Source organism: Callospermophilus lateralis, unplaced genomic scaffold (assembly GCF_048772815.1).
Source record: "Callospermophilus lateralis isolate mCalLat2 unplaced genomic scaffold, mCalLat2.hap1 Scaffold_63, whole genome shotgun sequence".
Lineage (NCBI taxonomy): Eukaryota > Metazoa > Chordata > Mammalia > Rodentia > Sciuridae > Callospermophilus > Callospermophilus lateralis.
In genome coordinates, this window is record NW_027514713.1 from 2536303 (window position 1) to 2608391 (window position 72089).

The following is a 72089-nucleotide window of genomic DNA, read 5'->3' on the forward strand; positions in this document are numbered from 1 at the left end:
TAAATTCTGTTCATTTCACATATGATCCGTTCTGTGAAATATTCCCTGAATCCTCAAGCAGAAGAGAATGTCTGTTTTACCTTGAACTACAATGGACTTCATCTGGTTTCTTATAGCACATATTCCCTTTTATTATGTCATTTAGATTCAGAGTTTGCTTCCTCTATTAATCTGAAAATCAGGGAAAGGCAGGGCCAAATTATCTCAAGCTTGATATCTTCCACAGGATCTGGCAGATGGTCAGAGTTATTAATTGCATGTATGGTGTGCTACGCCCTTCTTAGGATTTCAGAATACAAAGGTCAATAAATGACCGAGTCTCTGTTCTCAGGAAGCTGAATCTACTGAACAGGACAGACCAGTAAAGGAACTCTCCTAGAACAGTATGTAAAGGTTACCAGAGAGAGCCACCAGTATTGCTATAGAAGTTCAGAGCCATGGTCAGGCTTGTTGAGTCTTACGGAACGAAGGAGTCTTCTCAGATGACAGGAAAGAAAATTCTAGGAACATACATTGAAAAACTAGGAGGTATGAAGATGGCCCTGAAGGAAACAGTTGTGGGGCTGGAGAGGTAGTGTGTAGGGCAGGGGAGAAGTCCTGAGGGGGTGCTGAGAAGAGGTTGGGCCATGCTATGCAAGCCAGGCTCAGAACTGAGGAGAAGGAGCGATGATCAACTGTGAAAAAGGAAGGAGGAGGTAGTAAGGTCTACTCTGATGTGCGGTCACAGCAGGAGCATTCAGAGTGACTTTGTAATGGCCAGCAGGGCTGCAGGGATGGTGTGTGGCAGGGAGTCACAAGTTGGAGTCCTGGGCCTGGGAGGGTGTGGTTGCACTGGAAAGGACAGCTGAGGTTGCGAGGTTGTGTGGAGGTGCACTCCTGGCTGCGAGAGTCACCGACAGCTGGAGCTGGGGATTGTGGCCACTTGGGATGTCTGGGAGCCATTGCAGGACAGCGGGAGCAAGTGCCAGACTGCAGGGAATAAAGGGAGGTGGGGAGCAGCCAAGGCTTCCTGGTGGCAGCTGTTTATTTCAGAAATTGGATAGCAGGAACTGATAACAAGGGACACAGCATGTGTGGTGTGCTACGTGGGGGTCCAGGTTCCCTGGAGATTTCCCAGGCATGGTCACTAAGGCCATGCTCATGCATGCCAAGCACCTGCCGCCAGCACTGGCCATCTCTCCCCTTCAGCCTGGGCTCAGGGCCAGAGTAGCTCCTGACAGTATTAGTGCAGCACTCATAGGACCTGGGCCAAGAACACCTGGAATCCTAAATCGGTCGTTTCTCTCTTTTCCTCCCACGGGAAGATCTTTAGCCTAATGTCTGAGTGATTCTGCCTAATGTTCCATGCGACCACCAGATGTTAATGCTGTGAGTTTCAAGAAACTTTTAAAAAAATATCTTGTTTTTTATGATCACAACAGGTAGAGTGGAATCCCCAGCTATTAGAAGTCCCACCCCAAACTCAGTTTGATCACACAGTCACCGAGCTGGTGGCCCGAAACCACATTCTCCTTATGACTCTCAGTACAGCAGGACTACCTTGAAGGTGAGCATGCGTCCTGCTCTGGGCCACTGCGAGTTTCAGTGGGTCTCTGGGTGAGATCAGCTGGCAGGTGTCTGATTCTCTTTCTTCCCCACCTCAGGGGGGCATGCTGGCTGGGCAGCTGACCACGGTGGGCATGCAGCAGATGTTTGCCCTGGGGGAGAGGCTGAGGAAGAACTATGTCAAAGACGTCCCCTTCCTTTCGCCGACTTTCCACCCACAGGAGGTCTTGTGAGTCATTAGAAGAGGAGATGTGGCACTGAGTGAGGTCTTGAGTGTGAGGGGTCAGACACCCCAGGGGCTCCTGTCTTCTCCCAGAGAGGTTTGGGGGAGAGTTGTCTGATGCAGTGGTCCTGAGAGCAGTAGTGACTGGAGGTCGCGTTCATTGGCCTGTGCGTCCTCTGGGGGCAGCCATCCCACCGAGCAGCAGCGAAGCGTCTTCCTGAGCTCAGGGCCCTGGGTGTCCGGAGACTGCAGCTGCTCGTGGTGCAGTGTATGACTCAGCCTTCCTTCCCGCGCGTCTCTGCCTTTCTGTTTTTTCCAGTGTTCGCTCCACCAAAATGCATTGGAATCTGGAGTCCACTCGATGTTTGCTGGCTGGGCTTTTCCAACGTCAGAAAGAAGGTCTGTCTGTGGGATCTACAAGCCAGCCCCTGGCCCTTGAGGAGCGGCCTCCCAGAGTCCCTCTCTGTGTCCGTTTCCCCATCTCTCTTCTGCACATGTGGCCTTGGGTGTGCCTGTCCTCAGGGTCCTTGCTGCCTGCCGTGTGCTGCAGCTTCAGCCTGACCTGTCAGGAGTGGCTCCAGTGTGCCTCCTGCTCTGGCCTCTCCTCCCAGGCATCTGCACAGGCTGCCCAGGGCCGTGCTGGCTGCATCCCGGGGACAGTAGTGACCTGCTAAAGGAGAGGAGGGCAGAAGAGTGCTGATTCACAGTAGGACCCAAGCATTAGCTGCGTTTCCTAGTTGAGTTTTGACGATAAACCTGTGTATGGCTGCGGTCAGAAATTCCCCAACTTTTTACTCCCAAGGACTGCATTTTTTCCCCTCATGGATCCCATATATCTAGGGTCCTTGGCCATCAAAGGAGGCTGCATTTTTGGCTGGGCACGGTGGCACGGTCCTGTAATCCCAGTATCTGGGGGAGGGGGTTGAAGCAGGAGGATCACAAGTTCAAAGCCAGCCTTAGCAATTTAGCAAAGCCCTAAGCAACCCAGTGAGACCTGTCTCTAAACGAAATACAGAGTAGGGCTGGGTGGTGGCTCAGTAGTCGAGTACCCCTGACCCCCCACCCCCCCAGAAAAGGTGGCTGCATTTTATCATTTGTTATTGATTCAGACTTACTTGAATCCCTGGTCTGCAGAGCGTCTGCAGAGCATCATTACCTCATCAGAATTAAAATAGTAAAGGGTGCCATAAGGCAAAGGTTATTGTTCTTTTCTTTAGCTTCTTTAGCAGTATCTCAAATAGAAACAAAACATTCATTGAACTTTTAAAAATGTGTAACAGAATAGGAACTTCAGGCCAGAGGAGCCTGCCTTATCCCTAGCTGGGTTGGGTGCTGCGGCTGGTTTCTTGCTGCAGTTGGCTGCTAAGCACAGACGTGTATCGCCAACAGAAAGCAAACAGAGCAGCTCTTCCTCCCTCCTGGAGAGCCCAGAGCTTAAGAATCACCCACAGGGCCTGATCTGAAGTCCTCACTTGCTCAGCTTCAGAAGGGCAAATTCCCTCTTCCTGGAAACACCAGAGGCGTGACAAAGGAGGAAAAATGTCTTTAGATGACCCCTTCTCTTCAGGCAGGTCACAAATTGGGGATGCCCCAGGGTTCCAGCAGGGAATTCTGTGGGTCCTTACATGTCTCTTGTGTGGCTTCCTGGGTAGAGGTTGTATGCATGGGACTCAGAGAGATGGGGACTTCAGTTTGACTCCTGTTAGAGCTACTTCTGTGCTCTCCCCAGCATCAAGGGAGTTGAATGAGCCAAAGAACCTCAGAAGGTGCCACCATGAATGGAAGTGGTGCGACACTGGGTTTTGCTTTAGGAAGGAAATCTTTGAGAAGCCCCAGGGAGCTCCGTGAGAACTGTGGAGACGCAGGCTGGGAGGAAGCTAGAGACTGCTGGATGGCCCCATTTGGCCAGTCCTTGGCTCAGTTCATATTTGAGTAGCTATTTAGAGTGTCTTTTTACTGTAAACTGTAGTTCTAAGGTGCCAATACAGCAGCAGACTCCAGATGGTATAATACTCTGTAGTGCCATCCGTGTTATACTAGATTATTATCAGTTTTTAAAATCCCAGCACTAAAGACTTGGTATATACCAAACGGTATTCTAAGGACTTCACATATATTGTTTAAGTCTTTTTATAACCCTATGAGGAAGGTACCATTTTCCATTTTACAAATAAGAGAACTAAGAGGGGCTAAATGACCTGCCCAGGCACACTAAACGGTAAATGGTGGAATTCAAACAGTCTGGTATCGAAAACCATGCTGTCACCTATAGGTTCAACTACTTATCCAGGGATATGTGCATGTAGATCATTTTTTGAGTTTTTGTACATGCAGAAGCCCAGGATTCTTCAGAGGTCAAGGGACTATAGGAAAGGAGGGGGCATGGGACATGCAGATAGACTCTGGCTTTGAACCACCACCTTGCAGGTATCAGCACTGTTACTGTTGGACATAGTGGTGGGCGAGGTTCACGAGATCACTGATAGGGTTCCACCCCTGGGATTGCACATGAGCCCTAGAGAAAGAAAGTGGCTTCCCAAGGCAGCCCTGTGGGTTAGTTACGGACTCAGGACCTAACTGACAGGCCTTCAGTGGGGTTTCCTTCTGTGGAGACCAACGAAGTGTGTTTGGATTCTCATGTTCTAGTAAAGCTACCATGGCTGCTTTTAAAAACCTGGGGTTCCGGTCATCGGTAATCGGAGAATAAAGAGCTCCTTGGGACTCGGGCTCACCTACTTGCCGTGTGGACTGACCGCAGTGAATTCCAGATTGCTGCTGATGGGAGATGTTCCTTTTGCCCTTGGGCCTGGGCTGTGGGAAAAAAAGAGCCGCCACAGGACTCTGCTGCTTCTGGCAGGGTGTTAGGATACCTCCAGGCATTGCCAGAGGGAAAAAGAGCTAGTGATCTCTGAGCAGCAGCTAGGTATAGGAACACTGTGGTCTGATCTTTGGTTCCTAGCAATTCTTCTAGAAGGCTGACTTTTATTTTGTGCAGGACTCCAGCCTGAGGAGATTTATGGCTTTGTGGCCACCTTTCTCAGATTGTTATGTGATAAGTTGCCATATTGGCCTATGAGATTGAACTTTGGGAAGAAAATAACCTAGTTCTGATCAAATTAGGGATAGCCCATTCTTCATTAGGATGCTTAGTTGCTGGCAGGGCTTGAAGGCAAGGAGTGTTGGGGATGAGACAGGGGAGTGTGGGATAAGAAAATCAAGGAGAATGCTTCACTCAGACCTTCACTCAACTCTAGACCTTGAAGGGTGTTCCTCAGAATGCCTGAGGTGGGACAGGGTGGGGGCAGTCCATTCCCCTCTGGTCTGTTCATGGCCCCGTAGGAGGGCATGTGCTGGGCAGAACAAGGCTGCTGCCTGCTTTGTGCGATGCTCGGGCCGTGGGAACACTCAGCAGGGCCGGTGTGTGCTGGGGCCTTTGCTCTCCTTAAGGAGACCTTGTGCTCCATCTCTGTGGTGGACAAAGAGGAGGAGGAGGAAGTGGGGCTTGGGGAAGAACCCAGTGAAGCCTCTTCCTGCCTGTGCACCCCATTCCTCCCAGGACCTGTCGTCATCCACACTGTTGAGGCAGACTCGGAAGTGTTGTACCCCAACTACCAAAGCTGCCAGAACCTGAGGCAGAGGATCAGGTAACTGCCTAGTGGAGGGTGCCCCTCCCCGCCTTGGCTGGCAGACCTGCCTGCCCTGAGGCTTTGCCCAGACCCACCCTTGTGGCTGCCTCCTGCTGCCACTGCCGAGGGAGTGCAGGAGCTCTTACTCGTGGCCGCAGGCTCACAGCGGAGGTGCAGGGAGTCTGGAGGTGGTGTACAGTCGTGAACAGGCCTTTTCCCATTCGGACTTTACACTCGGTCTCTGGAGTGGGTGGATAAGGTAGTGAGTGAGCCGGTCATCAGCCTGCGAATCCAGGTGTACTGGCCCAAGAAGACAGACTGCCCTCCTTGTCCCTGCTGGTGTGCTGCCACGCAGGTCCGTTGGTTTGGGCGGATGACCCTTTTAGTCCTCAGCCATTCTGAGCTGCACCAAAGTGATATGAGATGTGTTCATAGAAGAGAGAGAGAGTGCTGTCTCCAGACAGACCTGGGCTGTGCATGGTGGTGGGCACGATAGGAATCTAGAGTAGGACTTGGAAAGTTTGACCTTAATTTTACTCCTGATCCTTGCTAACTTTTATAAATCACTTGACCTCGTGGAATCTTAATTTCCTCATCTATAAAATGGGAATAATGCAGCTAGCTCCACTGGCTATTTGTGAGGATTGAAGGAGATCTCAAAAGGTTGAGCAACACACATTTAGTAAACTCTTGATTGCTATACAACATAAAGATGATGTAAAAAATATTTTTAAAATTGCTTTGGCAGAGGCCGGAAGGAGGCTGCTACTTTGCAGCCACAGATCTCAGAGGATTTGAAAGAGGTGAAGGAAGGGATGGGCCTCAACAGTAGCATCGAAGTGGACTTCTTCATTCTCTTAGACAATATGGCTGCTAACAGGTGGGATGACAGTTTTCCCTGAACCTTGGGGTTTGGTGACCATGGGGCAGGCACTTGGATGAACAGGCTCCTGACTTGGAACTAGGTGGGGAGAAGTGGGTGGAGGCCCTCTGGTGTGTAGGCCACTGTGGTGAGGCTTACGGGTGGAGTGGATGTGGGGGCTGAGGGAGAGGGAGCAATGAGGAGGGGACGGGAATAGTCATGGACTCCTCACCCAGGTAGGAGTGCAGACATCCAGCTCTAGATCAGTCTGGAATATAGACATCCAGCTCTAGATCAGCCAGGAGTGCAGACATCCTGCTCTAGATCAGCCAGGAGTGCAGACATCCTGCTCTGGATCAGCCAGGAGTGCAGACATCCAGCTCTAGGTCAGCCAGGAGTGCAGACATCCAGCTCTAGATCCGTCAGGAATATAGACATCAAGCTCTAGATCAGCCAGGAGTGCAGACATCCTGCTCTAGATCAGTCAGGAATATAGACATCCAACCCTAGATCAGTCAGGAGTATGGACATCCAGCTCTAGATCAGTCAGGAATATAGACATCAAGCTCTAGATCAGCCAGGGATATAGACATCCAACCCTGGATCAGTAAGGAGTATGGACATCCAGCTCTTGATCAGTCAGGAGTACAGACGGGACGTCCAGCCCTAGATCAGTCAGGAGTACGGGCATCCAACCCTAGATCAGTTAGGAGTATAGACATCCAGCTCTAGATAAGTCAGGAATATAGACATCCAGCTCTTGATTATTCAGGGGTACAGATATCCAACTCTAGATCAGTTAAGAGTACAGACATCCAGCACTAGATCAGTTAGGAGTTTGGACTTCCAGCCCTAGATCAGTCAGGAGTATGGACATCCAGCTATAGATCAGTCAGAAGTACAGATATCCAGCTTTAGATCAGTTTCTTGAAATTTGTTTAGAATACCTGGGGTGTGTGTGTGTGTGTGTTTGATAGAGTAGGGGTCGAGTGGGTGATGACTAGGGAGGATTGTGGGTAGGGAGGGGTGCTCAATTTTTTTTTAATAACACATTTATTTTATTTAATTATTTTTATGTGGGGCTGAAGATTGAACCCACATCCCTGCGCATGCTAGACGCGCTGAGCCACAACCCCAGCCCAGGGTGCTCAATTTTTACATGTGAATTTTACATTCAGTCAGTATCTGCTAGGATCTAAAACTTTTGGGTCCTTATTTATTCTACATTTTTTGAAGAGTATATGCATATCATCATATTAAAAATCTGAGAAGCCCATAGTAAAGAACTCTGGGGCTGGACGTAGAGCTCCTTTGGTAGAGTGCTTGCCGCTCATGCACAAGGCCCTGCTGTCCTGGGTTCAGTCCCTAGCAACACACACACACACACAAGAACTCTGGTTCATCTTTTGTTTTTTCAGGGTGGGGGGATTACCGGGGATTGAACTAAGCCACATCCCCAGCCCTATTTTCTATATTTTATTTAGAAACACAGTTTCACTGAGTTGCTTAGTGCCTCCCATTGCTGAGGCTGGCTTTGAACTCACGATCCTCCTGTCTCAGCCTCCTGAGCCGCTGGGATTATAGGAGTGCACCACCGCGGTCCGGCCTCCAGCTAATCTTTTTTTCCAGTTAATCTTTAAGTCTGTTTTCCTCAAAGTAATCTAGCCATAGGACCTCTTTTGTGTAATGAATACATAAAGAAGATCACACATGGGAAATATCTCTCTAGATTCAGAAGTTGGACACTGTGGCAGCGTAGGAGCCTCCTTCCTTCTCTTGTGAAAATGACCTCATGCCGCAGAGGCACAAACGCACCTGTGCTTAGGTGCAGTGGTCTGAGGTCATGGGCGAGAGATCGCGTAGAGCATTTGTATGGCAGATCTTCAGAAAGCATTTTAGGGAAAATGAAAGTCAAGTGGAAATTTGTGAATCCCTTGCCTTGGTGTTTTATTCTTTTTTTAACTTAAATAAAATTTTTAAAAAATGTGGAGTGGTTGGGAGCCATCAGAAATGGAGGAAATCTTTTCGATTCTGGCTCTTCAACCCACCAGGAGCGCATGGCTTTGGAAGGACCTGGGGTCATGGCGTTTTGAGCTATTTAGCCCCTTCCCAGAAGACAGGTCCTTGCAGCCTGGGTGGGAGCCGAACAGCTGCCAGGTTGGGGGCAGAAGCTGTGATCTGAAGTCCTGCCTGTGGTCTTTCAGGTACACAGCCTCTCGAGCTGCCCCACCCTGCAGAGATTCACCCAGGTGGTTGAGCAGAGGGCCATGGACACGGCCTTGTACGTCCTACAGCGGGAAGACAGGTGAGTGGCCTGTGCAGCTGCTGGCCCAGAGTCATGCTTGGTCAGACCTCCGAGTGTGTGGGAAGGAGGCCCTTCAGGCCTGCTCACACCATCTGCTGGCACCACCGTGGCCTGGGAGACAGAGCCCCTGCTCTACGGCCTTCCCAGGTCCTTATGCTTCTGATCCGGGCTGGTGACCCGGTGCCTCCACCCTGTGTTGCAAAGAATATAGAGCACCACATGCTGAGTGTCTCAGCATTCCCTTTTTCCTTGTGTTCCAAGGTTCAAAAGATTTAGTGGGAGGTGTGGAAGCTGATGGAAGAATGTATTTCTCACTTTCTTCATCATGTTACACTTTACACGTGAGTGTCATCTTCTCACCGTCAGGTGGGTGAGAAGCTGGGGCTGAGAGTCGGCAGCCCTGCCTGAGCTGAGCTAGTGCGTGCCAGAGCCAGGACTCGGACCAGCCCTCTGACGGACAGGCCTGTGTTTGCTCTTTCTCTTCCTGCTAGTGGGGATGCTGTTGGTAGAAGGCCTGCTTCTTGGCCACCAAAAGGAAAGGCTTCCCTCTTACAAATGTCAGAAGCCTCTTTTTTCTGTTAGAATAAGAGCATTCGGCTTATCCTCAGAATTAGTGGCTTAATGTGGGAGTGGGCAGTAGAGTAGGGTCCTGAGGAAGACGGGGCGGCTGACATTCCAAGGGTTTGCCCAGCGTGCGGCCTCAGAGGCCCTGACTGCACTGACTTTCTAAAAAACAAAAATCTTATTTGCTATTTCTTGTTTTACATGACAGTAGAGTATATTTTGATATGTTTATACAAACATGGAGTGTAACTCCATGCAGTGGGTTGACATTTCAAAACTGTCATTTAATTATTTTCACATTTTACTCAATTAAATGTTCATATATACTTGTATAAATAAATCTGTGTGTGTATGAAACTTTTTAATAGCTCAAAGACTAGGAGACTTTGTAATTTGGAGAACAAAATAAATCACAGCAGTCCTCCATCCCCTGTAACTAATACATTTTGACTGAATGTAATGGTGATGACCCCGTCCTAGAAGGTGCCGGGCCCAGCCCCCGATCACACTTGACACTGAGAACTGAGCAGCCAAACCAGAGCAGGTGAAGCACATTCTCAGGTCACAGACGGACTCCTGGGGACAGGCAGAGTCTTCAGGAGAGGTCCTCACAGGGTGGCTGCGGAGTCCCTAAATGGGAAGTGAGGAAATGAAAGCCCTGGAAGCTTGGTGAAGATCAGAAGTAGACACATGGTCCCAGAAGATTTTACAGAAAGACCTTTTCTATAGTAAACAAATACATAAAATCTTGAAACTGAAACTCACCTTTAACATGAATTAATTGGAGCCAGACACCACTGGGACTTGTGAGCCATTCTGCCTTCTACCCTGCTCTGGCCACTGGAGAAAGGAAGATGGCAGCCTGCACACAGCTGTGCGCTGGGGGCTGCTTCCCATGTTAAAAAAAAATTAAATTCTTGGACTTCACCTCTTGCAAGGTATGAGGAGTCCAACCCCCCAGGACCACACTGAATACACAGGTAAGCCAGGCCAGCTGCCTCTCACCTGTGGCTGCAAGCAAAGACTGACTTTCCTATGACTGGTTTCTTGAACCAGTTCTTTGGAATCCTAGGGCCCTCAAAATTGGTTGGACTCTGAGTGGGGTATTTTGCAAGGGAAGCCCGAGTTCTTTTGAATTTGGTGAAATAAATGAATTCATCATTTAACTTTGTGTGAGGAAGCATGTGTGAGACAACCCCCGTGAAGGTTCTCTTTGCCGTCTTTGTGTGATCGCACGCCCACTCCCCTTCCTCCTCTAGCAGGGTTGGTTGCCAAGTGCAATTAAGCACTGAGCCAGGAGCTGACATTGGAGTGTGGTCACCTACAGGCAGAAAACAGATTCATACCCAGATAAGAAGCCAGGTTAAACAAGAGAGGGAGGGAGAGAGGGAGGGGGAGACAAAGTTTATTACAATCCTCATAATATACTTTCCTTTAAACATTATTATTTAACTCCCTCCATGAAATGTTTGGCCATAAAATGGTTTTTGTGCTTTTTAGACTATTTGCTTTACATGTGTTATTAAAAATTTAACCGCCAAATTAAGATTATATGATTTTTCTTAATTGTAAGAGTTTGTGACTTCCAAAAAATTTACAGATCTGAGCTAGAGAACAGAAAGTGGCATTAAGATTCAAATTGTCTAAACAGTATGGGAAATGTGATGCAATTTGATGTTTTTTCTTTTTTCTTTTTTTAAAGCAAAAGGGATGAGTCTTGAGTTTAAGGATTTTGTAAAATAAGCAAGTTTTACTAGTGATCTTCCTGTGGTTCCCTCCCCCAGCCCCCAGCTGTCTTCCACACATTCCAGTTTGTAAATTTTATGAAAAATAATCTGATTGAGCTGGGGCTTCAGCTCTATGGTAGAGCGCTTGCCTAGCATGTGCAAGGCCCTGGGTTTGATCCTCAGCACCTCATAAAAATAAATAAAATAAAGGTGCTGTGTCCAACTACAACTAAAAAAAAAAAAATCGGATCACTTCATTCCGTTGCTTAAAACTGATTTACAAATTTTGTGGTTCAGAGATCAAATTCAGGGCCTCACACATGCTAAGCCCGACCGCTACCACTAAGTGACACCCTAAGCCTTCTTGCTCAGAACCTTGAAGTGGGCCGCTCCAGGGTTTCAGGACCGCCCCTTCCTCTGGGCTCATGGTGTACTCTGCCCCCTTAAAGAGACCACCCTGCTGTTTCCCTTTCCTTCACCAACAGGAAACTCCCTCCTTCAAGAGTCACACAACATCCCCTTGGCTTGAGGCTCTATGGAGACGGCCTGTTGGCCTGCTGGACCAGGGTCAGCACTTTCACACCAGTGGGGACCTGTCTGTTAGTGGTTGATCAAACATCGACTGTTTCATCCCAGCCTTAGCCCAGTTCTTACATACAGTGGCTCCTCTACCAGTTTTGTTGAATACATGTGTCCTTAGATTAAAGACGATTTCCTTCTCCTTTCACGACTTTGAAAGTGCTCAGAGAAAGAAAAGGAAACGACAAAGGGGTACACAGTTTAATTGGAACACGACTGTCTAGCTGGGGTGCTCCCAGCTGCTGGTTAAGCAGAAAGTAAGAATAAATGCAGTGCCAGGCACGTGGTGCCCACCTGTGACCCCAGCTACCTAGGAGACTGAGGCAGGAGAAGCACAAGTTTGAGGCTAGCTTTAGCAACTTAGCAAGACCCCATCTCAAAATAAAAGGGCTGGAGCCGTTGGTCAGTAGTAGAGTGCTCTTCCAATCCCAGTACCAAAAAATGGAAATGTACGGCACAATATCAAGAAGTTAAGAATTCCAAACAGTGACAGCAGGTCAATAAACCAGTTGGGGTCTAACAGCCCCAGTGATGCAGCTGAACAGCAATCACAATACTGAGAAGTTGTGAGAGAGTAGGAAAACTGGGAAAGAGGTTGGATCAATTTTTTGAAGAGTGACTTAAATTTTATTGGGGGGTCGAGAATGTAGCAGAGAGCTTGCCTAGCAAGTGTGGGGCCTTGGATTTGATCCCCAGCACCACAAAATGAATGAATTTTATTTTCTCATGCCACATCCTTCATAAGATCACTACAGTATGTGTTCATTTACAACTGCAGAATTACTTTATTTCAGATTGTGTTAGTAAAAATGCTCTTAAGAAATAATGTCATGACCCATGCCCCACCACTTACCCGTGAGTTGAAGCAGCAGGCCATGACTGACTGCATTTCCTCCATCCAATCCCAAACTCAGGGAGAACGGGTAAGAGAAGACTGGCCGAGCCTTCACAGGATTGTATATGGATGAGAAATTTTTATCACTTATTGATTTTTTGTAAAAAAAAAATCTTGCATCATTAGTTCCCTATGCAATCACATGAAGTCTCTCAAAATTTGATTTTATTTCATAATAAGTACAAAAAGTTGTAATAGCTCCAAATAAACTTGGCTTATCAGACACATCATGATGAAATGTTGGCATATGTTGATAGAGTAAATAAATGAAAGATTTGACGTGTTTAAAAGTCTTAACTAGTTGGAAATGGGAAACTTGATTTGTACTGCAGCAATTCTCCAGAAGGGGGCAGCACTCCCTGAGCCAACTGTAACTGCCTCCTCAGAGGCTGCCCACCTCTTGCCTGCCCTCCAAGGTGGTACCTGCTCTGCAACCCTTTCCTGACTTGGCTCCCCACTGCCTGGCAGGAGCAAGGGGACAACACACCACCAGTGACTGTGACACTATTCCATGGTTATGTGCAAGGAGCGCAGCTAAGAAACGAGCCCATGGACAAATGCCAGTCCCCAGCCTTCCTCAAGGCTCTCATCTCATGCTCCACATGCTTGGCTGTTACCCTGTCCTCTAAGAAAGAAACCTAGCAAGAAACCTAGCGAGATAGCTGAATTTGCAAAATGAAAACCTCTTACTATCCTAATTTCTCTAGAACATAAAAAGTCACACCACCCAATACAAACAGAATAGATCTGATTGAGTTGGGTTTCTTAAACTCCTAAGCTCAATTTTCTCAAGTGCAGAAGAAATCATAACCACCTCCTTCATAGGGCCCCTCAAAAATCAGCAGGACAACACATGGAGGTGACTGGGAGAGTAGGCGCTCTGACACTTACCTCCACATGTTTGCTGTCTGGGGCTCTTGTGTTGCTCAGGCTGGAAAACTGCTGAAGGTGAGAGAAAATGGCTCTTAAACGCACTTGTCGGAAAGAGCAACATTCACAGACCAAACTCAGACCGTGAAACGCCAGCAGAGCCCAATTGTATGAGTTTGTCAGCAAATGATGCTGCACCTGCTGCTCCTTGCTTAGATTCTCTCACCTAGAAACAAACATGCACACAGACGCCCACTCATCGGGATAAAAATCCTATGACCAAAGAAATGCGCAGGCCAGAATAAAGTCAACTGTCCAGAAACACGACACAGAGACCCTGAGATGCTGCAGGCACGTCCAGTGTGCAGACTGCAGGGCCAGCAGGGGTGACAGGAAGCCGACGGTGGGGACGGGGGTCAGGAGGATGGACACAGAAATCCACGGGCTGAGAACCCAGGATCTGCAGGTGTAGTACAGTTTTATCTTGGCAGGAGGCAGGGACACCTCTCAGCTTGTTCAAATGGCTGAACATATCTTTGCCTTCTTAATTATTTTATACCATTAAACTGTCACCAAAAACTCCTAATAAATAGGATGGTCAACCGCCCGAGAGGTCAAGGTCAGCAAGGGGACTAGGATTGCTCTTCTGCTCATAACCAGGACTTTGGGGCTGAGACAGTACAGGATGAACTTCCTGAGTAACGACTCCTCCGTAGCAAGGAACAGGCTTCATCCGAGAAGGCACTCTTGAGACTTTCCCAAGTCGCCCCAGTGACCAACTCTAACACATGGATTCTCCGCTGCTGGGCACGTGGCAACCAGTACACCAACACAAAACACACAGGACCCAAGTGAGCAGAAAGGCAGTTCCGTTTTGTAAGAAACAATATAGTTTATTTTTCTGACACCACAGCTCTGGCGAGTGGTTTTGTATCAAATTTAATGGAGGTCACACAGAACGTTTTACGCATGGGAGGGGAGGAAGGGGAAGGAACCACAAAATCTAAAACAAAAACAAAATCCTTGATAGCTTTTAGCATCTGTTCCACTCCCACATTAATAAAATTCACTTGGGAATTCCTAATAAAAAGAGAACAGAAAATGAGGTGGGCAGGGGGAGTGGGCTGGGGGTGGAAAGGCCCAGGGAGAAGGCCAAGGGCCCTCCCAAGACAGAGCTCCCCTGCAGGGCCAGGAGGACACTCGGCAGGAACAGGGCTTCTCTGGAGCAGTCCCCAGCAGAACTATTGCAGCTGCCACAGGGGAGGGGAGAGGAGGGGGCCAAGGGTCACCAGGGGGGCCCGAGGGAGGAGAACACACTTAGCTAAGACGGGAAGCGTGGGGGAAACAGAGAAGACCTGATGGTGGGTTTGTGTACTGAGAGAGACAGACAGTGCTGACGAGCACTCAACTGAAACAAATGTCCTAAGCTTCATTATTTTTAAAAAGAAAAATTTCCCCCCTCCCCCCACCCCTCGCTGAACTTAGTTCCTTTTTTGTGCTTTTCATTAATACTCTGCTCTGAGGTCATAGTTTGGTTTTTCTATACACTGGAGTTGAGAGAAAATAGTCCAAAGTCTGAAGATGGATTCTCCACCTAAAATAAACAGCCCAGCATTCCTGTTCTCCTCTTGCCCCAAAGACTAACGTCTCTGCTAAAATCCCTTTTACAATATAGTACAGTACACACAAAAAAATAAAGCCCAAATTTAAAAAACAAAAACAAAAACAAAAAAAAACATAGAAGAATCCTGGGAGAAGCCAGTCCAAAGGACGTAAACATACAGAGAACGGTGCAACATGTGACCGATGGCGATTCCCAAAGCACAGCTACAGATTCCCAAAAGTAGGTGCCACCATGGGATACCCAAGTCCACAAAAATAATTTTTAAAAAATAAATCTTAAAAAAAACACACCTGTTGATTAAATGAAGAATTTGTTTTCAGACAGATCCATACATTCTCGAGTTCCCCTCCCCCAAAGCAGCCCTCAGGTCTCTGTCCCCCTATTGCATGACCAACAGTAAGCACTCCTGGCGCTCCCTCCAAGCAGTGCTCAGGACCTGGAATCCCATCTTGACAAGCATCGGCACATCCAATCTTAGCAGCTTAAAACATCATGTTTCCTGGGTTGCCAGGTCCTTGGCTGAATCCACCCATGCCCACGTCAGCAGCCATGCCCCAGGGCCTCATCTGGGGGGGGATCATGATGTTCTGTTGGGGTCCCATCATGCCCTGCATGGACATCATCATTCCTGGGGAGCCCACAGGCCTGGGGTGTGTGTACAGCCCAGCAGGCCCCCGATCCTTGCCAGGAATCATGCCCACGGCAGCAGCTGGATTGCTCATCAGGGTGGGCTGGCCGGGAAATGTAGATTGTGCTGGTGACATCATCTGATGGTGAGGTCCCATCATGCCTTGCTGGAGAAAGGCTGGTGGTCTCACTGGGTTGTGGCCTGGCAAGGATGGAGCCGTACCAAGAGGGATGTCCGGAGTTCCTACTGGCCCTGGACCTCCCATGCCAGGTAATGCTAGTCCCATTCTGGGGGCTTGGTCACCCATCATCCCCTGCATGTGTGAAAAACCAGGTCCAGGACCCTGGGGCTGTTTACGGCCTGGGACTTCCCCTTGAGGGAAATATTTCAGAGTCTGGCTAGGTTTCTCAGATGGAATAATGTGGGACAGATCAAACTCGGGAATCCCGGTGGCTCCAGGACGGATGACCTCCTGCAGATCTGGGTCTGTAAACACTGAAGGCATGCTGTTCCCCAGGACAGTGAAGGAGTCGGGACCCCCTGGGCCTCCAGGTTTGCAGAGTGCTGCATCTGCTGAACTTGGCGGCAGGTTGCTGGGGCGGCCGAGGGGGCCATCTCCTGGGAAACCCATCCCTCCTGGAAAACTGCCTTATCCTCCACTGGGGCCATTGTGAGGGAATGGGACTTGCTGCAGAGGAGACTGCACTGGAGGGAAGCCCTGGGGGAAACCCATCCGTCCTTGAGGTACCATAGGAGGCTCCTGGGACCCATGCCCCATGACAGGGTTGTGTGACATCAAGCCAGGCCCCATTGGGACCCCATGAGGAGGTATGTTGGGTCCCATAGCATTTGGTGAGGGCATCTGACTGGAGAGAGAAAGTGGCTGGGTCATTCCCATTGGGCTGAGGGTTGGCATCGGAACCACGGGGTTTGGACCTGAAATTCGAGGATTCTGTGTATTAATGCCCATTCCTAGAAAAATAAAGATATCAAAGGAATCAACTCAATTAAAAGCAACTCAGAAAAACTAATAAATCAAATTAACAAAAAAAGTTATCTGGTGGGAAAACAAAATCTCTGCCATCAAAGACTGAAACATACTTGGGGGGCGTCTGACCCACGCATATGACATGACTGTGCAGAAGACAGCAAGGGAAAAATTCTATGTTAATAAGCAAACAGTGTTGTCGCCTTCACTGGAAACAATTTAACACAGGAAGAAAATAATCTGCCTGAACGACTGAAGTACGGCCCTTTGTGGAGATGGAGGATTATTGATTCCACAAGTCCAATGGTCAGGAATTATAACAAAGAACCCAAACGAGTCTTTTTTTCCAACTGACACCTGGCATTATTTTATGTTGCCTTCCCAAGAGACCATTTAACTCCAGGTTAAAAGACACGTCAAGGCAATGACAGTGATGACGTTTAATGGAAAAGGGGAAGTGTCCTGTCTGCCAGTGTCTGGGATGTCTAAACTTCTGGCCTCCCTCTGGACCGTCACTGAGGGCGGCAGGGATGGCGTCTGTCCCTCTCACACAGCGCAGCCTAACCTGGTTAACTGGGATTGCCATCACCTTCACCACTGAAGATCACACCTTTTTTCTGAGATTAGTGGGGGCAGAGGTGGGAGTGGGTGAAGGAATGAAGGCAGTCAGAGCAAACAGTGAAAGGAAGACTTTTATTATGGCCCTAGTTCTAAGAAAGGACTCATCTAGGAAACAGGGGCTTCCCACTCTCTGGAACCCTGTGGTGGCTGGTGGCTCGAGGGTGCGTTTCCAGGAAACCACGTGAGAGCTAACAACATTCCCATCAGCATGTGAGAAAGAAATGACCTCAGCATGACTGCAGGATGACCCCAAAGGAAAAAGTCCAGAACCCGCCAGGTACACAGAGCAGGGAAGCCCTCTCACAGCCTCAGAGGAGCTGATGAAGAAGGCCATCCTCCTCTAGTCAGGCACCTCCACTCCACTGAGACTGACTCTGATGGCACATGGCTAACTGTTCAATGTCCACCTGTCTCTAAGAAAACAATTCAGGAAGTCTCTCCCTGGTCAGCACCAGCTCCACACCCGTCTTTTTGGCTTCTTACCTGGCATGTTATTCATTGACGGCAGGTTGGGAGAACGGGCTGGAGGGGAGTCGTCATCAGAGCTGGCCACAGTCTTGATGGCATCATGGTACAATGGGGTCGAACTGGGCATTGCGAACTTGGACATTCAAGACATCATAATCCAGAGAGGGTTCTGGGAGAGGGTTGGCTCTGGAGGCATAGTGTAAGGTGTGCTCGAGGGAAGACTTCCAGGGATATTCACAGAGGCAGGCTGGCTGGCTGGCTGTAGGCGGTGGAGGGCCACCTAGGAGAACAAAGCAAAACAAAACAAAGATGGGCAGGGAGTCCACTGGTTCTGAGAGCTACTGGGCCCTATGATAATGAACTGGCAAGGCCAGGAAGGAGACAGATGAGCAGGACAGTGTTATTAGACCAAGGACACGAGTCATCAATCTTCTGGTCAAGCTCTCTGTGTGTGCAGAAGGAAACTGTGGCGTGATATGGAGATGACAGATCAGCAGATGTGAAGACAAAACACAGCAGGAATACATTAGAAAAATGAGATTACAAACAACCATTTCATTGAAAAGAATGTGAAATATAAATAGAACTCTTTCCCTTCCAGTCACAATTTAGAACTTGATCCAGGTATTAGAACCCCATGAAGCCAGACTAGTGCCCAACCCCAGGACCAGCCATATCACCCTACACAAACTCTTCATTTCCATGACTGCTACGGGTTAGAAGCTCACATGTAAGACAATGCAAGGAGGTTTGGAGAAACAGTTGGGTCACAGCCTTAACCTAATCAATGAATTAATCCCTGCTGGGACCAACTGAGTAGTAGCTGGAGGCCGGTGGGCTGTGGCTGGAGGAAGTGGTTTGTGAGGAAGTGGCTATGGGGTATGTATTTTTTATCTGGAGTGGGCAGTCTCTCTCTCTCTCTCTCTCTCTCTCTCTCTCTCTCTGCTACTGTCTGCCACACTCTTCTGCCATGATGTTCTGCCTCACCTTGAGTCCCTAGGAATGGAGCCAGCCTTCTATGGACAGAGACCTCTGAAACCATGAGCCCTCAAATAAACTTTCCCTCCTAAAGTTGTTGTGGTCAGATCTTTTAGTCACAGCAGCAAAAAAGCTAACTAAAACAATGGCCATGATGCTTGACCTAAGAAGGTCCGAAGCAGCTAGCTATTCCACTGTTTTAATGACCCGCTTACCCCAGAGGAAGACCCTTGGCTTGGCAGGACAGGCCTCCCATCTTGTTCTGGTTCTAGTTTTCTCAGGTGGAGACTGTACCAAAACTAGTACACACCTCAGAGCTCTGGTTCCACCCACAAAGCTACTATCATCAGTGAGGGTCTCTCCCAAGAAGAAAATATGAACAAACTGCAGCTGATCTTAGAAAATGGAGTTTTCTGTGGGCAACTAGTTACAAGAACCAAACAAGTCTTAGAATAGCTTCCCTCTATGTGTGGGACAAGACTCAGTCATAGCCCCTTGAAGTGGGTGGGCCCAGGATTTGAGGAAGTCACATTTCCCCACAGTTAGGATGTTCTATCTCACCAGCCTTGTTCACTGTGCTAAGGTAAGTCACTGTGACAACTGACACACAGCGTCCCACTCCCTTCCTCCTTCCACAGTACCCACCACACACAGACACTTTGTAGGGCTGGGTACTTGTGAAAACGCCTAACGCAGTACTCAGAATGATGCACCTTGCCACGAGTTTTGGCAAAGGCCACTTCCTCTGGTTACACTCAAAGACACCAATTTTCTTAAGCAAAATCAGGGTCTGGCAATCTCCAGGTATGAGTGCGACTGTGAGGATGCTGACATACTGACCTGACTCTACACTTCCCAGCATGGCTGGGGAGGCCATGGTGAAGGGAGCTTTATGGTTTGGAGGAATCCCAGGACTCTGAAGGGGAGGTTTGGGAGAGGAGGTCCTTCCAGGTGATGGGGCAGGAAGTGATGGAGACTTGAGGTGAACAGGCGAAGCAGCAGCAGACCCAAAAACAGGGGGGCACTTAATGGAAGCAGCAGCAGCTGGGCCTGCCAGCATGCCTGCCAGCTGTGACGGAGTCTGGGGGAACTTGAGGTTCCCCGAGGGTGAGCCCAGCATTGGGGACTGGACTAGGTGCATCGTGGGAGACTTCAGAGGGTTGATGCCTGGGGAATGCACCTGGCTGGCTGCCACAGATATATCCAGGGGCTTGCGTCCCAGGCCACGCTGGACGGGGGGAGCTGGGTTGAGGCTGGTGGGGTTACTCGAGGGGTTGAGAGGTAGTGGTGGCATATGACTGAGCCGGCTGTGAGTCCTTTGGTTGGGCCCAATTGATTCTCTGAGATTCTGCAAGCCACTGCCGCTGCCTGGACCCTGAGACATGGGAAGGAATGGCCTGGGGCTCATGCCATACTCCTGCTGAGGGTGCTCACCAAATGGCAGGGGAACCATCTTCTGCTGGGCAGGCAGCATGTCTGAGCCGCCTGGGCGGGACTTCATCCACTCCTCAGGGCCTGCGCCAGCCTCTCTCATCTTCTGAGGTATCATCTGAGTGCTGGGCCCCGTGCTGACATTCAGATGCACATCTCCCTTCATCCCACCAGGAACCATCCCAAACTCAAGTTCCCGACCAGGGCCTATCTGTGGAGGCATTCCTTTTGGAAAGTCACCCCTGGAAGGACTCAGCGGGCCCTCGACTGGTATCCGTGGGAAGATGGGATTGTTCCCGGGCTCCATGTGGCGCTGGGAGCTTGGGATCACCCTGTTCACTTCCATGCTGGGCCTGATGCCTTCCATGCCCATCCCTGGGGGGAGACCCAGCTGCTTCTCTGCCAGCTGCTGCTGAAACATCTCTTCAGACAATCCTTGGGGGTTTGGGAAGTGCTCCCCTTGGCCAGGACCACTGAAGACACCTTGGCCGGGAGGGAAGTTTCGACCATCTGGGATTTTTGGCACATCGTCTGGCCAACTGACTCCAGAGAGGCCTGGTTTAGACGCAGGGTTGGGCACATTTGGCCCTTCCATTTCAGAGTTTATCATTCCTGCAAATCCCAGGAGGCGCATCTGGCTCCCTGGCATGTTGGAATGGGGAGCCATGCCCTGGGGGGCAGAGAATGTGAAATGCTGATTCCATCAGAGAACGTCTCTGCAGCCCCGGGTGCCCAGCCTTCACCAGGAGTCACCTGGTAGGGAGGGGGCGGCCCTTGGCCCACAGCCCTCAGCCCGTGTGGGTGGACCAGCATGTCCTGCAGGGAGCACTGCTGCACCACCACTTGCTCCTGCTTCCTCCTCTTCTCCTCGTAGAACTCCTGCTGCAGCTTCAGCCACGCCATCTGCTCAGGGGTCATGTGCTCCAGGTGGTCAGGTCCGATAGGCCCAGACTGGGAGTTCATAGAAGGTGGAACCATTTCATCTGGAGAAAAGGGCACATCTCTATGTCCTTGAGGGCCAAAGGGAGCTCCCACATCTGTCCAGGGCCCAGGACACTTACCCAGGCTTTGGGACTGAGCTATCATGGCCTGGATTGGCCCTTCTGTTTTTTTCTGAGGTCCATCTAATACCCCAGGATTCTGCTGGGGCCCCCCACTCTGTCCTGAGAATTCTTTCTCATCAGGGAAGAGCATATGCTGGATGTCTCTGAGGGTCTGCAAGGAGCGCTCACGGTGCTCCAGCTGCTCCTGAGACAGGCCGTCAGGGTTTTCTCCCAGTGTGGGGGGCTCGCCACTGGACACTGATGGGGGTGGAGGGGCTTTGGGATCTGCCGAAGAGCTACTGCTCCCCTGGGAGACAGGGGTCACTGCTCGATTGTTGGGCGTTGAGTTTGGCCCAGTGCCGTCCGGAGGCAACGGAGTGGAGCTGGCAGGACTGCCTACAGGAGCAATCCGTTTATTCTCCACCCCAGGACTGTCGTGGTCCAGGGGACGTGGGGGTGCCACAGGCTTGGGTGCTGGTGCCGGAATGGGTGGAGTTGGCTGCAGTCTGGTGTTCTGGGAAGAATTCTGGTCCTGGTTGGCTGGATCTGGGGGTTGTTGTGGGAGAGATTTCGGATCATTGCGAAGGGCAGATATCTGTGTATTCTGAAGATAAATGAGATTGTTTAGATCATTGGTAAACTGAACGGAGGGGCAATTAAAAGAGCAAGATATGTTATAAAGGATTTGTCCCAGTGACATAACTCTATACTGACACTTGATTCTGAAATTATTTACGTACAACCCTTCTTTGGACATAGAGATGTTTCGATTTTTTTTTAAACCTTACTGTTCAATGTCATCCTCTTTCCCTTCTTGAAGATCGGGTTCCAATAACTGTATAAGCATGCCAGGGGAGAGCCACTCTGCCAAAGAGAATACATCTGAGTGTCTATTTCGAGGAACAGGTTTGATATCACATGTCTACTATGTGTTTTTGATTCAGGGAAAAGATTAGTTCCTTGGTATGTGGGAGGCTACACCTAACACCTTTTTCTTTTTCCTGGAAGTACAATAGGGTATGCAGACTTATCGTCATCAATCAAAAGGTCTGATGCTTCACTTGTAGCTCTGTGCTCTGCCAGCTGGATACAGCGGGAGGCCACTCCATGTCACATCCCCTCCGGTAGGGTGATGACTGAAGTGTTCCCCTCCTTGAGTTTCCAGGGGCCTCACATCTATGGTTTCTGTTTTTAGTTTGTGATCACTGATTCCATATCTGATAAGAATTTGTACATTAACTGTAGTAGGATAATCTGCAGGAAGGAAGCGTTTGCACACAAGTCTGAGGTGATCTAGCTCGCGGTGTCCCTTGATCTGTTCCTTCCAATGGACAGCAGGCTGCCCTTTTTAACTTATTAAGTACTACTGCTAAACTGAGTCCTGGATAAAAGCTCCCTTACCTACAATTGGTGACACAGACACTACGACTGTCTGGAAGAAGGATGTACATGTTCTAGGTCTCAACTTTAGCACAGCTGAGACTTCAGAGGGTTAAGAAGGGCCTAGTCTACAAACTTTCTCAGTTATTTTTCACCAGCCGTCAGTGACCCTCCTAATCCCTTTCTGGTGTTCATTTGTTCCTACTTGTTCATTTAATCCATTCTGTATTCCTAAACCCACAAGGCTCTTAACTTACCTCCCCACTTACTCTCTGGAATGTTTACCTTTGGGTAAATCTGCACATGAATTATTACGTGTATCTACGTATATGAAGAATTTATATTTCATATAAGCAAAAACATCTTTGAGTATTTATACTCTGTAAAAAAATATATACACAAATGTTTCATTTGGAAGTACTGATGCACATTTTTCTGTAGATAGATTTGTATGGGTAAAATCAGCTCAATCTGTTTGACTCTGCACAATTCCACTTTTGCAACTCCTCAACCGAAGCATGGAGGTCACCCGAATTTTCCTTGTCATGCCGTTTCAGGTTTGGTTTGGTTGGCCAGGTTAGAGGTGGGGTCAGTTTTAATAAAGCAATTACAGTCAAGGAAACTGTTTCTCACTACCCCTTTCGTTTCAGATTTGGAGCAATGGATCATTACTAATTCCCTCCTTAACTCCAATTCTGATTACATTTTAGCACCAGAGAAGGTGGAGGTGACAACTGTATTAAGAACTACCATTAAGTCAATAAAGCTCGACTGGGTTGCAAGGTACCCAGTGGTCCCCCAGACAACAAGCATTTTAAATATAACGATATTCACTCTCCATCTGAGTAGTGCAGATAACCTGGGAAATATAAAATCCCTCAGTTGAGGAAAGCTCAAGCTCTGCTATGTCCACAGAGATGGAGATTTCTTTGATACACAAAGTAGACAAGATGGCACCGATTTTATCTGGAATTATAACTTTGCTTACTGTCATTTAACTTTCCCATGATTAAGACTCATACCAGTATTAGAGTTCATGCTCTCTGAACACAGGGACTGTATCTTGAGCTTCTTAGCACTCCCCACAGCATCTGGTGCAATGCCTGGACAGTGCCAGACACCAGAAATGTCGTTTGGTTCAATTTAATCAACCATATGCATTAAAATAAACACTGCATATTTTTTCTTCAACTAATTCAAGAATGTTATTTTTTAAAAAATCTGCTCTACATATAGGTTGAATTTAGGTTTTCCTAGAGATGGTGACCCTGAGATATCTGTGTAACTCCTCTTTTGTTTAGCACCTTCTTCCCCTCACTCGTCATCAGTTTACCAGCATCTGATAGAAAGGCACAGTGTGACATGCCTAAGGTCCCACAATACCAGGGTCACACTAGATATCCAGAATACAGCTCCTTGTCAATCACCACCCGATCCTGGGCAGTCACTGTGGACCCACTTCTCAACCACATACCAGAGGGGCTGTGCTTCTGTCCGCCTTGCTGCTGGAGATGTTCTGGATGTGGAAAGAGACGATGGTCTCAACCTGGCCCTTCAACACGGCTTCGGCAGCTCTGCAGAGACAAAATGGAAAACATGCTAGGCCATGACTCTGTCTCTCTCACTGTGACCCCAACTGGACCCCACGCTGGACCTCTAAGGGAGTGGAAGGAGAAGCACCAAGAACCACCAGAGATATTGGATAAGAAGAAACCAAGGGGCCGGGGGTGGCTCAGTGGTGGAGCGCAGCCTGCCATGTGTGAGGCTCTGGGCTCAAGTCTCAGCACCATATGTAAGTAAGTAAATCAACGACTAAAAAATAAATTTAAGAACAGAAGAAGAAACTAAGGGAAACATTTTATTATCATCAAACACCTGAAACTAAAAGACAGCCATGAATGTACCCCAAAAGAGGCACCAAAAAAAAACAAAAAACAAAACCCCAAACTTTCTTCTTCTTAATGAACCTACTATTAAGGTATTTTATAGAAGATCCTAGTTCAAAATCCCAAACTGAGAAGTGTGAACACTAAAATCTCAAAAACACCCAGGGATAGGGAAAGTTTAAGTTTGTTAAGATTCACTTTTTATCTTAAGTGAAAAAGAAAAGAAAAAAAAGTGCACACAGGGTATTTTTGACGAATAAATGAATAAAAATCGATTCAGCCATTCACTCAGAACATATATAGCAAGACGTTCATGGTAGTTATGTTTAAATTCCAGAGGTTTTTCTTTTTAGTGTTTTTTTTTTAATTTTAATTATTCGACTATAGATATTTACTACTTGGGGCATTTAAAAATAATAATAAGCAAATTGTAGAAAAAGTGTTTATTATACAATCACTCTTCTATGTTTAAAAAAGGTAGATGTGTATATTTGTATTAGCACAAAAAAATTCTGAAAGAAAAGTCAAGGAAGTATTATCAGTGGTTGCCTCTGGGGAGTAAGATGGGGAAGGATTTACATTTTATTTTATCTCTTTTTGTACTGTCAACTTTACATGATACAAGAGGGAAAAAATCAATCTGCAAGGGGAAGGGGAATAAGAATTAAGGTCCCCTCTCCCCACACACATAAGTGACGTTTAACAGCAAGACAGTGCCATCTACTTACTTATTGGCCATCTCAGTAGAAAACACATACACCACTTTGGCTGGAGTCTTCTGAGCAGGTGTGGGCTCTGGGGCAGTAGCTTGGCCATGGGAAGGGGTGGAACACCTGGGGACTGTGGCAGTTGATGGGGTCATGGAGTGTGGTGTGTGCTGGGAATCCTGGGACTTTATATGGTCAGCAGAATTACATTCTAAAAGAATAAAAGACTCATTATCATGGAAAGACTGAGACTCTTTTTTTTTCTGCCAGCATTTACAGCATCACAACACAAACCTACCTTGAGAATTTCAAGAAGAAATTATCTTGTTAAGAGGAAACCTTCTTTCTGCTTATAAAATTTCAAACACTCTTCTCCCTACATGACTCATTACAAAGCACCCTCCCTCCTCATTTCTGTAAATAGAATACATCCTTCAGATATCAGTATAACTGTCCCTCCCTCCTGGTAACAGTTTTCAAACTTCTTGGACTTGCCTAGATGCCCCAGCTAATGGAACTCATAGTCCCCTAACTTCTTTTACTTCAGCATTCATGAAATTTCATTGTTTATTTAACGATCAGCTTCTAGATACACTCAAATCCTTAAGGATGGCTACTGCGTCTATCTTATTGACCATGGTACCCCTAGCATCTGCATAGTGCTGGCCCTCATAGTAGGCCTCCAAAACTTAAGGAGGCCTTCCAACACCTGAGGAAGGAAGGAAAGGAAAGAAAAGAAAAGAAAGGAATAGAGGTAGGGAGGAAAGAAAGGGGGAACAATCACCCACGTTTTCTTTTTTTTTCTCACAATATTGGGACTTGAACCTAGGGCCTCTGAATGCTAGGCAAACGCTCTACCCTGAACTAAAACCCCAGGCCTTTTATTTTTCATTTTGAGTCTCCAGGCCAAAGACATGCATAAAAATGTGGGCAGCCCTGTGAGGTATCCTGTCAAACTATGTGCATCCCCCCGGGCAGCACTCAACAAGGTGGTTCCAGACTAGGCTCCAGTGAGTAGAAAAGTGAGAAGGAACAGTTCCATTACACATCACTAAATGGCCCAGGCTGGCCTTGAACTGATGATCCTCCTGCCTCAGGCTCCAGGATAGCTGGGATAACCATGAGGCCAGCTTTTGCTGCACCTGGCAAGGTTTTCCATTTTTCTTATGGGTTCCAGTTCTTGAAAACTAACTTCACATTCTGGCCTACAGTTAGATTTTTGTTCTTACACTAGGAGGAAAAAAACCTAAAATCACATATCATACCCCTTTCTGGCTGACTCCACTTTGGTACCTGCCAAATCTCTACCACATCTGGTAGTCCCTCATTCCTGCCACAGTGAAATCAGCTGTGACAAGTCTAGAGTACTGTCAGGGCCACCAAGGCTTCCCCTTGTGTCTGCAAGCCTAGCAAAGTGGCAACCAGAGAGCACAAACCCAAGCCCAGGGGGACTACTCGGATGGAGAACAGGAGGGGATGCCACTTGCAGAGAGGCTGGAGCTACTGACTGGAAACTGAAGGAGAATCAGCACAGAGGCCAAAGACATGCATAAAAATGTGGCCAGCCCTGTGAGGTACCCTGTCAAACTATGTGCATCCCCCCGGGCAGCACTCAACAAGGTGGTTCCAGACTAGGCTCCAGTGAGTAGAAAAGTGAGAAGGAACAGTTCCATTACACCCTGGGAGAACTCCTGAATCTGACTCCTGTTCTCCCCACTTGACCGAGCTGGCCTTTCTGGCCTCCAGCCCATGTCAGAGGCTTTCCCTCAGGACACCGACTTCCCTCTGAGTCTCAGGGATCTTACAGACATACCTTTCATGTCAGAGTCATCGTTTGGAGTCCCAGGATCTCTCTGATCAAAGGAGTCGGGGGAAACACTTCGCTCCCTTTTCCCCTTGCCCTTGGCACCATTTCCAGCCCCATTCTTCAGCCCCATGCTCCCACCTGGGCCAGGGAGTGCTTTAGGGGTATGGCCCCCACTCTTGGAGTCACAGGGGGATGGCTGGGATTGGCTGGCTGAGCCCCCCTGTTTACCCTGATTGGAGAATTTGGAATCCAGCTGGGGGTTTCCAGATGGGGACATCACTGTAGGGGGATGGACCATCACCTCCTGCTTTGACTTAGGGCTACTAGAAGAAACAAATAACAAAAGGAAATAAGACACCAGGCACAGGAGCAGCAATTTCTTCAGTGGGTCCAGGAAACCCTAAGGACTAAATAACCACCCCATGTTGCACCTCAGCCACTTGCTCGTTCCCATTTCAGAGCCATCCACAGAGGCGGACTGAACACAGTGGACTGCCAGGTCTCAGGAACCCTGGTCACATGGGGACCCATCTCTAGGCCTTCTGTCAATAAAGGACAAAGGTTTCTATGTACATAGGGAAGTGACTCTCACACGGAGACTAGTTTAGAGTCAACAAACATGCACCCCCAGCCTGGTGACAGACAGCTGTGAGGACAGGCCAGCTTCCCTGCTGGGAAATGTGGACAGTCCCAGAGAGCAAGAGGGAAACCCACTGGTGCCTGGAAGCTTAGGGATATCCTCCAGGACGCGAATCCCTCCCAACAGTGCATTTTACCAAAACAGGGTAGACCAACCACTGCCCCAGTGTGGGAAGGAAAGGCTCCTTTCAAAATGAAACTCAAGAACTGGGTAGCAGAGGGAAAGCTGGCATGGGACTGGGGCAACCTCAGGCCCTCACCTTGCCAAGTTTAGCAACTGTCCTGTTGATCTTTGTATGCGAGTTTTGGCAAGGTGTGCAGTGGTAAAGAGGAGAGGTCTGAGAACGATGAGTAAAGAATACTACAGGGAAACTACATAAGCTTTGTCATTAGCCCGGTGACTCTTCTGTTCCTATTTACTATTCCATTTCCCTTTCTTTCCCATTTGGGTGTCATCTGTTTCTAACCCAACACACCGTATCATCAGTAAGTGTCTGTGGTGCACCAGGAATCCCCAAGGGGCCGTGGGGAGTGGCCCTTGTCCTCACCTCTGTGTGTTTCCTGATGGAGAGTTCCTCACTTTAGGGTTACTGGAATGCATTGATTGAAATCCTGAGCTTGCAGTCACAAACAGGGACGGGCTCACCGAGTTCCTCTCAGGCTATCGCAGAAGCAGCTGCTGGGAGCAGCAGCAGTGGCCCACTGCTTGCTTGGTGTGTCCCTTAGCACTGACCACTTGTACACCTTTTTCCTCTTTGTTTTTCTCTGCTGGGGAAGTGGGTCCTTTCTCCTTGCAGCTCCCGCATTCTCTGGGTGTGTGCCTCCTGCTGCCAAAGGAAAATCTCGCATCTCCAGGGCACTCTACAAGAAAAGAACACCCCAAAATGGTGAGACATAACATAACACTGAAACATAAAACCACATCACAACAGGATCAAGAGGAAAGCACCAGCCAACAAAGAGCCAGCAAGATCATCCCTCAGCTTCCAGCAGAGTTAAAAGAAAGGGCAACACTCCTATCCTGGCCACAGGCTCTGGAGCTGAAGTAGCTGAAGAGTGACTAAGACCTTATCCCAGCACACAACCTCCCACCCAAGCAGCAAGAACTAGGCATCTGTAAGCAGAGGAGAAATGAAGTTTAATCTTTAGCCATTTAGTTTCCTTCACATTTCTCTACTTCTGAATACAAAATCCTCAAAAACATTTTATTCTTTTATTTCTTCTAAAACAATGCTTTGAAACCACTGGGAAGTGCAGATCCAGTGACTCTCTGCTATTTTAGCTCTGGTGGCGAAACAATGGCACCAAAATGTAACAAACCCACCCCAATTTCAAACCACAAATCCAATGAATCTATGCTTATTTTCTTAGGGCCTCAAGGGCGAGGAGACATGAAAGGAGGTACTTCTGAAAACAAATATTGAGCCAATACTAAATACAATCAGTTCTGTTCCTGATTTCCATGATCTTTCTATTAAATTATGCCAAATATGTGTCTTGTGTTCTCACTGCTTAATGACAGGGACTTTAGGCATGGGTAAGCAAGGGAATGATCCATAATTCTGAAGGTAAAAGAACATCTTTGAAGTCTAATATATTTTTTGAGCCAATTTGCAAGGCTAATGTGCAGCATAAAGGTCAAGTAAATATTCCCAAACCTAGCTAGAGAATAAATGAGAAAGCCCTTTATTTAGGGAAGCCCAGACTGGCTAAGGGAAAATCCAGGTATACCCTGAGTCAGTCCCTCCCCTCCCTCCCCTTCTGCTGCTGGTGTCTTACTTCAGAACACAAGACTGAAGGGGGAGGTTATTAAGTGCAGGATTAGTAGCTGAAGAATCAAAACGTGTCACAAACAGCTCAGGTGTTGCAGCTTACATGTGTTTCCAGAGTTGAAAACTGGACTAATACTGGGAGGGTCAGTTATTTTCTAGGTTTTGGCAGTATGATCAATGCCAAGTGTCTATTTTGTCATTTAGAAATTTTTACAGTTCCAACCACTTTACCTGGGACACAGAAGGAATTCATGGAAGTTCTGAATATACACACTTTTTAAATAGAGAAGACAGGAAAAAGAACTATAACAAAACATAGGGAATGTTGCTAGGCTAAACATTTTGTTTTTAATTTAAGGTTATATTTCATCCCTATCACATTTCAGCCTTTTTGCTTTTCCAGTTTAAACTATAAAATGGATTTTGTTTGTCCAATCTGACAGAGAATCATAAAGCATTCTGTAACTCCCCAACAAACATCAGCAACCTCTGGTAGGGAGGAAGCAGCAAATGCATCCGCACAGACAAGGCTATTCCAAACCCTTTACCTCAGGAAAGAAAAGCATTACCCCTGTACAGGGCCCGTAGCTCCTGTTCCCTCCCATCTGTGCCACACACTGACCACTCTGTGTGCGTATTTTACCCCTGTGTGAACGCTGTGTCTCTGAAGACAACCCCCTGTTTCAAGGTCTTTGGTTTTTCTATAACACTCAGCACAACACACTAAGAGGGTTGGGTCTTCTGTGACTTACTTGGCTTCTCACTGATTGGAAACACCCAGCATTTGTGTTGCAATCTCTTTCCAAAGCAATGCAAAACATATTACAAATATCAAATCTCTATTAATCTGCCACGAATTTATGAGCTGGTAGCACAGACTCTTTCTAGTAATAATGCTGTGACCATAAAACACTTTTATTTTCAAAGTACTTCTACATATAGTTCCTTATTCTCTTATCACCCCAAGCTCTAGGCCTTCTGACAGTAAGAACAAATGAGCAAAATTCTCATCTTTTTGTGTGGGATGGCAGGGGGTGCCAGGAATTGAACCTAGGGACACTAAACCACTGAGCCACATCTCCAACCCTTTTTATATTTATTTTGAGTTGCTTAGGGGGCCTCACTAAATTGCTGAGGCTGACTTTGAACTTGTGATCCTCCTGCCTCAGCCTCCCGAGTGATGGGACTACAGGCGTGCACCATGACGCCCAGCTCATCTAGATTCTGCCAGGGATCCCTTCCTTCTTGAAAATGACCTCATTTGGTTTCCCTCGTTTTCTCCTAGTGCTCCAGTCATTCTATGCCTGCTTCCCTGAGGCCTCTTCTCCACTCAGGCTCTAAAGCCCCAAGCTCCTCAGGAGTCTCTGTGGGCCCTGGCTGTGCTCATTCTGGAGTCCTCTCCATGCCGACAGCTCCCAGATCCCCACGGCTCAGCCTCCAGCTGCGACTGCACCCACCCATACACTTCACACTTCCCCCAGACAGTTCCAACCTGACAGGATCAAACATGAGTTCTTGTCTCTGTGTAGTCTTCCTCCCAAACGACTTTCCTTCAGTTTCCCACACTTTAGTAAATGTCTCCTTTATCCACTCAGTTGCTCATGTCAGAAATCTGGGAGTCACTCTTGACACTTGACACTCTGCTAACCCCCACGTCAAGTTTGCACATTTTTGTTTAAAGAATGAAGTCCCAGCTTGTTTCTTCTTCAGAGAAGGAAGGTTCCTTAAAACCAGGAATCTACACGGGAGTCTGCATCACATTCTTCTCACAGCACCCTGCGTTTTTCCGTGTTTATGATCACATGTTTGATCATGTGATCATCTGTGTGACATTCATCTCTAACAGCACCAGAAGCTCCCTGAAGTTGGGGATGGAGACCGACCTGTTCATCCCTCTACTTCCAGAACTTACTACAATGGCATGAAAATACTGGTTTCATCCACCCAGAAAATGATACCAACATGGAGAAGAAATATCTGCATTCTCACACTCACTATAGCATTTACAATAGCCACGATGTGGAATCAACTCAAGTATCTGTCAGCGGATGAACAGTTAAAGAAAGTGCGTTACATTCATGCACACCCTCTGGAATACTATTTGACCTTAAAAAAAGATTGAAATCCTGTCATCTACAACATAGATGAAACCAGAGAACATTACTTTAAGTGAAATAAGCCAAGCACAGAAAGACAAATACTGCATGACCTCACACACAGAACTGGAAAAAGTTGAACTCAAAGAAGTAAATAGTAGGATGGTGCTTACTGAGGGACAGGAGGTGAAGAGGAGAGTTGGGTGATACAGAGGGGAAAAGGTCCGTGAAGCAAAGCCCAAACTTCCTCAAGACCACCTCTCAAAGCCAGGCCTGTGCCCCAGTGCTCTCTCCACCAGTGTACTCACCGAAACCCCCGGTCACGACACTGCACTGCTCATCCTGGAGGTGGGGAGTCCGGGAACCCCTTTCTTAAAGGTGATCTCACCTGGAAGACAGTAAATAGTGGGAAAAAATTCCTAAATAAATTTTAAAAAATGAACCACATCAATTTGGGATTAACTACCTTAAGAGAAAAACAGGTTTCCCACTTATTCTAAAATATTAATTGACAAGAAAATTGTCATCTCTATGTAACAGAACCTACTTCCAATTATTAAAGGGTAGATACACAATCTGTAGATAATTCAAGACCCTGTGGTTTTTCCTCCTTCCCAACTGCATATTTTACTTTCAGACACTAGAGAAATACTGGGTGAAATCAAAATTTATTTTTCTACTTTTGAAGTTTCTGGGCATTTGGTTAGGGTACTTTTGCTTCTGCCCATTTCTTATGAGTATAGAGAATTGAGCACTGACTCTAAAAGGTGAAAAGACAAAATTCCAGACGCCCTTTTGAACTGACAAAGTGAAGACTATTCATGGTTCCTCCCTCCTCTCAACTGTATCTCTACAGGGCAAGCATCCAGCAAGAAAATGTATTTTCATAGACTTTGGAAGGAACTTAGGGCTGAGCAACCTGGCCATGTGATCTCCTTTTATTCAACCCCTACTATGTGCAAAACGCTTAAGATTAAGCCAGCAGAACAAATACTGGTCAAGGAGAACTTTTTCAATATTAGTCCTCATATACTAGAGTCATGACACTGAGCCCCGCCTTTGCCCAGAATTTATAGTTCTGAAACTGCAAGGAAGAAGAGTTCCAGATTATTCATAATTTTTAAAAGGAGACTCTGTAGGGTTGGTGTAAAGTTTTAGGTAAATTCACAAATAAATCTGACCAAGCTCAGAATCACCTCTAAAATTCCAATTTCAGCTCTGACAACGATGCTTTCCTACTTTCCTATTCCAAGTTTATTAGAACTATGTCATGTTTAACAAATTTCATTTCTATGCTATGACCACTACTCCATAAAAGGCATAGAATCAAACTTAGAATGTGGAACTAAAAGGCCTCAGGATTCCATTCCGAGCTCATTCTTAACTTGTGGCATGCCAACTAATAAAAGGCTTCTTCTCAGCAACAGTACACAATAGGAAAAAACAGTCTCTCCCCACCAGCAGGAAGACTGCGGAAGAAAGTAAACTCTACCTAGGGTATGTCTAGACCTTGGTCCACATAAAATATCAATGTGCTTATGAGGTAAAATGTATCTACTGACCTTCAATAACTAGCAAACTTTCAAAGAAAGAAAAATTCATATTAAACTAGAATCGACAACATTCAAGCACTTAAAAGTGAATTCCAACTATTGATTTGAATCATTTAGAATAATGGCTACCCAAAGAAGTATTTAGAATAAATTTCCCTTCTCTGTGAAATTCTCCTAGATTGCCAACTGTCCCCCATATGTCCTCTATGGCCACATAGCATTGTATTAACACTACTATAACACCTATAAAACTGTGGCACTGTTATATATAGACAGGGGACTCCCTGAGGACCATGTCTTTCATCACCTCAGCACCTGACACCCAGGAGAAACTCAATAAAAGCGGGTTGACGCATGCATCATAATGGGATTGAGCACTGCCACCTTCACCTTGCATTTCTAGAAACCAAAGGTGATGGGGCAAATGCCTGTTCCACCCCCTATCACCTGTCTTACTCCTCAGTCTTCTGAAGTGACTTACGCTCAGTCCCTGCTCACAGAAAAGTATAAGGTAACTGCACTTGTAGTTTTGACTTGCTTTTATTTGATGACTTTTACCTTAGGAACTGCTAGAATAATGAACCAATACAATTTAGCTTAGAAGCAACCCTATGGATACAAAAACAAAAACCCCCCAAATGCAGACCGAATCTCAGAAGTTATGGGCTTATTATCAAGTTCTTTACCTTTCAAGGTGTCCAATCTGACCGCTTCTTCTACATCAGGACCCAAGAGCTTTCTGAGAATGATCTCTGAACCCAAACAGAAGGAAATTTTTAAATCAAAGTGGAAGGACACTAGCTAGTCCCACATTCAGTCCTACAAGGACAAGATGAAAGTTAAAGTTTATACCCAAGTTCATACTGATTCCAAAGAAAACCACCCATTCCACAATTTTCTGTGGTCAAAGCACTATCTGGAAAAGGCAATAAAAAAAGCACCCTGGTCTAAAATGGGAAAGGAAAGCAAAACCCACTAGAACTCAAAATACAAGTTGGAGATACATACCCTGCAGCCCAGATTTAGCCCACTGAGCAACAGTTATGATTAACAGGTAACTGAGAGCTTATAGAGCAAAATCCACCAGACACAAAAATTTCATATGAATTATTGTTTTTAACTTTTTCCACTCACCGGTGACATCTCAACAGTCGCGGCAACTTTGGAAGCCGGCGGCGCTCCGCGGCAGGCGCCAGGGGCGCTGCGACCTCACCTGCCGGTCCGCCCCTCGGCACCCGCCCGCCGCCCCGCTGCCGCGGCCCGCGAACTCTCCTGCGCAGCACGCTCCTGGGTCCCCGCCTCGGCCGTGGCTGCGCTCCGCCCCACGTCCCCGGCCCGGGGAGCACTCCCATGGCCTGCCCGGCCCCGCGGCCCGCTCGGCCTGGCGCACCCCGCGGGCGCCCGCCCGGCCCCCTGGCCGCAGCCCGCCTCCCTCCCCGGGGCCACTCACCCTGAGGCGGGCGGGGGCCGCCGGCGGCGGCGGGCGGGGCAGGGCGCGCGGCTCTCAGCCCCAGGGGGCCGGGGCCAGCGGCAGCGGCGGCGCAGACGTCTCCCCCCGGCGGCTGTGGCACCTTCCCCCTCCACAGGCACACGTAGGCTCCATAGTCCGCCGGCGCCTCCCCCTTTCCGGCTCCCCCGCCCGGGACCACCTCTTCCCTCCCCTCGGCCCTCCCCTAGCCGCGCCGCGCTGCCGAAGGGATGGCAGGCCCCGCCTCGGACACGGGCGCAGCAGCCCCTCCCCGGCCCGACATCCCGCCCAGCGGGGGAAGGGGCCGCCCCGCCTCGCTCCGCGAAGGGCCGCCCCCTCCGGAGAATGTCCCGGCGCCCCTCCCGGAGCGCGCGCGATGGTACCAACCATCCTCTCGCTCCTCCCCCCGCTCTCCCGCGGAGGCCCCGCCCACCAGCAGCCTCGCCGCCTCCACCCCTCTCCGCCCCCGACGTTTTACTAGGGACCGCCCTACGTGCACCGCCTCCTGTTTGGCATGGACCCGCCCGCCAGGTCCCTTCCCAGCCCATCACCCGGCCAGAGGCGACGCCCACTCCTCACCTTAAAGTGGCAGAACCCTCTTTCTCATCTAAGAGCGCCTCCCGCGGGCGGTGGGGTGGGCGGTCCTCTCCCGCACCCTGCTCCCACATGCTCTCCTGTAGCCCCGGCGCCGCCCGCAGCCCTGGGAGCAGCTGGAGGAGACGGGAAAGGCGACTAGGGGGAAGGGCAACCGGGAACTGGGCCATCTTTGGCCGAAACCGGTCGCGAGCTGCTCAAGGTCTGGCCCGAGCTAGAGGCCGCCTCCCCGCACCTGAGGCGCGCTCTGCCCAGCCCTTCCCGGCCCTCGCGTCACCTCGGGGCTGACCCGGCGGCTGCAGCGCACCGTCCCCTCCCTGGGACGGCCGGGGTCGCACCCCCGCCACCCACGCCAGAGCGGATTCTCGCAGGGGTCCTGCAGCCGGGGGTGGGGCGGGGTGTCCTTCCCCGACTGCCCGGCCCCGCCCCGCTCGGGCAGTGCTACCTGGAGCCACACAGGGGACCCTCTGTTCTGGTCTTGGAATCACTTCACGACCGCAGTATGCTCCCCCCAAACCTCCGGAGTGGAGGCTCCAAGCCAGCGGACCCCGGTACTGTGCACAGTGAAGTGAGAGGTGGCTGCTGAGATGGCACTTTTTCTCAGAAGGAAAAGCGAAGGCATCATGGTTAACGCATGTTGTTGAATCAAAGCTCAGATTTGGGCGACTCCTTGTATCTGCGTGGCCCTGTGGCTGCTGAGACCGATAGTTATTGCACACCTGCTGCTCTGCAGCCTCCCCCAGATACACTGCCGTTCATCTCTGCAATTGGGCTTTGTGGGGTCTTGACCTCAGGTGCTTCTGCAACTCAGTGCACTGGCCCAACAGCTCTGGGAACTCAGTTAAGTGAAGTCTGCCCAGATTAGAATGTGCCCTGTGTCTCCCCAAAGACAGACAGGCAACACACCAAAAGACCTAGATAAATTTTCTTCTGCTCTTGCTTCTGTTACCCATGATTTTAACCGGGATACCTATTTCTGTGTCAATTTCCCTGTCTATAAAATAGGAAACCTTCCTTGGGGCACCCTTTTAAGGAATGGTTCTGTGGTAAAGAATTGTACAAGAGAACCCTAAATGTTAAAGCTGATTCACTGCTTTCCAAACCACTTAAAACTCCTAACTGGCCATGTAAGTTTCTATGCCATACCTCCCCCACAAAGATCCTATGGAAAATTTTAGCAAGATGTTTTCTCTTTGTCTTCTGTTGTGACTGAGGATATAAATAAAGAAACCAATAGTGGTTGTAAACAATAGAAATCTAAGAGCAAGTGAGGGATTCCAAACAGGGAATAATTAAAATAAAATGCTTTTTGGTCAAGTTTTGTCTATAGAATATGTGATGTAACATAGCTAAGAACTTCTATAAATGTTTGGGGGTGGGGGAGCCAGGTATGGTACAGATCTAAGAGAAAGACAACCAAACCCAGAACATGCAAGACACATTTGGGATTTCCAATGTAGGTGGAAAGAAGGACTCATAGGGTACATAGATCAGATTGTACCTTTCAGTAAAAAACACTGCCAAAATAAGCCTTAAATTGGGGTCTTCCAGACTAGATCACCTCTGCTCAGCAAGCTCACAATACTCATTATGACACAAATTAAATATTCTTAACTATTTTTGCTAGGCATTAAACCCTCATGCAGTCTTATGTGTCAGAGTTCAAAATTATTTTTGTTATTGGAACAAAAATACAAAGGAGTATTAAGTGTAGAACACTAGAGTAAAAGGTATAATATCAAGAATTGTAGCATGCTCTGTGCAACCAAAATAAATGAATGTTTTGTAAGGGAAAAAGAAGAACTTAAGCATGCTAAAAGTCACAAAATCTAAAGGTCAGAGTCTCAGTAGTAACATTAATTTAGTTATAATACACATGGGATGGAAATGTTTTAAAATATTTATTCTATTAAATAGTTTATTTTACTAGAATATTTGCCTTCTAACTTTTTTAACTTCCATTCCTTTCCATGTCACTTGAGAAAGAATTCTATTTTGGTATACAAGGATCTGACACTGTGTGTGTGTGTGTGTGTGTGTGTGTGTGTGTGTGTGTTTGTGTGTGAACACTAATGAATAATGGTGAAGTCATTTTTTAAAGCATCCTATAAATAAATGCTTCAAACTGGTTTTGCTACTGTAGAAATTGTAAGATAAGGAATTTTTTAAAAAATCCAAATGGTAAAATTGCTTTCGAAAAAAAGGTTTTTGACACTAAAGAAACCTAGCTTTGACTTTCTTAGCTACTGAAATTTGCTTCTCAGGGATGATAAATAAGCATTTGCTGATTGCAAACATGGGAGGTGGAAGTTTTGCTCCAGCATTTGTGTTATTATTTAGGTTTGCCTCAAGTCTTTCTACTGTGTGCTACACTTTGAATTGAAGGAATAAGTGCTTTTGTTTCCTCAGCTCTTGATAAACATACCTGAATATTAGAATTGGAAGGAACTCCATTCCATTTATCAGATAAGAATGCTGACCTGGAAGTCCAGTGATTTGCCAAGATCATGCCCTCTGTTAGGGATTAGAGTTTAAGTTCAACCCTCCACAGCACTGTTCTAATTTCCCAGGATTGTTCTTTCCTAACAGTATTTATAATTGTGGAAAGAACATGAAGTTCTACCTTAGGAACAATGAGATTAAGACTGAGCAAGGTTGAGCCCACTCAGCCAGCTGGTGTGAGGGTTACAAGAGGCTCTAATGAATTCTTCCCATGGTCAAAGTCCTCAGCTTGACCATAGGTCCCTGCTGCTTGTACTACTTATGACCAGTTCATGTACATCACTGTCCAAACCAAAGCTAGAGAATCTCAATGCCAAGGAAGACTACCCAGGAAGTCAAACTGACTCACATTGAAGGGTTAGAATGGAATGGCATCTCCTGCCTTTTGTGCTGCTGGAATAACATAGGCAGGAAATCATTTATTCTTTGAGTTGTCCACGACTAGAGAAACTCATCTCCTTGCCCTGACTTTCACATTGAGGGCCATGGGGGAGTGCCAGTGTTTCATTCCTGCTGGGGAATGTGGGACCAACTGTCTCTTGTGTAAGGTAGAAATCAATATCACCCTTTCCTTCCTCCTGTAGCTTCACCTGGAATGATGTGTGAGAGGTAGGGTACTGTTTTGTGTCACGAAGGATGTGCTTTCCCCAACCTGGGAACTGGAGGCACCCTGTTTGTTGTGTTCTGGTGGATTTGTGAGATGACCTTCCATCTCTTGAGAAGTTTTCAACAATATTTCCCTCCTTTATTTTCATGCTTAACCTATACTGTTGTGCCTCTTAACTCTTGTCATTCTGCCTTAGAAGATTCAAGCTTTGTGACATTCAACCTGCCATTTTCCTGGGTCCTAAATGACTGGGATTTCAGTGCTGATGCCCTCCCAACTTTTCAGACTCAATTGTGTGGTCCATTATGGCTTCGCTTGAGACTCAGTAAGCGTCCCATGAGCTCCAACCATTTCTCCCCAGATTGATCGATCTTCATACCAGGTCTTTACATTGGTTCTTCTCCCACTTCCCTCTTCCCCCTCTATTTCTACTGATTTATTATCTCATTTCTTATTCTTTACTGCTTTCCCACAAGCTGGGAAAGTGCCCCTCCTAGTTCATTTGATTTTCTTCTAGATTTACCTAGGAAATAATAAAATGATTTTATTCTTCCAAGTTCTGCATTTGCTGCTGTACTCTCCCCACTTTGCAAGATCAACCTCTTCCCAGTTTCTCCTGAATTGCTTCTCAACCATTTCAACGTTGACTTCACGTTTCTGGTTTGTATCCAGGTCGCTCTCATAGCCACAGTAGCTAGATAGGCAGGACTAAGTTATACACAGGACCGACCACCATTGCAGCAATGGAACACCTAACGCTGAGATGAACCCACATTTTCCCTCCTGGGCTGCCAGACAAGAAACCAAGAAAGCGGATCCCAACCAAGGCAAGGAAACAAACTGAACTCCATTTCTTATCACTTGGCATTCGCTTTATGGAGTCTTATTGTTGCCTGTGACATATTCCAGAGAAATTATTTCAAATTTTATCCATACTCTTCTGTATTGCAGGACCAACCTTGTTTTCTCTTTCCCCTTCTGAAGGGCCTGGCTCAGTTTCTCCCTTCCAGTGCCTACCTACCCTTTTCTTCAGTATCTTCAGTAAAATCCTTCCTACAGCAAACTCCATTTCCCCATTTTTTACTCCAAACTTATTTAAATAGAAGCTGCCACCACAGTTCTTTCCTTCCTGTCAATAACCTAACCACTCTCAAGTGATCTCTTTAATAAGACCAAACCTAATGGCCAAATCCGACTAATGAAGACCCCCACCATTTTTCCCTTTAACTCTGAATTCTAAGAAGTGATGATATTCATGTTTTGTCTTCTTTATTGATTCAAATCACTTCTTTTATCTCCAAACCGTGGGTGTTCCTTAGAGTCCTCAGTTCTTTGATCAGCCCCTCTCTCCAGTTTCCCCACTTCGGCCATCACCTCTTAGAGTCTAAACAACACATCTACAAGTCTAACTTGGGCCTCATTTGAACTTAACCCTGCATATCTATCTGCTCCTCACCCATCTAGAGGGACTTCACCTGTCAAAACAAATTCACCCTCTTTCCAAAGTCTCCCCCCTGAATTTCCTGTCTTCCACCTAACCCAAAACTTTGGGAGTAATCCTGACTCCAAATCTCCTCTTGTCAATGGATCTTCTCAGTCACCAATATCCACAAATTCCTTCTTAAATCGATTTACTGTTTTCTGTTTCCAGATTGGGATTGTCACAATAGATATTCCTGCTTCTCCCTGACCAGTTGAGTCCACGTGCTTTCTCCAGATAGATCTCCCTAAAGACCTATCCATATATCTTATTCCAGTTCATGCAGTGTCTTTCCCTCTAGAATTATTTAAGCCACACTGATACTTCAGGACCCATCTACTCTAAGATCCTAACAATACGGTGTGATAGAAACAACACTGACTTTAAAGTCATATGGACCTGGGTTTAAATATTGAGCTACATTTTATTAATCAAGAAACTTTAAGCAAAAACAAAACAAAACAAAAAACCTTTTTTTTCTGTCTCATCCATTTTAATGGTAGTTGTTTATATTATCAATTTAAACAGCCTAAATATGCAAACGTTTAATATCATCCAGTTTTTACTGTAGGTCCCAGAGTTCCCCCATATCCTGTGAGTGGAATCTCATGCCTTCCTTTGAACAGTTTATTTTTGTTATATTTATTGAGCATCTATAAAGTGCATAGCATCTTTGGGAGCCAAAAAATGAATCAGACATGAAATTCTATCATGTGTTTAAGAAGGTTTTAGTAAGCATCCAGTGTGTGGCAGGTGCAAAGGACTGAATGAAATTCAGAAAACACAAGACATGTTCCAGGATGTTGGGATATGGGATCTATCTAGTTAGGAATCCTGACAAGTAAACATTCATAAACAATTATAATAAGTGATGATATGGAGAAATACCAGGGGTTGGTGGTATAGAAGAGAGGTGTCTATCCAATAGGAGTGTAGGGAATGCCAACAAACCTGAGCAGGATCTTAAAGAAGAATAGGAGTCACCAGGCAAAGGACTCAGCACCACACCCAGACTGGGCTGTGGACACAGTGTGACAGTGTGCGTAAATGGCAGAGGCACAAGTGAAACGGCAGTCAGAGAAGGTACGTTATTTGAGGGGGAGGAGAAGAGCAAAAACTGCTCCTTGGAGGTGCACGTGTTGGAGGTGACCTGAAGGTCAGGTTGATGCCAACAGGCAGGGGCCAGAGGCCTCTGTCTTCTCAGCACTGCATGCAGTGCCCTGCATGTGACAAGGACAGCCCCCTGTCTACTGTAATGATGACAGGGATGGTAGCTAGGTCTTTCTCATGAAGTTTTTTTCCTCTATTTTCCCAGGATGCTTAAAAGGGGAGACTCATAACAGCCATTTCTTAGTAGAGGGGCTCTTGGTTAGACTGCCTGGTTTTGAATCCCAGCTCTGCCATTAGTAAGCTGTGTGACCTTAGAAAAATTACTTAACAATACTAGGATTCATCAAGTGACATTTTCCACCTGCTGCAGTAGGGGAATAAATGAGCGACTATGTAGAAACATGAGCCAGCAGAGCCTGGTACATGGGAAGGATTCGATAAATGCTGGTTATTGTTATTACTGATGTCCTGGTTACTATCATTACCCAAAGTGGACCTGACTGTAGGGGAGATTTTAGGGGCCATCCACCACCTTAACACTTCACTTATTCTCATGCTCCTGACATGCCCCTTTAAATTCTGCCCCTAGAAATTCATACCTTTGGGTTTAGGATGCCACTTCCCCAAGCCCTTGGGCAGACAGCACAATAAAGGGTTAACTCTGTTTTGTTTTAAGAAGTTATCTGGCCATACCTCTATCCTTCTTAATTGCTAACTGCACTGAGGGAATATTGTGGGGAAGAAAGAAAAGGCTGATTCTGAAGCTTGGAGACCTTTCCCCAGAACTCAAGGCAGGAGGCAAGACACTCAGAGGCCTTCTGGGATTGGAGGAAGGGGTTGAAACTGAAGAGAGATGCCAGGAAGGGATGAGGAAAACAGGGTGGTTTGTGCCAGTAAAGACAGGCCTGCTGACTTACACAGTGCGGGCCTTGATCTGGGGACTCTTCATCAACACCCCTCTCTCCACTCTGTGCTGTGTTTTGGAATTAGTGATTTTACTCAGAGTCAGTCTTCTAGTAGAGGATGCTGGACAGGTGATCAAGGAACCCCTGGCTTAAGATTTCACAATGACTCTACCTGTTTGCTTTCTTACCACTTATCATACAAGAGTTAATAAGTACCTACTATGTGTCTGGTGCCAAAGAAGTAGGACGAGAGTTCCAACAGAAGCTGAAGAAATCTTATAGTCCAGTTGAGGAAACAACAAAAAAAAGAATACTGACAAGTAAACAACTACAAAAATAAATAAATAAATGTTAAAATATGTCTATGCAGACACTTGTATGTGGATAGCCCTAGCAGCATTGTTCCTAATTAGCTCCAAAGTGGAAACAACCTAAATGTCCATCAACCGATGACTCAATTAATAAAAGATGGTACAACTATATACAGTGAGATACTATTCGCAATAAGGAATGGACCACTGATACTTACTACAACATGGAAATGCCTCAAAATCACTATACCAAGTGAGATGCAAAGGACCACATGTTGTATGATTTCATTTACATGAACTGTCTAAAAAAGGAAAATCTATATAGACAGAAAGCAAATTAGTTCAGGTAGGAATGAGGATTGGTTGCAAATGGATATAAGGTTCTTTTTCATGTGAAACAAATATTCTAAAACCAGATTTTGGCAATGGTTACAAATTTACAAAAAAAAATCATTGAATCATAATGCTTAAAGTGGGTTCAGTTTATGATATATAAATTATACTTCAGTCAAGCTGGTGTTTCAGAAAAGTAAAGCTGATTTGTGAGGGAGAAGAGAGTTAAGTTTTAGGGTTATGATTGACAACCAGACAGGGAAGAGAGACGTCCTTCTAGGGGAGAGAGTAGGCCAGGGTTATAGAGGTGAGAGCCGAAGCCATAAAAATGAATGAGCTCAGCAAAAGAAAATGTTTGCAGGAGAACAGGAAGATGCCAAGGGCAAAACTTTTCCATGTCACGACACTTAGGGGCAGTGATGATAATACAGCTGAGCTGATATGGTACTCACTTGGGTAACAACATATCCAGCCAATCATAAAATTCAGTTGTATTCTCAAAGCTCATATCCACTGAGAGCAGAGGTATGTGCCCCTCAAGAGTAGGGTAAAGCTGTCTAGGGGGAAATTGCCTTTAAAATACACAAAGATAACTGTGAATGGACTGAATATGTCCCTTGCATTTTGGTGTTAAAAGCAATTTTATCCAAATTAGAAATAGGGAATGTGGACTTTCAAGAGCAATGCAATGATATGTCATTAACTACCAAGATGGATATTATGTTGGACCACCCCTGGAATCAGGCTCTTTGACCCTAACACAAACTTCTGAAATTAGAAGAAGCCTGTCCAGACTCTTGGAGAAACCCTGCAACTTATTTCCCTCTTCTGAATTTGGGGCAAACCCTCCTCCTCCTGCCCCGCCCCAAGCTTAAAGACTTCAGAGAGGGGACCCTCCCAGGCCAGGGGACCAGAGGTCCTCTCTTTCCCCCAAGTCCCGACATCTCAACTCCTCAGCTAGTGGAGGGAAAACCCAGTCATTGCTGTCCTTGGTTGTGAAATAAAGAGTAAAAAGGATCTGGGGCAGGGTGGGGGGAGTGCTGGGGAGTGATATTCGCCAAATTACATTGCTATGTTGTGTGCGTGTACAAATATGTAACAAATCCCATCATTATGTACAAGTATAGTGCACCAATAAAAATGTGGAGAAAGAAAGAACCCGGGAGTTTCAGGTACAGAGGCAAAGGAGTGAAGGAAAGAAAGTCTAGGCTGGGAACAGCACTGACTTCGGTCCACCAGGTCTGTCAGCTAAGCAGTGCTGGTCTCGGTCTGTGCTGGAGATGGGACCCCAGGCAAGGCTCTACCACTGAGCTAAATCCCAAGCCCTAAACTGGGGATGAAGACTAAAGAAGGGATGGAGGCAAGTTTTCCCAAACTTCTAACTGACGTTGATCATGTTCTTCAATCGTAAATATAGGCAACAGAATAAGATGGTATAAACAGTCTGCAATTCTTTTTTTACCAATACAATCACAGATATTCCAAGTACCAATGATAGTCATCACTATGACAAAATTACAGTAGTTATTAAACCTGCCAGTAGACTTTATTAATGTTTTAATAAAGAAGCATAAATAATATTTGTATTTCAATATGTATCACTTGTATTGCAATACAAATATGTATCACAAATTTGATGCTTTGAATATTTAGATCATCATAAGTATTTTTGTAATCTTCTGTATTTAATTTTATGTTTAAAATCATTATTCTATCAGTAGAATATCCAATCAGTAGGCTTCACCAGATTGCTAAAAGGACCCACAGCAGAGAAAAGTCTAAGAACCCTGGGCTGGTGGAATTTTTCCTAGTCCCCATCTAGCACCATTAAAACAACAACAACAACAACAACAACAAAAACCAAACAACCTCCCTCCAATGCCTGAAATCCCACCATTAGAGAACATTTCCTTTGGGTTTTTAAGATTCCCATTAAAATGCAAATGCCCCCAAAGGAGGAGAACTTCTCCAGTGTTATGAGTTAACCCCTTAAATGGGGTTGTCTAGCAGCTAGCTGAGCACAGCCTCCTACAATTCAATTAGACAAATGTCTATTGACCTCCTGCCACGGGGAGGGAGCCCGGCCGGTGAGGGCGCAGACCCTCCAGATTCCCCCTCTGGGTGTCTGCAATCTAGGAGGGGGGACAGGTCAGGGAGGGCAGCTTCCCGGAGCAGTGCCAAGAGTCAGGGGGCCCGGGCAGGGGTGGCCGAGCGCAGCGCGCTAGGCCCGCGGGGTCCTCGGACACAGCCCCGGCCCTTGCCACCGGAGCCCTGGAGCAGGTGGACGCCCCTTAGAGGGCCTCCGGCTTTCCCCTGGGTTACAAGGGTTTGGGGATGCGCAGGAGGAAGTGACTGCGTCCTGCGGGGGCGGGGGACTGTGGGTGACGACCCTGTCGCTGAGGAAGTGACCTGCGAGCTGAGTCCAGCAGGGTCAGCCTGGGGGGAGGGGCGGGGGCGTGAGGGAGGGCGCGCCGCGGAGTGCGGGGCAGGGGGCCCGGCTGCACCTGGTCCGGGGGCTGGGTGACGAAGGGACCTTGACTCTGTCGCTAAGAAGTTTGCCTCCTATCCGTTTGCGACCGTCAGAGGAGCTTCACGGAGCTGGGCCTGAGAGCACTGTCACAGGTGGGGATGGGGCCAGGCACGTCAGGGGCCAGCGTGGACCTCGGGACGTGGTAACCAGTCAGCTCCCCGCCAGAGGGGCCGGTGGTGAGGGCTGGGCCTCGCCCCAGAGTCGCCCCCAAGTCGGACATGCCCTGGGCCATCTTGGTCTGCGGATTCCACGGCGCTTTTTATTTATTTATTTATTTATTTATTTGAGTTTTGGATACTGCAGATTGCGTGCAGGGGCGCCCGACCACCGAGCTACATCCCCAGGCCCTTTCACTGTTACTGCACCCCAGGGTCTCCCCAAGCTGTTGAGGGCCTTGGGGAATCGCTGGGTCTGGCTATGAACTTGGCCTCTCCTGTCCCGCCTCTCGGGATTGCAGGCTGCCCCCGGCCCTGCCCACAGGTGCTCTGGGGGACTCAGTGGAGAGAAGACTAAAAAGGAGGTGGCTTTGAGGGCAGAGTGAAAGCCTGGACTGACGTGGCTCCTGGGAATGGGCCCAGTGGGAGAGTGGTCTCCATCAAGACCGGTTAAGGCAGGCTCAGGGGACAGAAGAATTAGGGTGGAACGTGTGGGAACAGATAAAGGCTCTCCCGTGTCCAGAGAGAGCAAGGAGGGCTGATTAGTAGTGGCAAAGGGAAAAGAAGCGAAGAAGGTAAAAGGTCTCTGGGTGGCAGATTGTACGTGGCTCGCAGCGCAACAGAAGTGCGTGGAAAGGCTGAGTCACCCAGGACCTCGTGGGGGAAAGAGCAGGGCCTTTGGGAGAGAGGCAAAGGAATAAGGTGACTTGGTGAGGCAGGTGATGTGCTTAGACATAAAGTGCCCAACACAGAAAAGCCAAATGGAGGGTTTTCATCTTGAGTAAGCATCCCACTGTGGTTAAGTGGGAAACAGGATCAGCCCCGGGGGCACATCAGCTCTAAGTTCAGGCAGGGGAGGGTGCCCAGGCTGAATGTATCACCATTTTGTTGAGGATCCCCTAACAAGGTGACAGCAGCTCTGAGCTATGAACTCAGGCAATTCCTTCTCTTTTCGGGAGCTCCCTTTTCATTTTCTTGTTGGAAAAGCAGACAGTAATAAAACTTATCACCCACTCCTCTCTTGGGAGTGCTGCAAAGAGCAACCAATATACATACATAAATAAGTCTGAACCTCTGGGCAAGAACACAGTGTGCTAGAAATGCTAAACAATAATAAATCCACCTCCCCTTTCACCATGATAGTAAACAAGGTGTCTTTTTTTTTCTTTTTAAGAGCAAATGTAATTAACCAGGTACTAACTTTGAGGTTGTCTGTGTAGTCTCTTAACAACTAGTAATTAAGTCTAAAATCTTGATTTTTCAAGAGTTCTCTCATTAAAAGGTCTTAGAGTGACCCTAATACCTCCATCAAACCAAGGCTCAGACTATATAGCAATTAACTAACATGAAAATCACTTTATCATCCTTTCTGACTTCTTAGTACATAGGTGACTGCCAGCAACATACAAGCTGCAGGCAGTCCCCTCCATCTTCTTAAACTGTGCTCCTTGTCACACCCTGAGGTCCGCCTCTTGGCAGAATGGTGCCATATAAAATATTCAGATCTTGGATCAGATGTGTGCAACCTACACGGCAAGAAGGCTGTCAGACAGAAACACTGAAAGGAAAAGCGCCCCTAGAATGACAGAGAGGGAAAATCCAGCTTTAGAGGAGCACACCCCTAATTACACGTTCCATGCATAGCAAATCTCTTTCAATAAATTCCATCACAGTCCCCACTCCCCTAAAGAGCAGGCCTGATAGGGAGCAACTCCCCTCCTCTGTGGTAAAATCCAATTTTCACACCTGGTAAATGAAATAACTCCGCTGTGAACCAAGGGCAGGTTGGGGTGAGCCATTAACAGAAGGTTAGGGGCTCTGCATCGTGTAACAGCTCTTCTGGGAACCCCTGCTGGAGACTGGCTCTTTCCATGCCAGTTGAGGCTACTTGGCCAGAAAACCTCCCACCTCCCAGGCCGAGACGCAGGCCTTCATCATCTGGAGTGGTGAAGAGGAGCACTGTGGCTCAGGTTCACCTCTGTGGAGGCCTGGCCCTGGCCTTTCTCTCCTGACTTGTGGACTTATAGAAGACAGGCTCACACTGCATTCCTGACAAGATGACCAACAGAAGGGACAACTGCAAAGGGATAACACATGGGAAAAAGGAACTGAAAAAAACAGAATTCCAGCCGGGGTCTGTATCCTGTGAGGACCTAATAAAGGTGGACATCACAGGGAATCAGCAATGAGAGCGCGCACGTGCACACACACACACACACCCCTGAAGATCACTGGAATGCGTGCCAAGAACACATCCCAGGATACATACGTTTAGAAAAGGTGATGATCACAAGTAAATGGAGAAAGGAAGGATTACTTAACAAATAATATTGGAGTGATTCTTCTACTTTAGGAGAAAATTTATGATCCTCATTTCATGCCATACAATAAAAAAAATCCAGAGTGATTAAAGAGATAACTATAAAAAAATGAATCAGGAGAAACAGAAGAAAATATAGGTGAATATTTATTTAAAGTTGGGGACAGGGAAAGATTCTGAGAATGAAATCAAAGGAAAAATAATGAATAGATTTGATTTTCTATACAAATGTAAAATTCTGTTTATAAAATGATCATGAAAATCAGACAACGTAGTGGAAACTAAAATATTCCAAATGTAACTGAAAACAAATTAAAATTTTTAGTATATGAAGAGCTCATACAAAGAGATATGAAAGATATAAATGTCTTAGTTGAAACTTAACAATTTTTCCTTTCTTTTGCTCTCTCTCTTTCTCCTCTCTCTCTCTTATACACACACAGTATTAATAAAAAAAATTCTCTTGGACCTATGGAAAAAACTTATAACTAGTCATCAAAGAACTACACATAATTTGTATTTTCCATGAGGACTTGGCACATGGAAAATACTTGATAAATATTTGTTGACTTGCTTAATTTAACGAAAAAGAGAATTCCAATGCTCAGTGTTGATATATGTGTCAAAGGAACACTCTCCTAGCAGCTTGTAGGATTGCACACTAAAGCAAGAATCAGTAAAATTGGTTTGTTTGGTTTTTTTAGTACCAGGGCTTGAACCCAGGGTTGTTTAACCACTGAACCATATCCCCAGCCCATTTTATATTCTTTTTAGAGATAAGGTCTCACTAAGTTACTTAGGGCCTCGCTAAGTTTCTGAGGCTGGCTTTGAACTCTGATCCTCCTGCCTCAGCCTCCCGAGCTGCTGGGATTACAAGTGTGTGCCACTGTAACCAGTTGTAAAGTATTTTTGTAGCAGGCAGATAGTGCATATTTGGGGGTTTCCAGGCCATACAGTATATGTTGATACTACACAGCCCTTACACTGTAGGGTGAAAGCAGCTGCAGACAGTGTGTAAATGAATGATAATGGTGGTGATCCAAAAATACTTTATGGACACTTAAATGTAAATTTCACTTAATTTGCATGTGTAATGAAATATTATTTTTCTTTTGGTTTTGTCCTAAGCATTTAAACATGTAAAAACATTCTGAGCTCATGAGCTGTCCAAAAACAAGCCACAGGACAGATTTGGTCCTGGTGTTTTATTATATACTGTGCCATCTCCTGATCTCCTGTACTAGAGTCACATTTCTGGAAAACAGTTTGACATTAGATTTTTTTAAAAGAGAGAGAGAGACAGAGAGAGAGAGAGAGAGAGAGAGAGAGAGAGAGAGAGAGAGAGAGAGTTTTTAATATGTATTTTTTAGTTTTCGGTGGACACAACATCTTTATTTACTTTTATGTGGTGCAGAGGATCAAACCCAGCGCCCCGTGCATGCCAGGTGAGCGCTTTACCACTTAAGCCACATCCCCAGCCCTGGCATTAGATTCTAAGGTTCAAGGTCACATGGTATAACTTTAATAATTAGACTTTAATAAGGCCATACCCAGGCTTGTAAGTATTAAAATAATCAGGAAAAAATCTTTTCAAGTATTAAATTAAAAGTTCATATTTTGTCCTAATTGCTCCAATAATTCCTTTTCAAGGAATAGCTGATAAGGCAAAAGGAAATTTATGCAAAGAGGCATCTAAACATCTGGCAGAATGGGGATGGTACATTAACACTTGGTACGTTCAGATGATGAAATACTATACAGACATAAATCTTTCAACAAACAGTATTTTGTCACATGCAAAAAAAATTGCTCATGAAAAAGTTATGTGGAAAATCAGGATACAAAACATGTACATTATTCTACCCCAGTTTTGCAAAGCACACATGCACATAGGTCTTATGTGGAGAGAAACATATAAGCATAGAGAAGAGATGGAAGGAAATGCGATGAAATGTGGATCGTGCTCTGGAGGCTGTTGGTGAATGACTGGATCTTCCTTTATCCTTTTGTTTGTGATTCTCCACCATGAACAGTCATTACTTTTGTAATTAGGGAAATACACAAATGCTGTATCTTAAATAAACTGGAAAAAAATCCAAAATCAGAAGTTCACATAGAATAGAGAAGAGATAAAGAAAAGGCTTTCAAATTCAACCTAGATGTAAAATCCCGACAAAACTGCAATGAAAAACAGACCCAGGCAACTGAAAATGGTCTAAAATCCATGCAACATCACCACAGGAGGAAAACAGTTCTGACCAAAAGCAGCTGAGGCCTGGAGTCTACAGCTGACTCCACACTGAACATCTCACCCTCTGCGGATCCCTGTGCACAGAGTGGCTGGGCCCCTCGGAAGGCTTCCTTTCTCCTACCCTCCCGTCTCCTGCCTGCTGCCCCCAGAGAAAAATAAACCAAAACCAAAACAAAACAAATATAAACAGACAACCCCACTCTGCTTTCAAACTTTAGAGTAATGGAATTCTACAACTGACCCTGGCTCTGTGTTACTGTTAAAGATCGCCGTCTCTCATGGTGTCTCTCTTCTGAGTGTTAACAGCTGGTTACACCTTGATGCATCTTTGCCTGGATGTGAGGAATCAGGCAGGACAATTTAAGTAAATGGAGGGCTCCCTTAACCAGTCCAGGATTTCACAGCTTGTTCCAGAACCTGACTGACTGTAGGGGAGCCCACCGTAAGCCAGTTCTAGGCTACACCTGTATACATTTTGCTTTACTTAATTCTGATAAGAAGCCAGTATGAAGGTCTTTCTCAAAGTTACCTACACAACTGTCCTGCCAGACAGACACACCACATAAACCTTAGAAGGGTCAAGTAATTTGCTCTGGGTCATCTTGATAGTTAGCAATATAAACCTGAATTTCAAGTTTGTGACTTGAAACACTTCTAAAATGGCTGAAACACTTCTAAAATCAGGTTTTAAAGAAGCAGGGCAGAGCACCGGTGCTACCTTAAACACACTTGAGTATAAGGTTCAAAGGTCACATGGTGTAACTTATAGGCAATTTTTAAAAAAAAAAAAACTTAGATTTTCTCACCATAACAATAGGAGTATAATAAGACCTCTCCCTTAGAAATGATACAATGGAAATGCCCAGCACTCAGTGGGCCCTCAGTAAAACGTGGCATTAGGGAACCAGAACTGCTAATCTCCTTGGCCAAGGCAAAACATTCATTGGATTGCCATCTTGAAAACAAAAAATTACAATAAAGTAGGGAGATTGTGGAGATTATGGAAAAAGGACTTTTCCCTCCCTTTTACTTCTCAGAAGTTTAATTTTTTCCTTTTCTATTCAAGATAAGGAAGCACGTTTGAGACAAGAGGTTTGGAAATGGAGGTACTTCATAGCATGTTTGTGCTTTTGCGATCAACCTAAACCACTGTGCATGGTGCTTTTGTGGATGGCAGGAGTGATGGACTTCCTTTAGGAAGACTCTGTCTCACAGAGCCCCTGAGTGAGCCAGAGGAGAATCTTTTACCCACAAAGAGGAAAGTGGTCACATCCTTCCCTTCCTTTGTGGTTTTGACCTAAACCACAACTCCTCCCCTTTAGTTAGAGTGTTTTCTTTACATACATTCAGATGGGATTTGGATTTCTTCCATCTAACATGTCACTCCCTTCCCTGACTCACAGAAGCACATCCCATGCCCCTTTTTGCTGAGGCAAGCCTGTCCCATACACAGGAACATTCTGCGCTGCTCTCACAGCCATCTATTCTATCCACAGATGCCTGCGAGCGTAAGAGTCTGTCCCCGGAGTCTCCCAGAAGATTCCAGGGTCCTTCCATTGCTCAGGCCCATGACTTGGGGCAGGAGGGATGAACTAATGTACTGGGCACTGCTTAGGCAGAAGGGAAGCCAGGGCTGGGGTTGGGGCCCAGTGGTGGGTCACTTGCCTCGCACGCACGACACGAGGCACTGGGTTCTATCCTCAGCACGGCATAAAAATAAAATAAAGATATTGTGTCCACCTAAAGCTAAAAAATAAATATTAAAAAAAGAGAAGAAGCCAGCCGAGCGCCTATAATCCCAGCTGCTCAGGAGGTTGAGACAGGAGGATCGGGGGTTCAAAGCCAGCCTCAGCTATGGCATGGCACTAAGCAACTCAGTGAGACCCTGTCTCTAAATAAAATGCAAAATAGGGCTGGGGATGTGGCTCAGAGGCAGAGTGCCCCTGAGTTCAACCCCCAGTAACAATAAATAAATAACAAGGACTAGGGCCCTGAAATGAATGAGACGTTGGGCTTTCCAGGTAGGGATGATTGGAGGAAACACCATGTCTTTTGTGTTCTGGAGATAAGAAAGAATGAATGAAAAGGGAGAAATAAACACCATGCTCAAGCCACGAAAAAGAAAAATCAGAAAAGACCCCAAAATTGGTAGGTTCAGGAAGGTGGGCAGACTTCGGTCTCCTGACTGCTGCTTTGGTTCCCAGTTAATATTTGCCAGATTTAGCATTCCTGTGAGTGCAGCTCATGTGAGCTCTCCGTCTCAGGGACAGGATTTCAACCATGTCACACACAGCTCTCATTACTTGCAAGGAAATGATCTTACTGAGGAAAGCCGCACAGACCATACACACACGTACTCAGGAAGAGACAGCTGCTAGGTGTGCCCTGTGCATGACTGACACAGCTCCTCAGTCTCCGTTGCCAATGCCCACGCGCAGGAGAGCATTTCCAGGGTGGATCTGAGAGCCCCTTCAGGACACAGGTGGCAAGACAGACAGTCAGTTTAGCTGTCTTGCTAGAAGGGGTGGAACGACAGTCATTTTCTAGTTTATTAAGCACCACCAATGTCAAGAAGGCTTCTACTCCAAATATTGGGAAAAAGAAGACCCTCTGCTGTTGAGGGGTTTATGATCTTGTTAGGAAACTGATAGCACAAAGTCAGAATTCTAAGGCTAGAAAGGACCCTGGGTGTCATCTGATCCAGTTCAATCTCACGCCTCCATCCAGCTTTTTGGTTGAAAGTTTGATAACTGAAATCTAGGGAGGCTGAGTGCTGAGTGTCCTTCCCACTCAATAACGAGCTAACAGGGATGGAACCAAGTTATCTAACTCCAGTCTGGGTACCCTTCCCTTACACTTCAAAAGGAATAACTAGAACAGATAACTATGTGAGTTAATATGACAAAAACCATGTGCACAAAAGTACTGTGGAATGTGAGGTCTGGGGTTAGTCCGGAAGGTCTGAAGGATGTGTGTAGGAATTGTCAGAAATGCAGTTCAGCTCAGCAGCCGTTTCTGAATGCCTAATGTAGGCAAAGTATTTGATTAGGAGGGGAGGAAAGCCAGTCAGGTGGGTATCACAGAGTCCTGTCCTACAAGGCAGCTGTACCCACTGAATTTATGAGTGGAGGGGAATAACTGAAGTAAGCGACACAGACAGTCCTCAGCCAGCAAGAGGGGAACGGCCCTCAGAAATACTGTGATGGCAAAGAAAAGTGATCAAGACCTCAGGGAGTATGGCTTGACAGGGAGAGTTCCAACTGTTATCCAGGCATTAGGGGAAGGTTCTCTAAATTCAAGCAGAGTAAAAGAAGAAATCATCAATTAACTTATATATTAAAACTATTTGGAGTTTGTCCTTATAGACATAAGGTCTTGATTTTTTGTATTGATCATAGCCACGTTCATTCAGCTTGATATCATGAAGACGTTGAAGAAGACATTTACACACGCGCACACACAGAGTATTCATAGGAAAACCTGGAAGCACGCTCCAAAGCTCATATGGTAGACTAGGAGGACACCGCAGACCAAAAGGGATCTTGGAGGTCATTACCAATGGAAAAATAAAGGTCCAGAGAAACAGAAGGAAAACTCATTTGGTTTTAGCTCTAAGGTTTATATTTTTTAAGCCAAAAAAATTTGGAGATGAAATATAAGCACCGTATGGACACAATGGAACATGATATTTTTTGTAATATACATATATTTGTAGTTGTTTATGGGCCTTTATTTTTTATTTTATTTTATATGTGGTGCTGAGAATCAAACCCAGTGCCTCACACATGTCAGGCAAGTGCTCTGCCACTGAGCCCCAGTCCCAGACCCTGGAACACAATACTTTAAATAAAGATACAATTTACTGTGGTATTAGAGGATGGTTACAGAATATTCCACTGCTTTAGTCCTTTGGTTTGCCAAAGATACTTTCCAGAAGAGAATCATGTTCTACTCAGTCATGAGAGCCTTCCATAGTCTTTACTAAAAACAACAACAACAACAACAAAAATCAATCTATCTCAGTCCAACGCGAGCCCATGGTAAAAAAAGAAAAGCCACAGGGAATACAGACACATCTTCGATAAATAAAATGAGATGATAAATAAGACTATCAGTTCACAGGCCACCAAGTTTTCTACAAAAGCCTAGCATGTGCAGGGCTCAATAAATTCTAAATTGAAACTATAATAGGCTAAAGATGACCTTGACTAGTGTGCTCTTTGGATATCATGATGCTTATACTGCTGTAATATTAACCCAGTCAACTATTACTTGCCCAAATGTAAATCTAATTATTTTAGTATCATAGTTATTTCTGGTTATTCAAAAGCCAAAAACAATCCCGAATCTTAGTGTGATAACTATTGGAAGTTGTGTGGAGGTTCTTGCACTAAGATAGCCCTCCAACAGATTCACCAGCCCTGTCCACACAAATGACACGACGGAGATGCCCTTCATGTAAACAGACATGTCTCTTCTGACAGCGATAGATCTGCGTGAATTCTCTTCACTTTCTCACCTTGTTCCTGCAGTGACAAGAGATCAGCAGTAGGTGAAATCACTAACAGTGACCACAGCCTAGCACCTCAGTCTCATCACTGCTGATATTGAGAGAAACAGCAGCATAGAAACCTCATCTCAAGAATTAGTCAAAGGAGAAACCCAGGAAGATCCAGGAGTCATACTTGATGATGTCACTATTGTCAAGAGTCAAGCAGCACTTCTCATTCATTAGTTCCATATTTCAAATCCCAGTATATCATCAAGATGTTTCATAATAGTTTTTGCAGAAAGATAGACTTACAGAGCTTTGTTCTTTGGTTTCTATGCAGTGAATTTCTCATTCTTCCGGTTTTTGCCTGGATGAGGAAGTGAACTGATTCACCTCCGTGTTCACTGTGTACTATGGTGTTCTGTTAAGGATAAGACCTTTAAGAATGTATACACATAGAGTGTGCAAAACTGGTCATCTCTGGAGTAGCTGGGTGTGGGGGAAAGTTGGAAGGGAGCTTTTTCACTTTTAGATTTTTGTGATAATTTTATACGTGGCACAAGTATCGCTACTTGCACACATATAGTCCTCGTACTTGTGAAACTCAGGCAGAGGGTTCCTTAAGACCCAGAATTTAGGGCCAGGGGAGGGAGAAGAGGGGGTGGGGGGGATGGTGCAATGTGACAGACCTTAGTACCCTATGTATGGGTGTGATTCCAGGAATGGTGGGACTCTACCTCATATACAACCAAAGAAATGGAAAGTTGTGCTCCATTTGTGTAAAAAATTAAATTCATTAAAAAAATTTTTTAAAAAAGAGTTTAGGACCAGCATGGGCTATAGAGTGAGAACTTGTATCATAATAAAAATATATAAGTAAGTAAATAAATACGTTTTCATAAAGTAAGCAAAAATTCTTGTTGAGTTTCTCACTTCCCGGAATGTTTCAGCAGCGACCAAGATTAATAGCAATGATTCTCCAAGTTTAAAAGGCACGGGCTCCACTCTGGTCTCTTGGTCCTGCACAGTGCATTGGGGGCACTGTTTCATTTAAACATCTGGCGGAGTTAATTTGACACAAATATTCACCCAAATTTTGTGTTCATAATAAGTGAACATTCTTGAGGTTTGCCAAAACCGTAGCTGGTAATTGCTGAAATACAGACTCTGAAAGTGTTAGGTACATTTAAAGAATTTGCAGAATCCAGTGATGTGTAAATGCACATAAATTCTATCTGGTTTATTCCAATTCTCTTAGGGTTATTAAATTCAATTACCAATTATTAGACTATGGGCAAAAATCTCTAAATTGTAACATAAGGTTGGAACGTTAAGCAGATAAATATTAATGAGTGGTTAAGGGAATCTATTGCAAAATTGTGAAACAGCATTTTTGAAATGGGAAGAAAGTGTCTATTCCTCTCTCCTTTCCCCAAATGAACATTATTATGTTTGTATTTCCTAGAAACTTTACCTTTGATTTTTCTAACATAAAGAAAGGAAGCAGGATGTCATGGAAAACATGGAGTAGAGAACCCCACAGACCTGGTTTGAATCTCTGGGTGACTGATGAGCTGGGTGACAGTTCGTTTGGCTCTTTTTGGTCAGTTCCTGAATGCTGCTGGCACTTCACTAGGTGCCGGGCACTGGGCCGAGAGCAGTGGCAGAGGCAGAGGTTAGATTAGAGTTTGATGGGGGAGATGGACAATTAGACTCTGATAGAGTGTGAGAAAAAAGTCACAAGGAACTCTGGAGGGGAACTAACCAGGTCTGGTGCTCAGAGGTGGCCTCCAGAGAGTGATGAGAATGCAAGAGCTGAAGGATCACCCAGACTCAGCCAGAGGAAGCGACCCCTTCCCTCCAGGAAGAAGAGTTGTAAGATGCGGAATTTAACAAGTTATATCAGAGGTGTCGCTGAAGTTTTAATGAGTTTTGACATTTAAAGCATTTAGCGTAGCATCTGGCACATAGTAAATGCTCAATAAATGATAGCTATTATTCTTTTTACAGCCTTCCCTGAGTTGTCTGAATCCATCCTCAAAAGTACAGAAACTGACAAAGTGACCTTCCAACCAAATATTTACCTTCTCCTGCTTATACTCTGTGGAGCAGGAGGGTTGAGCAGACCAAAAGCAAATCCTATTGGCCCAAGAATATTCTGCACGCCCGCAGCTCAGTGTGGGCCCTCACCTTGACCACAGAGACAGGTGTCCAAATCTCTTTACATGGGGTTAACATGCTACAGGAGTCAGATCCACATTCTGGCCCCTTCTAAGGATGCTGGTTCTCCCTGTTTAATCAGACAGGAAACAGATCACGTGCTGCGGCAGAGGTGTACAAACACGCTTTAATTACAATATTGTAACACCAATTAGAGATCTATCTAATCGAGGACTCTGCACTTCCTGCTCGGATATTACTCCCATGTTGGGATAATTACTGCTAATTAAGCTTGGAACTAATTAGGCTAAATGACCTCATTTATACCAACAAAGATGACTTCTAGGAGTTCATAAGAAAAACTAGGGTGACTTTATCATTCCTGGACTATTTGGCATTTCACACTGGAAACAGAGCACCTTCCCCTGACGTCAAGTGGTGCGCCTGGTTTGTTCCCCTGGAATTCTGGTCCTGAATGGTGGTAGGTTCTTTGTCTACAGATTCTCTCATACAGGGAGACAACACTGTCCACTCAAATTACACCGAGTTCTTCCCCAAATGGCAATCATAGTCTCATGAAGGGGCAGCCCCTGAGAGCAGTGACAGTGACCCACCACCGCCTTGTCTCAAGTCCCTTTTGTCTTGCGTTGCATTCACTGTGCCTCCAGACCCTGCCTCAGGTAGAGTAAGGCACGGTTTGGGGGCTCAGTGCCTTACTCTTCCTAACCTCCGTCTCCGTCTCTAGGGTAGGGACAATAATAATGCCATGTAGGTTTCTCTGAAGATAAATGAGCTCATACATATATGTGGTAAGCAGAATAGTGCTTGGCACAGTAGTTATCAAAAGAACAGGATTTTTCCTTCCTTTTGGGCACCATTATACCCACATCTGAACTAAGTTGCTCACCTCACCTGCCCTGCTGTTCTTCTACCGCATAGTGCAGGGGCGGTGTCAAAAATCACCCCAGGGAGTAGGAACCCTAGTTATTTTTATGTCTACCTCTAACTAGCTGTGTGACCCGAGAAAGTCCCTTCTCCTGGGAAACCATGACATTCACTGAGCGTGTTGAGCCAAGCACTACGGGGATAGTTTACATGGACTTCCTGACTGAACCTTACAGCAGTTCTCTCCATTTTAGAGGTAAGGAGACTGAGACCTAAATAAATAAGTTATTTAAGAACAAAATGATCCGTACTACCTTTAAATGGCAAGGTCAGAAGTTTAAATTGCAAAGAGTTTAAATTGCTGGTGCCTGCTCTTTTTGCACTGAAGATTGAATCCGGGGTGATTTACCACTAAACTACATTCCTAGCCCTTTTTATCTTTTTTGATTTTTTCTTTAGACATTGATGGACCTTTATTTTATGCATTGATTTATACGTGGTGCTGAGCATGTAACCTAGTGCCTTACACATGCTAGGCAAGTGCTCTACCACGGAGCCACAACCCGAGCCCCCCCACTTTTTCTTTTTTTTTTTTTTTTTATTTTGAGAAAGGTCTTGCTAAGTAGCTGAGGCTGGCCTTGAACTTGCAACCCTCCTGCCTCAGCTTCCGGAGTGGCTGGGATTAGAGCCGTGTACCACTGGCCAGCCAGAGCCTACTCTCTTAATCTTTGTTACACCAGAATTTTTCCCCGAGCCCATTTTTGACTGATAGAACTGAAGTCTCCAGAGTGCCTTCTGGTTCTAAGAGTCTGGTTCTTGTTCTGTGGTGTAGGAATCTTATTTTTAAGCAGCAGTATTAATCAGTCATGAAGACTTTATTTTTATTTCTCCATTTTATGGAGAATAACATAGCCCAACACAACGCCCTGACATATAAGTCCAATAAGGTCTGCACCTATCAAATGTCTAAGAAAAAATGCAAAACTTTCTTAAGTATTACATTGGAGAATTAGAAGGCAAGGAACAAGGGAGTGTCACCAAGTCCTAGGCCAGAGACTTGACTCTGGGCCTCCAACAAATCAGGTCTGGCTGCTGGCCCCAAAAACCAAACAGAAAAGGAAGTGGTTCACAGCACAAAAGAATCGTCAGTCAGTATAGGCCGCAAGGCTGACCAGGGACCCATGTCTTCACCCAGGTCTTTGAGGGCCTGACGATGACCTAGATGCTTTATGAAAAGGGGGACGATGGTTAGGTTTGGGATTTGACTATCTGGAGGCTTTTCACAGCAGCCAAAGCAGGTGATCTGACCAGTGAAGTCTGACCTGCTGCTGTCTCAGGATGGTCAGGCAGGCTGGTGCCTGGGGGGCAGCTGGGACCCATGGTAAGATGTTTATGGATGAGACCTTCTTCCTGGAATCCAAGGTGACGTGGCGCAAAGGGGGTGGATGAAAATGGGGTTGGACATATCTAGTCTCTAATTCTGATTTTAGCTGACCCCTGGACACCTGTGGGTATGAGCAAAGAGTTCATCTTTGTTACAAAAGTGTGCAGGTTCACACGTCCAGAAAATCTTTCCAATTTGATGAAAGACATGTTTGCAGATTCACAAATTTTAGGAAATCTAAAGCATGATGAATATAATGAAACCATTCTATCTTCAAAGCACTGAAAAGAAGAAATAAAGAGAAGAGCTTTAAAAAAGCAAAAATAATGACACTGTCGGGGAACTAACAAAAATCTGAATTCTCATTTAAGTGTCATCAAAAACAATGGAGGGGGTGGACCATGGCTCCGTGGTGGGGCACTTGCCTGGCACATGGGAGGCCCTGGATTCAGCCCTCAGCACCACATGAAAATAGACCATGTGAAAGTGTTGTGTCCATCCACAACTAAACACATTTAAAAACAAAACCACACAAAATAATGGGGCCAGAAGATGGGAGAACATGTTTAAAGTGCTGAAAGAAGAAGAAGAAAAAAAAAACCTGCCAACCCAGAATTTTATACCTAGTGAAAACATTCTTCTAGAATCACAGTGAAATAATGACAATTTCAAAGAAATAAAATTAGGAGAATATGTTGCTAGAGTAGCTAAAACATAGGAAATGCCAAAAAATGTTCTTCAGGTTGGAGGGAAATTATACAAGATGGAATCTGAATCTTCAAAAAATAATGAAAATCATCAGAAATGGTGAATATGTGAGTAAATATAAAAAGTGTTCTATGGGTCGACTACTGAATTAGGTCCTCCAGTTTTCTTGAAATCTAAGAACTGGGAACAATTTAATTTCCTAAAGAATTTTCAAGTCAGTGATTTAATGATTTTTCTAACAATAAGTCTATTTTCTATCTTTATTGGGCCCTAAAGATATTTTTATAGAGTCAGGTGTAGTGGTGCACACCTGTAATCCCAGCTACTCGGGAGGCTAAGGCAAGAGGATTACAAGTTTGAGGCCAGCCTTGATGATTTAGTGAATCCCTGTGTCAAAATTTAAAAAAAATTTAAAGGCTAGAAATCTAGCTTAGGGACAGAGTACCCCTAGGTTCGACCCCACTACCGAGAAAAGAAAAAAGTGTACCTAGAGTTTGAATGAAATGCGCTATAGTCACATTTAGAGAGTGAGAGTAGGACTTTTGTATTACACCAATGCTTAGGGTTCACTAAGGAAAACAGAGGCTACTCTAGATATTTCAAATAGAGAAACATTAAATACAGAGAATTGAGTTGTACAAATTTCTGAAATGTTGGAAGAGCACAAGGGAAGACAATATTGAAGCTAACATCCTTGCTGGAGCTTATTTTTTTTTTTAATTTTTGCCAAGCTCAAACTCGAGGAAAACACAGAGTTTGCATATACACATATGTACAGGCAAAAGTCTTACCAGTGAACCTAGAGTGGCTACTGATTCTTGTTCTCTAGGGTCAATCAGTATGATATCCTGAATGCAATGGATTAATGTGATATCTTATAAAAGGAAGAGATTTTCAAAATCCATGCAAAGCAGATTATAGCATAGGACTACATCTCAAAAAAATGAGATGCCACTGAGGTGGATGGTGAAGGCGTATTGCTGGCCTCTCCAACTACTTGTGGTGGTCTTTTAAACCAAGTGTGGGGAGAAAAATCATATGCCAGATCAGTCATTGTGTACCAGTACCATGAGATTTGTTAATTTGCTCAAGCAGTGACACTACATTTGCAATAGCAGTTACGCTTAGAGTCATCACCTAGTTAAGTCTGTGAAAATCCCTTGTCATTCTCTCAGATTCACCTGTTTCCACAAAGACCAAATAGATCCAAGGCGGATGTGACAAGAATCACCACTGATGTATTTTCACGTCCTTGGTGATGGCACTAATCTGTAAAATCCTACCAGATGTACAAGATTGGCTTTGGTTTACTACTGTCCTGGGTACAGGCAGTTCTAGTGGCTTCCATGTGGCCTTTACCACCATAATAACCCTCCTTCTGTAGATCAGGAGCCAATTTGAGAACTTCACCAGATGTCAAGTGTCTATTTAATTATGCATTCCAGAACTGGGGAGATGACCACAGGAAGGTTCCCAGGGCCACCTGGCACACTGTGGGACAGACCTGAGCTAAAACTCCATTGGTCATCTCATCTCCAGAGCCCCTCCTCTGACTGGTGGACTATGGTGACATTCACAGTCAGGAATTGGTGTCGGTTCAGAGCCGGTGTCCAGTATCCCCCGAGGTCTGGTTATTTCCTTTTATCTACAAGTAGCCACCTTGGTTTTAGGCAAAGTCCCTTTAGTGCAGTCACTGTGTAAATTTTTGCAGTGTACTGGGATTCTTTTGCATGGGGACCTAGGGGTCTGGTATCATAAAATGGCTGCGGATTGATTGAGAAGGCTTGACTCTGTTTTTATGATTCAGGCTTGAATTTCATTCACTTGGCCTAGAATTTTTCTGTTTATACAGTTCAAGTAAGAATTTAGGAGGTTCATATCTGTTTCACTTTGGGGTACACAAAAATCAGCTGACCAAACCATAGATCCGTACCATTCGGATCGCTGTATCGATTCTGCTGTCCTGACAATAACCCCACGCACCTTGACTTCAGTGGCGGATGCTGCTGCTCGGCCCCCATTCAGTGTCAAACTTTTTCTTAGTGAGTCTATATCAATACATTTAGGCTGGCCTGATTTTATGTACCTTCATCCTTATCCCACACACTTAATTCCGTACTTGCACATATTCCATGGATTTCCGTGAATTGGGAAATTCAAGTAGTTCTTTTGAGTTTAGTGCACCTTCTCTTGGGTCACATTTTATACCTTATCTTTGGGGGCTTGTTGGAGCTTGCATATAGTTAAAGACAGAAGCAAAGAGTGATTGTGATGGTGGTTCTGAGGAGAATCAGAATTTTCTTACAAGACAAATGTCTCAGAGGAGACCACTACGGTTCCCTCAGGCCACATGGCACCCTTCCCCTTGGCTGGGCAGAGGAGACCCCTCACAGGGTGGGAGCTCCCATGGCAAAGATGATGCATCACGATGCAGGAGCTCAGTGTCCCCATGTCACTGGGATGTCCCCACATGTCCCCGCTCCACATTACCAGCTCTTCTTACTCCTTCCTAGTCAACACTTTCACTTTAGAAGTCGACATCCTGGGTTTCAGTCCTTCAGTGGATCTTGGGGCGATTGGATGCACTCAGTCTACTGACTTCAGTGTTTCTCTGACCCAGATCTCCCTGATAGATATGCCCAGCAAAATACCCAGAAAGAATATCTGATCAAAATTTCAGGGCCCCCCATAGTCCATTAAGTCGATACATGAAATTAATCATCACAGAAATGCTCAATTATAAAATCAACCACTCACCAACTCTTTATAAATAATAGTAAGCAAAGGAAAGGGGGGATACCAGTTAGTGCACAATCACGCAGCAAAAGGGGCAAGAACCGTGTGGCTGCCATCCTTCACAGCTGTTACGTGACGAGGACAGAGTTGATATGTAGCTTCCTTCTTTGTGCTGCATCCTCCCTGTCTCCTTTCCTTTAGACAGAGCCTTAGTTCATGCAGCACCACATACCTACAGTCCTAAGAGCTTGGGGCTCTGATGACCCTCCCTTTATTTGGTTACTGTACTGTTCTATTAGCTTACACTATTGGTCACATTGGTTCTGAGCGTCACCCCAAAGAATCACCATGTTCCAGACTTGGCCGTATTTCCCACCATTCCTTATCAGCATCATTTCTTTGAGATAATGGTGTTATAGACAGGAATCTACATTGTTCTGCCTTCAGGAATTTATATGGATGTTAGAAGTACCTATGGACATGAAGTTAAGTTTATTACTCACATGGGAAACACTCAAAGAATTTCTGTGGAGTTTCCTTCTAGAGTGAAGAGTAAAGACTTGGCTTTGACCACATTGGGGGGCGCATGGTTGAACTTCCTGCTGGAGCCATTGGAGAGGTATGTCCTTTCTTATTGGCTGGCCAATATGGGGGAAAGGGAAGGTGATACACACAGGAGTAGTATTTGGAATCAGTCAGGAAAACCAGATCTTTCTCTTCACTTCAGTGGGGAAGAGTCACCTAAAAAAATGCAACCTCCTACTTTGCCTGTGGGTTCAATTGCTCCAGAGCCCCAAATGGCAGGGGCAGTAACTTCTTGTTGCCATGTGCTTTTATTTAATTTTTTTTAGTTGTACTTGGACACCATACCTTTATTTGGTTTATTTTTATGTGGTGCTGAGGATGGAACCCAGGGCCTCGCACTTGCTAGGCGAGTGCTCTACCACTGAGAGCCACCACCCCAGCCCAAGTTGCCACATACTTTAACAGAAGGTTTCTCCTTTGAAAACTTAGACCACTCCACTAAAAGCGCCCAAAAATAAAAGTGTGATGAGTTGGTTATCAGGAAAAAGGTAAAGAAACAATTCAATTTTCAACATCTGGCTACAGACCCATGGTTTCTAACTTCAGGATAAACTACTCTTTATATTGTTCACTGATTAAAAAGTGCACAGTAGTCATCTTCCATCCATGATTTCCCTTTCCACGGTTTCACTGACCCGTGATCAACCAGAAAATTCCAAAGATAGATAATTTGTAGACTTTTAATTACATGCCATTCTTGATAGATGACGAGAACTTACCCTGTAGAGTTTATGCTGTCCACACCACGTACGCTACCCCTGTTGGTCCCTTGGTACCCGTCTCAGTTACCTGATCATCTTTTGTGGTATCACAGTGGCCATGTTCATGTACTCCTATTTTACTTCATAATGACGATGGAGTGCAAGAATAGTGAGCGACACTGGCAAACTTAGATATGCCAGAGAAAGTGCTTCCTTTAGGTGCAAAGTTGAAAGTACAATATTAAGAGGGAAGGAGAGAGAGAGAGAGAGAGAGAGAGAGAGAGAGAGAGAGAGAGAGAGATCAACATAACTTGTATTATAGTATATTATTTTACTTTTCATTTTATTAGTAGTAATTATGGATAAGTTTTTAGTGTGCCTCATTTTAGAGAAAACAAAGTTTACATAAGAGTCAGCACTAGCCATCAATTCTGGCATCCGCTGGGGGTCTTGGGACACAGGCCCTTGGACAAGGGCAGATCATGGTATTGCGTCTTATTTAAAGCATCCAAGTGCTTAAGTCTTGTTTCTCAGCAGAGTCCTTAATTGGCCATCCCAATGTTCTGTTTGCCTTTCAGTAATAAGGTACATAGAGCCTGTTTTAGTGAAATGAATTCCTAGGTCACTAAACACTGTTCTGTTTGATGCTGTTGTGACAACTAAGGCATTCCATAAACCCTGAATGATGAGACTGGTGAAGTATTCATTTGTATTTCAGTACTCAAATCTCTGCCCTCCTGTGATATAAATTGTCAAATTAATCAACCTTCCCTGGTGAGAATGATGTTGTATCAAGGACTCGATTGGTTTCTAGTACTGTCAAACTTGGCACCCAGCACTAATGGTAATCAGATGAGCTCTGACTTTTTCTTTAAAATAAGGACCATTTGATGAGTATTGCCATGAATGACACAAGTCTTCTTAGTCTGCCCCATTCTGAGATGTTTATTCACATCTTTTCTCCAAATCTTCTTGTTAGAAATACTCCAACTTCATTTCCTCCAAGTACCCAACCATTAATCCAAATAATCAGCCACTCCCTGTGAACTGGTATGAACTCATACTTCTGGCAATCTCTCTCTAAGCAGAAGAGATTTACTGATCAGAGTTCTGCCTACTTGGAGAACGACGTTACCCATGGTTCTTCCAGGCTGCATCAGTCAACACTGGGTTGTAGCAGAGCATCCCCTGGAACTATCTGCAAATCAGTTTGCAAATATTTTTCTGTAGTAAGCTGGTCATGGTTTTGTGTCAAGGGCATGCCAGTGCAGCAGAGTGAGGGTATGGACCTGTGAGCCACTTGCTCATGCAGTTAACAGGTGCTTTAAGACTTTTCTGAGTCTGGTCTTACGTATCCTCTCACTTGATAACAATGATTGGTTCCACTCACCCACACCTGTGGTTTGGTGGGTCAGAGAATACAAGATTCATATGGACAGCTCAGATCACAATGTCACTTTGTGTCCCACGGCCAGGTATCTTTTGGGGGCCCAGCAGCCTCCAGGATCTCTTCCTCAAAAGGAGAATAACTAGAAGAAAAAGATTGGTTCGCCCTCACTGTAGGGGATCAGCACTATGATTCACCATGGGGGACTTTTTCTGGCACCATGTGTGCCTGGGACCCTTTAAACCTCACTGGGCGTGAGTGTGTAAGGTCTGAGAACTGGATGAGGTGCCTCTCCACCGTGAGTATTCAAGTAATGATTCTGCTTACCAGACTTCAAGAGTTGTCGGGACTGGGATGTGATCAGGGGCAGAATCCTTGACCAGCTTGTGAAAAGCCCCCGTTTGAATACTAGTGCAGCAAAATCAATTGATAAATAATAAAAGTTAAAAAGAGTTTTCAAGTCAGAGGTTTAAGATGGTCACTTAGAGGAAGCTGCACTTCCAGTTGCTCTTGGCTCAGGATTCAAGCAGCAGGAGTACTTCACAAGGTAGGTGAAGAGGAGTTTCACTAAGATTCAATTCACCCGACAGAGTCTTAGTGAGTCAGAATCTGGGCACATTGAACAAAGAGCAATCAAGAGTACATTGAAGAGGGCCGGGCCGGGGCTCAGCGGTAGTGCACCTGCCTGGCATGCGTGAGGCACTGGGTTTGATCTCAGCACCACATATAAATAAATCACGTAAAGCTCTATCAAGAACTGGAGAGAGAGAGAGAGAGAGAGAGAGAGAGAGAGAGAGAGAGAGAGAGAAATTAGAAGAAAACTTAAACATCCCAATAATCAGCAATGAGATAAAAGCAGAAATAAAAACCTCCAACAAAGAAAAGCTCAGAACCAGATGGATCTCAGTTGATTTCTACCAGACCTATAAGGAAGAACTAATGCAAATGCCCCTAATTATTCCATGAAATAAAATCATTCCACGAAATAAAAAGAGATGGAACATTTTCAAATTCATTCTATGAAGCCAGAATCACACTCTTGCCAAAACCAGATAGGAACACATCAAGGAAAGAAAACTACAGACCCCTATCCACAATGAACTTAGATCAAAAATCCTTGATGAAATATTAGTAAATTGTATTGTATTCAACAACACATTAAGAAGATTGCGCATCATGACCCTTTTGGTTTTATCCCAGGGATGCAAAGATGTTTTAAAATATGCAAATCTATAAATGTGATTCATCACACAAATAAAATTAAGAACAAAAATCACTTAGTCACCTTAACACATGCAAAGAAATCTTTTGGCAAAATTCAGTACCCACTCATGACGAAAACAGACGAAACCAAGGATAGAGGGAATATCATAAAGACTGTACAGGACAAGCCCAAAATCCACATTGTGACAAGCCCCAAAGTCCACGTCTTGTGACAAACCCCAAAGTCCACATTGTGACAAGCCCCAAAGTCCACGTCTTAGTGACAGACCCCAAAGTCCACGTCTTAGTGACAGACCCCAAAGTCCATGTCTTAGTGACAGACCCCAAAGTCCACGTCTTAGTGACAGACCCCAAAGTCAACGTCTTAGTGACAGACCCCAAAGTCCACATCTTAGTGAATGGGGAAAAACTGAAAGCATTTCCCTTAAAGTCTGGACAAGACAAGAATATACGTTCCCCCCCACTCCTCTTCCATATAGTCCCAGAAATTCTCACCAGAGAAATGAAGCAAGAGAAGGAAATAACATACAAATAGGAAAGGAAGAGGTCAAAGAGTCACTGTTTGCAGATGAGATGATCCTATCCTTAAAAGATCCAAAAATCTCCACCAAAAGACCGTTAGAGCTAATAAACAAATTCAGCAAACTAGCAGATTACAAAATCACCTACAAAAATCAATATATTTCCTATATACCAGCAATGAATCTGCTGAGAAATCAGGAAAGCAATTCCATTAACAACAGCCTGCAACAACAACAACAACAACAAAAACCCCAACACAACCCTAACCATTCTACCTAAGGAGGTGAAAGACCTCTACAGTGAAAACTGTAGAACACTGAAGAAAGAAATCAAAGACACAAGAGATGGAACTTCCTCCCTGATCATGGTTAGGTACAATTAATGTGGTAAAATGGCCATACTACCAAAAGCAATACACAGATTTAATCCATTGCCATCAAAATACCAGTGACATTCTCAAAGAACTAGAAAAATCAGTTCCAAAATTCATTTGGAAGAATAAAAGATCCAGAATAGCCACAGCAATTCTAAGCCAAATTTAAAAAAAAAGGCTGTAGGCATGACACTGCCTGACTTCAGATTGTACTACAGAGCTCTAGTAACAAGCACTGCACGGCACCTAACAGGAGACAGACAGACAGACTCATACGTCTGCATTCATCTGTTCCTTGACAAAGATGCCAAAAACGTGCACTGGAGAAAAGACAGACTTTGAAACAAATGGTGCTGGGAAACTAGTTGTCCACATGCAGAAGAATGAGACCAGACCTATCGCTCACCCTGCAAAAAAATCAACTCAGAATGCATTAAAGACCCAGGCACTAGACCAGAAATAATGCAGTTTCTAGGAAAAAACAAAGTTGATACTCCAACATACAGGCACAGGCAATGACTTTCTCAATAGGATGCCAAAGCTCAGGAGATAACACCAAAAGTTAGCTATAGATGGCATCAAATTAAGAAGGTTCTGCACAGCAAAGGAGACAATTAAGAATATGAAGAGAGAACCTACAGAAAGGGAGAAAGTCTTTATGAGGTGCTCTTATAAAAGAGGATGAATATTCAGAATATTAATAAAGAACTCAAAAAACTTAATATCAAACCCACAATTATCAAATCTCCCAGTTACCAAATGGGAAACTAAATGAACTAAACCGACACGTCTCAGAAGAAAAAATGTGAGTGGCCAACAAATATGTGAAAGTAACTGCAAGTCAAGACTACCCTGAGGTTTCATCTCACTTCAGTGACAAAGGCAACCACCAAGAATACAAACAGAAATGAGTGTGAAAAGGAGAGAACTGGAGAGAAAGGAGCACTGTGACCCTGTTGGTGGGTGTGTAAATCAGCACAACCACCACGGAAATCAGTGTGAAGGCTCCTCCGGAGTAGCCATGGACCACCCTGCCACCCAGCTCTACCTCTGCTTGATATTTATCCCAGCGGGTTGAAGTCATCATACTATAATGACACATACTGCCCATGAACCAGCCGAGGTGACATCAGTGGACGAATGGATAAAGAACATCTGGGATATGCACACTGGAATTTCATTCATCCATAAAGAAGAACGAGATTATGTCATGCTGGAAGATGGATGGATCTTCAGAACATGGAGGGAAATAAGCCACTCAGAAAGTTAAGGGCCGTATGTTTTTCCTCTGTTAAAGCTAGAGGGGAAGAAGGAGGGAAAGTTGGGGGGGGGGCGTCTCACCATGAAAGTTGAAGGGAGATCAGTAGAGTCAAGGCACCAGGGGAGGAGGTGAGGAAAAGGGAAATATTGGAATGATATTGGTCAAATTTCATTGTTATTCTGTGTGCGTGTTCAAATATGTGTCAGCAAATCTCACCATTATTGACCTCTACAATGCACCAATGAAGTGTGAAAAGGAGAGTCACATTACATGGGGCAGGCACTATTCTAGTAGGAGCCCATTTTTTCCATCTATAAATACCATGATCATTCACCACTGTCAAAGATCTCCACAGATTCAAATGTTCTGATCACTGCTTCACCACACCACCTCTTCTACTTCAGGGTCCCGTTATTCCCACTGAAATCAGGGAGCCCATTTCAACGATGCCATCTGTTAATGCGTTCCCAGGCTGCAGAGGACAGCGGCTGCGGGTTTCACAAGGATCTGGTGCTGCCTTCTGGACGCATGTCCACGAGGCCTTGGGGAAGGCTGGTGCTCCCGTCCCTCCTCCAGACCCAGCTCTGAGGCTAGGAAAGGGGTCACATAAACACGCCATCCAACACCTTATTTATTTCTGATCACCGTCCTCTCCAGTATTCCAGGATCATATTGGTCAATGAACTCACGCAAACACTGAGTCCAGATTTTAGTCCGTCAACCACAGGAAGTCTAATAGTCACTCCCCGAGCTCAGGAAAATCCTTGGCCCTAACATTCCTGGTGATTACGTCCCTGTGACTGCATTCAAGATGATCCAGCAATATGTCCTGACTTCTTTGGTCTAGCAGACTCAAACAAATTATCTTACATATTCTTAAGGCTCTTATTAACAAAATGCAGTAAAATCTTTACATTTTATTTTGTGTGACCCTTATACTCTCCTGGGCTATATTTTATACTATTACCTGAGGGATTCTAGGATCAGACCCCAATTAAGAGTCTGGTGACAATGTGGGATGATGGATGAGCATCTTAAAGACAATTGCCCAGGTAGACTCACCATAGGGCCTTCAATTTAGGGAAAGCTAGTCTCCTTGGGGGAGGAGGGGTGGCTTCTGAGAGCAAGGAGGGTTAATGGAGATTTTGGGGTTTAAGGCTCTGAGATTTGTCTAATTCCACTGGTATTTTGCCATTCTAATTAACAGGGCCTCAATCATTCCCCCATTAATGTCCTAATTGACATAAGAGAGACCTGGAGAAATTGTGGATTTATAATTTTCTTTGTAATCCTGCAATTTGGAGAATTGGATGTTTTATTCTGATATTAACCTTTATCAGTTTCAAGAGAGAAAATATTTCTGATGATCTGAACCTGACTTGAACCTATCATTCTCCTTCTGTAAGTCTCCCACTCCAGTCAGTAACAGCAGTCTGTAGTCATGTTGTAAGGTCTATGGTGTTATTCCAAAGCTCGGTTTTCCATAGACATTTGATCTCAGGCAACGATAACTTAAGATATCTGTTGTGTTATTGCACACCGGGAATTATCGGGTCCCATTTCCCATTGACTGTGACATCATCAGCATATTAAATTCTCTCAGGTCAGACATCTGACCTACCTCCTCAGGTCTGTTATCTAGAACCACCACTGATGTGAACCACTATGGTGGTCAGTGCGACCGTGGTCAGGTAGAAATGAAAACGACTCTTGATGTCTCAGGGTAGAGGAAGTTGACACAGAAAAAAGTCATAAAATGGCTGGGAGATCCGGAAGAAAAAGGAAAACAGGGCAGGTGACACCACCCATATATGGAAACCCTAACTTCCCTGTAAAGAGATGCTCGCTCCACGCCACTGTGACCCACATTCAGGAACAGCTGTCGTAGGAGCCTGCACACAGCTCCTGGCACCCAAGAGGTTAGCTCCTGCCTCTGCAGGGCTGGTTTGCTGCTGCGCTATGGGGATCCAGAAGAACCTGCTTTCTTCCTTTCCTTTCTTCCTCTCTGCCTAGAGTTTGGCTGATCTTGACAGAACCTCCTAAAATGGAGGCCTGCAGCCAGGGGAGTGTGGGAAACGAGGTTCTCATACTTTCTGTCCCTCTGGTGTGGGGAGAACACAGAAGGACAGAGATGTTGCTGAACACCAACCCAAGATATCCAACACACTTGGACCTGAAAGTGGAAAAAGGGAGGAGAGAAAGGAGTCTCAGAGATTTTAAAAGCGGGAGTTGGAGTTGAAGCTCCAGATACAGACTGTCCAACCAGGTGCATACAAGTCTCTTGAGGTCTATCTCAGAACTTGACCTTATTTGGAGAAAAGACCTTTACAGAGTTAATCAAGTTAAAATGGGTCATCGAAGTGGATGCTAAGGATGCTAATCCAGTATCACTGTCTTTATAAAAAAAGTGAAAATTTGGAAACAGACATGGAAGGATGAAGGCAGTAAGGGCTGATGTTTCTATATGCAGAACAACTTTAAAGACTTCCAGGAAACCACCAGAAGCTAGATAAGAGGCTGTGGGACAGATCCTCTCTCACATCTCTGAAAAATGAAGGAATACTCAGCCATTCATCTTGGACATCCAGCCTCCAGAACTGTTATACTCTAAATTTTTTTCTGATACTTTTTATGACAGTCCTACCAAATTAATACTGGACTATTAAGTATAATGGAGAGATGGACATAATTATTTGTCTTCTTGTATACACAAATATGGTTTTATTCATTGTATAAATAAGAGTAGAAGTAACCTATAATAGGAATTACCATTTTTTCATTCTTTTTTTTACCTGAATTGAACCAAGGATCACTTAACCAATGATCCACATCCCCAGCCCTTTATTTATTTGTTTATTTGTTTTCAGATAGGGTTTTGCTAAGTTGTTGAGGGCCTCATTGAGTTGCTCAGGCTGGCTTTGAACTTGTGATACTTCTGCCTCAGCCTTCCAAGCCACTGGGATTACAGGTGTGTACCATCATGTGTGTGTCTTCATACTGTTAATATGACAGGGTACTGTTGAAATGTTTAATTTTGCCATTTTGATAGGTATTTATGGCATACTGTGATTTTAAGAAACTGTCCCATTATTACAAATGTACTTTTCCAGATTTTTATTGGACATTTCAATAAATTGCTTCATGAAGTATCTTTTCATATCTATTACCCATTTTCTTATTGTTTTATTTATTTGTGAGAATTTTTTAAATTTTCAAGAAATTAGCCAATTATCGTATGCCTTCTCTGTTTTTGCATTTTCTTCTTTTAAACACAAAATTGTAAAACTCCCAGATGATAATGTAGGAGAAACTCTTACAACCTAAGGTTCAGTGTTGACTTTTTCAATCAAACACCAAAGACCTGGCCCTAGAAAAAAAATATTGATAATCTAGATTCATTTACATACTGTCTATGGTTTATTTAATGCTACAATGACAGAATCACATAATGTGAGAGAGATTTACCAACCATGCCTCCACAAAGATTAAAATATTTACTGCCTGGTACTTTACAGAAAACAACACAAAAATCTCTCCATTAAAACAATTAACTTCTTCTCAGAGTAAGCATTTATTAAAAAAGAAAGGAAGAAACACAGAAAAATAAATAAAGAAAAAAAGAAAGAAAGAAAGAAATTTACTTAATTCTAAGTTTTCACTCAATATGTTACATCAGAATTTTAATCACATATTTATTTTCTGCTCCGTCAGATATGTTCACCTAGGAAGGAAGAAAGAGAAGGAGAGAGAAAGAGAGAGAGAGAGAGAGAGAGAGAGAGAGAGAGAGAGAGAGAGAGAGAGAGAAATTTGCAAAACATATTCCCTGTTTAATGGATTGTTTGTTATGTGAAATCACAATACATATACCAAAAAAAAAAAACTTATGTAAAGTAACTATTACAAAAAATGGTTTAAAATAAAATGTCTTAAGCATAATTTTAAAAAGAGTTTAATGAATAAATACTTTAATTTTAATGTAATCTAATTTTGGAAATCATCTTCTTGATTTTAAAATAGAACACTCTAAGAAAATAAAGTACCCAGATGACGAATTTATTAAGAGATTCTCCTCTACTAACTCCAAAAATATTTATTTATTATTTGCATTTATCTCTTTTTTTTTGTATTTTATCAGTTTTCATATATATATTTTAAGTTTCACACATGGTGTAATATAAAGTCGATTTGTAGTAAAGTTTGTTTCAAATACAATTTCCATGTATATGTGACTGTGTTTCAGGATTAATTAGTTCTAATATTCTATGTGTATTCTTGTATTATAAAAAGC

General features: G+C 45.1%; 1 long non-coding RNA gene and 1 pseudogene across 2 annotated transcripts; both read right to left on the minus strand.

The window, feature by feature from the left end:
- Positions 1-14809: 14809 nt before the first annotated feature.
- LOC143389533 (B-cell CLL/lymphoma 9 protein-like) lies at positions 14810-27997 on the minus strand (annotated as a pseudogene). The gene is made up of 7 exons (XR_013090144.2): positions 27945-27997; positions 26764-27080; positions 24972-25161; positions 23832-23931; positions 19344-21581; positions 17541-17805; positions 14810-16420 (listed from the first exon to the last, which is right to left on the minus strand). The product of XR_013090144.2 is annotated as a B-cell CLL/lymphoma 9 protein-like (transcript).
- Positions 27998-28038: 41 nt separating this feature from the next.
- LOC143389535 (uncharacterized) lies at positions 28039-34006 on the minus strand. The gene is made up of 4 exons (XR_013090145.2): positions 33952-34006; positions 33504-33569; positions 31573-31652; positions 28039-28257 (listed from the first exon to the last, which is right to left on the minus strand). It is a non-coding gene; the product is annotated as an uncharacterized LOC143389535 (long non-coding RNA).
- Between the last annotated feature and the right edge of the window lie 38083 nt (positions 34007-72089).